Below are 71,395 nucleotides of genomic sequence, written 5' to 3' on the forward strand. Positions count from 1 at the left end.
TATGCACCCAAGAAGGACCAGGGCAGGGGGCGCGCAAGGGAGAACAATGCACCCCCAAGATACGATTTCATGGTAGGGTTGGCGGATCTGATCGCCCTTCCTGCCATAGCCGCGAGACTCCGAGTACCAGAGAAGACAGACAAGGTACTAGGGAGGACAAAGAACGAGTGGTGTGAGTTTCACCAAGCCTTTGGTCACACACTTCACTCCTGTTTGGCGTTGGGGCACCAGCTGGCGGAGTTGGTAAAGTCTGGATTCCTAGCAGATTACCTGCGGGAGGCACAGGGTGATCGCGCATCGGGGTCCCAGGTAGGAGAACAGCAACATGAAATCCCTGTGCACGAGGAGGTGCAGACGATTGCGGGGGGCTTCTCCGGTGGGGGATGCACCGCATCACAAAGAAGAAGGTATGCTCGATCGGTAATGGCCGTAGACTCGGTGGACGAGGGCCATTTCCCCGAGGTAGATATCACTTTCAAGAAAGCTGATCTACGGGACGTTGTACCGCACGACAACGATCCTGTGGTCATCTCCCTCATCACAGCAGGAAGGCGAGTGCACAGAGTGCTCGTAGACCAAGGGAGCTCGGCAGACGTCATGTTCTGGCCGACGTTCAACAAGTTGCAGCTGTCCCCCGATCAACTAAGGCCGTATACCGGATGTCTTTACGGCTTTGCAGGGGATCAGGTAGAGGTGCGGGGGTACATTGAGCTGAGGACGACGTTCACCGATGGAACAACAGCCCGCACCGAAAAGATAAGGTACTTGGTGGTGAACGCCCCTTCTGCGTACAACATCTTGCTGGGAAGGCCAACACTCAATAGGCTGGGTGCAGTGCCATCGACGAGGCACATGAAGCTGAAGCTGCCGTCGATGAAGGGGACCGTAATAACCATCAAGTCAGATCAGGCTGAGGCTTGGCGCTGTTATGTGAACAGCCTCAGGCAGAAAAGGAGCATATGCCATGTCACCTCAACACCACCACCAGGTGTGCTCGAAGAACGATCGGTAGTTAGGGGAACGCCTGACGATCAGGAGATGGAGGCTGCTACGCTGGGGGGCTCCCAGGTAGCTCAGGTGGAAGCAGAGGAGGAGGGCATGATCACTCCTCGCGAGTCAGGGATCGCGAGGGCGGTCATCGCCAGCGAGAGAAGACCCCACCCAGCTGAAGGGTGGGTAGAAGTAGATATAAGGGGGAAAAGTTCAAGTTGGGAGGATCGCTCGGCGAAGAAGAACGAGGGCTGATCGTCGGGGTGATCGAAAAGCACATGGGCGCGTTCGCATGGTCAGCATCCGACATGCCAGGAATCGACCTTGACTTCCTTTGCCATCGCCTGTCGATGGATCCTAAAGTCTGACCGGTGTGTCAGAGGCGAAGGAAATTCAACGAAGAGAAGAGGAAAGTGATCCACGACGAAGCGCAAAAGCTCCTTGCCGCAGGGCACATCAGGGAGATCCAGTACCCAGAGTGGCTAGCGAACGTGGTACTGGTTCGGAAGCCAAACGGCAAGTGGAGGATGTGCGTGGACTTCACTGACCTCAACAAGGCATGCCCCAAAGATTCCTACCCTCTACCCAGTATAGACGCTCTGGTGGATAGCGCATCAGGGGGAAAGCTCCTCAGTTTCTTGGATGCATTCTCAGGATACAACCAGATCAGGATGCACCCCAGGGATGAATGCAAGACAGCATTCATGACTGAACGGTCTTGCTACTGCTACAAGGTAATGCCGTTCGGGCTGAAGAATGCGGGGGCTACCTATTAGCGACTTATGGATAGGGTGCTCTCGCCCATGCTTGGAAGAAACGTGCATGCATATGTAGATGACATGGTGGTCACATCCCGAGAGAAGGAGCATCATGTGGCCGACCTGGAGGAACTATTCACCACCATCGCCAGGTACAGGTTGAAGCTCAACCCTGAGAAATGTATTTTCGGCGTGGAGGCAGGGAAGTTCTTGGGATTCCTCCTGACAGAGCGTGGAATCCAAGCTAATCCAGAGAAGTGCGCAGCAATCGTGGCAATGAGAAGTCCAACGACGGTGAAGGAGGTGCAACAACTCACCGGTCTGCTGGCAGCATTATCCCGGTTTATGTCCGCTGGAGGGGAGAAAGGTCATCCGTATTTCCAGTGTCTTAAGTGCAACAGCAGATTCCTTTGGACACAGGAGTGCGAGGAGGCCTTCATCAAATTGAAGGAGTACCTGGCAAGCCCACCGGTCTTGCGTAAACCACAAGTGGGCACCCCTCTTCGTCTATACTTCGCTGTGACGGAGAGAGCAGTCAGTTCAGTCCTGGTGCAAGAGCAAGATCAGGTCCAGAGGCCTGTGTACTTTGTGAGTAAGGTACTGCAAGGCCCTGAAACAAGGTACCAAGTCCTCAAGAAGGCTGCCCTGACGGTAGTATTTTCAGCAAGAAAACTCCGACATTATTTCCACAGCTTCACAGTAGTGGTAATGACAGATCTGCCCATCCAAAAAGTGTTAAAGAAACCAGACGTAGCGGGAAGGATGGTCAAGTGGGCGGTGGATTTGTCAGAGTTCGATATTCCGTACGAGCCCCGAGGACCGATAAAGGGGCAGGTGTTCGCCGATTTTGTGGTCGAGCTGTCGTCGGTCGCTACACCTTCAGAAGGGTTAGACATCCGATGGGTATTATCAGTGGATGACTCTTCCAATCAGCAGGGAAGCGGCACTGGGGTCATTCTGGAAGGCCCGAACGGAGTGCTGATCGAGCAGTTCCTCCGCTTTGCCTTCAAGGCTAGCAACAATCAGGTGGAGTATGAAGCACTGATCGCAGGAATGTTGCTAGCAAGAGAAATGGGAGCAAGAAGTCTGGTTGCTAAGAGTGACTCTATGCTAGTCACCGGGCAAGTTACAGGGGAGTTCCAGGCGAAAGATCCCCAGATGGCAGCTTACCTGGAGTACGTACAGCTCCTGAAGACGTCCTTCACCGAGTTTGAACTAGTTCATGTGCCGAGAGAGCAAAATGCCAGAGCAGACCTGCTTGCCAAGCTGGCCAACTCAGGCAAGGGGGGAAAACAGAGGACCGTCATTCAGGAGACCTTGAAGGTACCGCGAGCGTTCGTGTCAGACAACCAGGTACTTCAAGTGTACAAATCGATGGAGCGTCTGGCGATCGGTCATCGTTCACTGACTCAAGAGACGTTGAAAGCGCCGAGGGTTAGAGCGTGACCGGCAAAGACCGATGAGGCGATGGAAGTCTGCGCTGCTAGGGAGCCCGACACGTGGATAACACCATACCAGTTGTATTTAGAAGATGGTGTACTCCCACTGAACCCGACAGAGGCAAAAAGAATAAAGCGGAGCTCGAGTAAGTTTACTTTGATTGATGGAAACCTGTTTAGATTTGGGTTTTCTCATCCTGTGCAGATCTGCGTGTATGGCGAGCAATGCACTAGGCTTATGTCGGAGCTACACGAGGGGGTGTGCGGAAGTCATGTAGGTGGTCGCGCTTTGGCAAGTAGGATCCTCCGCGCGGGTTACTACTAGCCAACGCTGAAGGAAGACTGCGTGAGGTATGCCCAACGTTGTAAACAGTGTCAACTTCACGCAGATTGGCATAAGGCACCTCCCGAAGAGTTGAAGTCCATCCATAGCCCGTGGCCATTTCACACATGGGGAATCGACATCCTGGGACCTTTTCCCCTGGCGATAAGGTAGATGAAGTTCCTCATCGTGGCCATCGAGTATTTCACCAAGTGGGTGGAGGCAGAACCAGTCGCGCACATCACCGCACAGAAAGTCGAGCACTTTGTCTGGAAGAACATCGTCTGTCGTTTCGGAGTACCCAAGAGGCTGGTCTCCGACAATGGCACCCAGTTCACAAGTCATCAACTAAGGAAGATGTGCGAGGAGTTAAAGATACAACAGGTTTTCGCCTCGGTGGAACACCCACAAACCAATGGGCAGGTGGAGTCAGCCAACCGAGTACTGCTCAGGGGGCTGAAGCGAAGACTAGAGAAAGCTAAAGGAAAATGGGCAGAGGAGGTCCCCAGAATCGTATGGTCCTACCATACCACTCCACAGTCCAGCATCCATGAGACACCCTTTAGCCTTGTCTATGGGACAGATGCCATGATTCCCGTGGAAATACAGGAGAGCTCCCCCAGGTTTTTGAATTTCATTGCCGAAGAATCCAACGAAGAGCGAAAGGTGAATCTCGACCTACTGGACGAAGTGCGAGAAGAAGCCAGAGTTAGTGCTGAAGCCGTCAAGAGAAGAGTAGAACGAAGGCACAACTCCAAGGTGAGGCTCAGGCGCTTCCAGGAAGGTGATCTGGTGATGAGAAAGGCGCATCAGAATGAAATGGAAAACAAGTTGTCTCCCAAGTGGACAGGTCCATACAGAGTGGTCGAGGCATTGGAGAATGGAGTTTATCGGCTGGAAACTCTGGAGGGAGGAGCAATCCCCAGAATGTGGAATGCCACTCACTTGAATTTTTATTTCAGTTAAGTTGTAAAGTAGTTGCGTTCTCGCGCTAAAGACACACTCAATGTATATACTAGAAACAGTTGAACAGATAAGGGGGCACTCTTTTCCCTAAGGAGGGTTTTTAACGAGGCCACCCAATGAAAAGATTATCAGCATATCAAGTGTGCGAGAGTTTTCAAGTTAAAATCCCCCTCGCCCCAGGCGCGAGTGCAGGTGATCGGTTAGGCCTTATTCGCCCTAGGCGCGAATATGGGCGCTGATCTAAGTCCTCCTCACCCCAGGTGTGAGTGAAGGCGACTAGGGCTCGAAAAGCCAGGGGTGCTAGTAAGACCAAGAGAGGGAAAGGAAGGATTTTGACAAACGTCCTTACCCACTTGGCATATACCAATATTGGCCCAGTAAAGCCCTTAGTTTAAACCCTTCTCACCCCAGGAGTGAGGAAGGGAAAGAACGACCCGATCCACTCAAGGTTGATGACCTTGGGGAAGATAAGAGGGGCTATCGAGAAACACCCTTCTTCCCCCGAAAACAAGGCATTACCGCTGACGATCGATGTCAAAGTCCTCTATGCACTTAGCGCTAGAGCGACAAAGAAGCAAGGTGAAGACCGAAGAACGATGACTGATGAGTTGTCGGTGGATATGCTAGTGCGTAGCGCCTTGTCGGAGGAAGCTTTTTCAAACAAGTTCTTACACAACAAGCCGAAGCAGCCAGACTATGCTCAGTCGGTCATCTAGTACGAAGCTATGCATAAGAACCGTTAAAGACAAAGCTAAGGGAGTAGTTAGTCGTGATCAAGGTAGAGGCCAAGATCAAAGAGTACAGATCGCGCTAAACCTAAGCTAGTTAACAGTTAGTCGTGTGCAAAGAGAAAGATGAAGCTTAAGAACGTACGAAAGAAGAAGCATATAGCTGAAACGAGTATGTATTCACACCAAGGTTTATATACAAGTTTCAAGTACACAGAAATATGAAATTACAAGAGGAAAACTTAAGAAGCAGGAATGAGCTTTCCATCTACCACTTCGTGGTAGATGCTGAACTGCGACTGGTCCACGTCAGGAAGAACACAACGAATCTGCTCGAATGCCAACTCGAACCCATCAGCAAGGGCGTCAGCACCCACGTTCATAAGTTCGGCGTTGTCAGCTTCGAGCTTTTGCTTTGAACTCTCCAAGGCGTTCTTCTCAACGGTGAGGGAAGCAATGGAAGAGACAGCTTCTCCCAGTTTGCCCTTTGGTTCGGCAAGCTCGACCTTCATCGCAGAAAGCTCGTCCACTGCCTTCTCAAGTTTCCTCCCCCCTTCAGTGGCCTCCTCCTTGGTGGACTTGAGATCCCCTCCGCTAGTTGTGAGTTCAGTTGGCGTAGGGAGGAAGTCTCAGCCTCCAAGTTGATTACCTTGCTCCTCAGCTCCACCACTTCGCTGTCCAGAGCGTTGACAGCTTGTCCCATCAAAATCTCAGTCTTGATGGTCTCTTGGACCTGCGATAGGTACTCTTTCCTGGACTTTTCCACCTTGTCCCTCATCAGATCTACGGACCCTTGGGCAGCCTCAAAGTCACTCTGCAGTGACTCCTTGTCGTGCTCAAGCTCCTTGATCCTCTTCTCCAGGACTAGTTGCTTGCGGTGCTGGGTGGAAAACTCTAGGGAAAGCACTATCTGCTTGGCCCGCTGGGGGTGGAGGTGGAAGTGATGCTGGAGACAGAGGTTGAGGCGTCGGAGATGGTAGGCGCTGAGGGGAGGAAAGAAAGTTGGTGCTGAGGCAGGTTGAGTAGGAGGAGGTGGGGGTGAACCCTCCTCGATCTGCACCACTTCAATTTCCTCAGGCCTGAGAGAAGAAGCCCCCCCAACCTCTTGGTGTTTCCTCTTGCGATGTACGAGAGGGGAGCCAGAACTCTCCTCCTCGGTTGAGGGGGTAGGATCAGCAGCGACCACCACAGTGGTGGGAAAGGCCTTTACTAGCCTTCTTCTTTTCCTCTCTGGCTCGGGGCCTTCAGCTGGCGCGACCGAGAGAGGGGGAGCTGCGATGGGCTCGGTGGTGGAGGAGGAAGAACCAGTCCCCTTGGCTCCCCTGGTCCGGGCAAGCTCCAGCAATGCCCTCCTCCTATCTTTCCCTGAAGTCATATCTACATCAAAAGTAAAAAGAAGAATTAGATGGCATAATTAGGCAAGTGGATAAAATGTTATGCAAGTATGCATGAGAGTGTGCAAGTATTCTAAGGGGTGCAAGAAGAAGAGCCTACCTATGTACTTCTTCAGAGACACCACATCAAACTCGTGTTTGATGAGAAAGGCCGAGTTATACTTTGCCCCTAGGAGCAACCTACACAACTCGCGCTCGTAGGGGGCCATGGCTTCGAGGCCCCGGGGTTTCTTGAACTCGACTCCAGGAACCCAATAAAGGGGAAACCCCTCGAGCAGCGTTGGGCTTTGCTGAGTAGCAGAGATCATGTAGAACCTGCCCTTCCAATCTTTAAACGATTGCTGCTACAGGCCCAAGATCACTCGTCCAGCAACTCCATTCAGGCTGACCCAAGACCTATCCCCAGGGTTCTTCGCCTCGAAGAAATGCAGGAAGACGTCTACTGAGGCATTATGCCCAAAGTAGTTGCAGAGGATCTCGAATGCCCGTATGAAAGCCCAGGCATTCGGGTGGAGTTGGCAAGGGGCTACGTTCAGCTCCATCATCAGCTCCTTCTCAAAGAAGGTGAAAGGCAAGCGCAGCTTCAACCTTTTGAAGATGGCGGAGTATATGAAGGTGAAGGGCACCCCATTGGTAGCCCTGTCGTCCACACAGATAGGCATCCCTCGAGGAGGAATGCGTATACGAACGTTGAAGTCGTTCTCCCTGTCGATGGCGCAGGAAGGCTCAACAGGGTCGTTGCTCAGAAGAGTCTTGAGATGGTTTTTAGGTAGTTGGGTGGAAGTTTTGGCCAGCAATGCCAGGGGAGCCCAGTCGTAGACCCTGGCGTAGTCCTGATAGGGAGCTGCATCAGGAGGAGGTGACGCTGGTGCACTTGTTGAAGGCTGCGCACCAGAGGAGGAGGCAACGATGCGAGCGGTTTGCTTCAAGCGAGCCATTGCGAGGTAACTGCAATGGAGGAAAGCAAAAGGTCAGATGAACGGAAGAAGAGGGAATGATGAATGGTTCGGTGAAAAACAGAGGAAGGGAAGAAGAAAAAAGGTCCAGGCGAAGAAGAGGAAGAGGGAGAAGTAGAAAGTGAAGTGAGAAACGCAAAAACCCTAGCGCGGGTTGAGAAGAAGAAAAACAGACAAGATGAATGCATGGTAGTGAAAGAGATGAATGCAATCGGTGAAAAGAACTTAAATGGACCAAGGAAGAAGAAAAGTCATACCTTTAGATGATCGCAGAAGGTCTTGAGGTAGAAAGCTCGAAGAAAGTTGGGCGCGCAGAGAGGAGTTTTGAAGTGTCTGAGAGTTGGAGTGTTGAAGAAGACGATGAAACAGTGAAAGCGCGCGCCTATTTGAATAAGGGAAGCGTTAGCGACACTCCACGCTGGCCGTTGATGCGTCCACGTGTCGCGAGATCAAGGGAGGAAGTCATAACGTCAAAAGGCAACACGTGAGGTGGCACGTGATGCGGCCCCACTTGCCACATGGACCGAGAGCGCGACCACTTAGTCTCTTCGCTGAGAACGAGTTCACAGCTCGAGACTAGGGGGCTTGTGATCCGGTCGGTCATCGGTAGTCGATGACGTCAGCAGCAGATAACCACGTGGACCACTCGCAGGGTGACACGTGGATCAAGTGGCAGAGAAATCAGGGAGGAGATCACTCGGTATGGTGATCGGTGGTCAGTAACCGAGTGGCCACCGACAGATCAGTTCCAAGATAAACACCCGGGGAGAACGCGAGAAGCAATAGAGCACCGATCAGTCATCGGGGTTTCGTGTTACACGCAGTTAAACTGGGACTGAGATTCCCAGCGAGAGCGTTACGCATGGACCTCGCATGATCATACCTCAGAGAAAGAAGAGCTCCTCGCCGGTATAATCGTGCACGAGAGTGGCCTGAGGGAGTTAGTAAACCAGTCAGTGATTGGTGACTCTCTCAACCCATTACGTGCATGGCATCGTGAAGGGGAAATTGTGTATGCAGAGAGCAATGCTTGGTGAGTGTGCCTAGTCCAGCCACACTTGGCGTTCTCCTGGGAATGAGCGATTCACCCAGATGGAAGAAACGCGCTAAGTTACTCCGCAAGGGAATAACTTAGGCGCACAAAGAGATGCGCTATAGCCCTTCAGGTAGTGGCACGTGTACGGTGAGATGTGAGTTGCATGCCTCCACGTGTCACTGTCTGAGAGGGGCGCGGCCCAGATAAAGGTGCACTCCGCGTCGTGAAAGGTACACACAGACACCCACGTCTTTACTGATTGTGGTACGTTTCCGCACAAAAGCATAACAGAATTCTGACACACGCAGAGAATCGCGTAACAGAATTTTGTTAGGCACAGACACAAAAAGAGAATAAAAAGAGAGAAACAGAGAGGGATAGACACATTACTTTTTGTTGGTGATTCTGTGACCTAACTTGAGCGTCGGAGTGCAAACGGCCGCTAGAGGCGTCGTCTGTGTGTTTTGCAGGTTGCGTTTGAAGTTCCCGGAGAAGGTTCTAAGAGCATTCTTGCAGATAGCACAGTTGCATAGGCGGGGTAAGGAGGCAACAAGGCAATTCCTCCACGTTAGAGTTGGCGGCAGGATCAGTTTCCAAACGTTGTCATTCATTTGTCCACCATTGCCTTTCTATTTGATATGATCGTTGGCATATAATGGACAAGAACAAGGACACAATGGAATATACAATGCAAACAACAATTAGGATAAAGAGCAAACTGAAACTGACCTCTGTATTGTTTAGGCCATCAGACCGAGCTTCATCATCTTTGCTTCACGGTTGAGCTTCACGATCCATTTCTGAAGTAGATTTAGGACACAGGTTTAAAGGCAAACTGAATGCGTTGGAGTTTTAGTAAAGAAATGACAAAGGGTTTAAAATTTATTTTTTAATAAATAATTTAAAGAAATTTGTATGTAACATACGTATACAATGGATGTCCTTTTTTACATATGAATAGAGTTAATATTACATACGAATTCATCCTTCAAAACTTTTCCTGTCTCAATGCGCCAACCTTACATACAGATATGTTGTACAAAATTTATTTACCTTTACTTATTGAAAAAATGGTACGTGTAAGCAATTTACAAACTGCTTTTCATCCATATGTAAATCCATAATTATATACGAATCTAAATTTGTTCATAATAATCAGTGTGTAATGAGCAAATTTCTTGTAGGGGAACAACTCCTAGCTAACCCAGTATTCTTTCAGATTACAATTGCTTCTAGTTGACTCTGTCTTAGATTATTCTTTACTCAAGTCATTCTTGGATGACCCTAAGTATTATTTGCCAAAAAAAACACTTTTTGCGAAGATTTGGAGGTCTATTGTTTAATGATCTACTGGTCTGATAACTAGGCGGGATTGCATCTGATGACGAATGCAATGTTTAGGCTTTCTCTCCTAGTTCAGATCATCTTGTTCTCTAAGAAAGATAGTGTCTTTTAACGTCTATAAGGATTTGACCATAGGTAGCTAGACAAACATTCTAAGTGTTTTCCATTAAGTCTCTCATGATCCTCATACATTAGTGTATTTTAGCTTTAAAATCCTTCTAGGAAGCAATGAGGTGTGCGTTATCATCTGCTCCACATATTTGTTGGGTGCAATCTTTGTTCTAATGGCTTAGAGGAGTGCTTTTCATTTGAGAAACCATATTGGCATATGATATCCTCTCTCCAATATATCTTCCTATGTTTGTCCTTCCTCTTCTTGATAAATTCCTTTTTATAGGCTTGTTGAATGAAGTAGTCATTTGATGATCGTTTATAATTATTTAGCATCTTTAGCCTTTTGCGTCCATTTTGTGTTTGAAAATTTTTATCATGATTGTTGCATTTAATGTAACCTCGATCTTTGCTTCTTTTTTTTACAACGTTCTTAAAAAATCACAATGCTTATCTCTCTAGGTAGCGTAAAATATTGCATAATTTTATGATTGATGTGCCTTCCATATAGGATAGACAGTTGAGTCAAAGTTGATATATCCTTGTGTTAAGAAGTTGACGAAGAAAGAAAATTTAGCTTGCATCTCGAGAGATAACTTAATATCTAAATTCAAATGGATCTCTTTGGTAGTAAGACATTCCCTGCAAACAGTATAAGCACAAGGATATTTAATTTTAAATATAAGGTTTGCTTAGCTTATGCTTATCATTTGATATTTGTTTTCACGTTTCATTTGTTCTTTTATGCCTCTTATCAAACTCTGAGAAAAGACTACACAGTGTTGTATCTTCTATCAAATGAAATACTCGTGTCTTAAATGATTTAGTGTTCTTATCGTCTTATAAATGAAGTGTGAACATATTTTATACCTAGTTTTTTTGAAGCAAAGTCTATGTCGCAGACCTTTGTAATGTGAAATTATTATATTTCTTATAACATAGGCATAGGTTAGTGGTTTCCACAAGGTATCTAAAGATCCATGTAAAAAACTTAAGACGAGACTCCTTAGGATATGAGTGAAATCCATGTTATGCATAATGTTAAGCCTATTGGAAATAAGAAAGAATAGAGATCCAATCATGCTTCTATAGATTTTTTTATCTAATTTCTTACGATTTTCATCCTTACTTACGATTTTAGATGTATGCATTAGTGTTTTCATAGGTTTTGCATCTGACATATTGAATTTCTTCAATATCTCCTTTATGTACTTTTATTGGTGAATAATGATCTTTCTTTCTCTTTTTCAAATTTGGAGCTCCAAAAAGAACTTAAGTGCTCCCATCATGCTCATTTCAAATTTTACATGCATCAACTTAGAACAATCCTTGCACAAGGATTCATTAGTAACACTAAAGATAGTATCATCTACATAAACTTGCACTATTAGAAAGACTTTGATGCACTTTTTCTTGAATAAGGTATTATCAACCTTTCCTATTTCAAAATGACTTCCAAGAAGAAAACCACTCAATCTTTCATACCAAGTTGTAGAAGCTTATTTAAGACCATATAAAGCCTTTTTAAGTTTAAATATATGCTCTCTTTTTTTATTAAATGTACTCTCAATACCTGGAGGTTGTTTTTCATAAACTTCATATTCAATAAAACCATTTAGAAAAGCACTTTTCACATCCATTTGATATAATTTTATGTTTTTGTAGGTAACAAAGGCTAATAGTATTCTTATATTCTGAAGACGAGCAATTGGAGAAAAAGTTTCAGTAAAGTCTATACCTTCTTGCTAATTGTACTCATGTGCTACTAATCCAACTCTATTTCTTATCATTTTTCCTTCTTCTTCTAATTGTTTCTAAAGACCCATTAGGTATCGATCACACTCTGATCAAATGCAGGTGACACTAACATCCATACATCATTTCTAGTGAATTAATTTAGCTCTTTCTCCATGGCAAGAATCAAGTCTTTATTTGACAACGCCACTCAATCTTTAGTTACTTTGTTAATGTTGTGATTGTTAGAAATGATGGCAGTGATAACTTTTTCTATCTAAACTTTAGATAAAATCTTTCCTTGTATTTATGATTCACACACAATACATTTGATTATATTCATTAACGTTGATGGAAACCATCCAGTCACCACACCTTTTGTTAAGAGAAAAGAAGAAGATGAAGTCTCACAGAGGAAGACTCTGCATTGAATAGTAGAAATAATAAAATTTTCTTCATTCTTCTTAGTCTTGTAAATAAAAATGTATAGACGCAACAGAGTTGTAAAAAATTATAGAAGTAAAGTACTTTGTATAGGCATAGTTTTTCAATGTATTTTGTAGAGGCATAAATGCATAAGTGGACCTCCACGTGGGCCTTGTTTGAGGATCAAAACCTTAGAAAGCTAGGTCAAAACACGACAATCCAAGGCTTGTACACGACCATGCATTCTTGTCCAAGGCTAACACATAAAGACTTGAATTTGCATCAGTTTACTTTATGCAAGACTTCCAAGCTTGGTACGTCGATTTTGAAGACTGTGTGCAATTGCATTTTGCCTTGGAAAATTAGTCCCACATCCCTTGATTCATGAAGTGCAAGAGGGTCCAAGTATCTATATATAAAGTCACGTACCTCTTGTAAAATTTACCTTGAATTGAATAGAATTGAGTTGCAAAATGAATGTATTCTTCTTGTTTTTTGAGGTCACTAAAATGGGAGTAATCTTCTCCTTTCCTCCTTCAAGGGTCATTCTTGAGGAAAGGAACTTGAGTTTCTTGTGAAACTTGAAAGTTTAATAATTTTCTAAGTCTTACGTTGGGTGCTTGGAGATGCTTCCATTAGCCAAACTTAGAGGTCAAAAAAAGTTAATTCTCTTTTCTTTTCTTTCTTTGTGCATTTTCTTCTTGTCTTGATCTTAATTTTTTTTGTTTAGGTTAGTTTAAATTCCTTTTAATACATCTCAATTTCGTTGCTTAATTGATTCAATTATTAGTTCAAAAATTTCTTGACTCAATGCCATGTCTAGGTTTTCTATTGCATGTTTAACCTAATTCTGATTTTTGGTTTTAATCATTTTACTTATATTTTGTATTTATAAATCCTCCAAGAATGTTTAGTATTTTGTTTAGTTCTTTACTTGTTCATTAACTCTTTAGTAATTTGGTTGCATTCTTAATCTAGACCTATTGCATATGTTCATTTTGAGTGCTTTCCTTTGAAAGTTACTTTAATTTTTGCTTGTCTTTCTTTGAATCTCTCTGTGTTTTGTCATCTCATCTTTTATTTTAATTTTTCCTTTCCAAATTAAGTATTTTCTTGATTTTACTTTCATATGTTAGAATGTATGACTTTAAATAAGAGGGGGGTGAATTGTTTAAAGGAGGTTTCACAATCATTTTAAGCTAGAATGAATTTCTTTGCAAGAAACCAAATTAGGAATTCAGTTAGCCAAGAAACAAAGCACAAAACAGTAATGCAACAGAAAAACAATCGGTTGTTTCGCAGAAACAATCGGTTGTTTCGCAGAAACAATCGGTTGTTTCGCAGAAACAATCGGTTGTTTATACCAGTAAATAAAACAACAACTGAATTTAAAGAGTTTAAGGAAGAGAGAAATGCACAAACAGTTTATACTAGTTCACTCTTAAACTAAGAGCTACATCCAGTTTCCCAGAAACCACTAGGGAATCCACTAGGTAATCAAAACCAGATTACATACACATACCACCAAAGAAGTGACCTTGATCCCCTCAAGAAACACACTTCCTTTGGCTCAGCACACACACACCAAGAATGTTGATCTTGACAACCTCAAGAGCACACAACCCTTCTTGGCTTTACAACACCAGAAAGTACATAATTCTTTAGAACGAATTACACTGTTACAAAATCAACTGAAATCAATACAGAGTAATCTTATTCCACTTATCTCTTGAATAACCAAAGCTCAAAGTAAAAACTCAAATCTTTGAAAAGCTCTTTGAAAAACTCAAATTTGTTTTTCTTTCTTGTTGCTTGTTATAAAACATTAACAAACTATTTATAGTATTCAAAACTTGGTCAAAGCATTTAAAGAAGGAGCGTATTCGGTTATGAAATCAATTAAAGCTCACTTAACTAACAAAACTGTTTCTGTTAGGATTTCAAACAAACAATTGGTTGAAATAGCGAATCAATCGGTTGTTTTGGTTTGACAGCAAGTCAACCATCTAAAACAGTTTTCAAACTTTTTCAAAAACACCTAAGTATAAAACAATCAGTTGTTTCCAAAAACTTGATGACTTTTTACGGCAAGTGCACCGCTTTGTCAGAAGTAATAATTGTCCCTAAGGACGGATATCGATCCCACAAGGAACAGTGAATTATCAAGTACAATAATCGCTAAATATAAAACAAAACAATTAAAAGTGTATTGAAAGTGGTTGGGTTGGCGATGATCAATAAGAAAACAAACAAAGAATTAGTTGTTTCAATTGGAAAAATAGGGATTAGGTTTCATCTCTCTCACTTTCATGTATTTTGATTATCATGTCAATATTAATTTCTTTAATTGAAATTGATGCCCGTATAAAAATCATTTATATCGATTCCTCGCATATAAAATCCTTAAGAATGTTCCCTAACTATCGATCCCTCGCATAATTATAAGAACAACTTAGAACGAAGCTCAGACGTTAATAGCAATTAACATTTCAAGTCTATTCCTAGCATTCAAATATGCTAAGTATTGTTGTTTAGGTCCAAACCCTAAAAATACCTCTCGGTCAGATTTAAGATTCTCAATTTGTCACGAAAAATTAAAAGTAAAACAACAATACCAATAATCAATCAAGAACTGAATATTAATATGTAAGATATCACCTCAATACATAAGAGTTTGAGTAGATTACTCTCAATCCCAAATGGTAGAATTAGCCACGCATACTTCTATCACCTTCCATTCTCCCAATTGGGTTACAATTCACTCTATGGTGTTTTTCTCTCAATCTGGCACCCTAAGGTTGAGCCTCTAGCCCTCTATTTATCCTAGTTTTCTAGGGTTAGGTTGTTTCCTATGTCGCGCTAATGGGCTAAATGATAAAACATAAAAAAGGTCCAATCTTTCTTTGCATCTTTTTCCATTCTGGGACCTTCTATCTTTATCTTTTTAGCTCCAATCATTCATCTTTAATCCAAATCTCCAATCTTCCTTAGAAATCTGCAATTAACACCAAATTTGGGAATAAAATACTCTTATTCAAATAAAGATCATAAAAATGTAAAAAGGTATAAATTCATAAATTAGGGATTATTTTATATGTAAATTAGCAATAAATCCTCATAAGTGCCTATATTTTAATATGAAATATTACTGAAATTAGACACTTATCACAAAACAATAGGTTGTTTTTCACTTAGTTTGAAAAACACTTTAAACTTAAAAGATTTGAAAACACTTAAGCTTTAGATTTAACAAAGAGTGGATTACAAAGATAATCTACCCTAGATCATATTCTAAAGCACATCAGCAGCTCCAAGCAACTTCAGCCTTCCATCAAACGCTAGGATTTGGATTTTTCAAAGCTTTGATCACACTTGATTCAACATCATAGTCCTAGGATAGAATATGACTCATGAAGAGCGAGTCACGCTCCAAGTTAGGGTATTTACCATAGCGTGTGCTACAAGCTATTCCTTCCCTCGCATGTGATCATCCTTGGTTAACCTAAGGTTACTACATGTGTTTACTAGGGGTAGGGTTAGGTAACTTGGGCTACAAGCTACCTTTCCCTATAAATATGTCTTTCATTTATTTTCAAGATAACTTTGAATTCATTTCATATTTGTTATCAATGAGTGCACAAGTTCTACTTGTTTTTAGCTCCCGCTAGGTTCTTTCTTCTCTAAGAATCAGTCTAGAGTCTTCTCAAGAATTGGCTTAACCTCTATTGAGCTAGAAGAGTAGGCCAAACCTTTATTCTTTTCACCAAAATCGTAACCTTCCAAGACTCCAATTCACTTCCACAATTTAATACATTCATCTTCATCGACTATTCATGCTTCCGCCAAAATAAGAAAAAAGGGTTTTAACAAAGATTATTTAGCGGAGGTTAATATAACCCTAGGAATTGATTTAATTAACGAAGGTTTTTTTAACCTTTGTTAAGCTCCAATGGTTATTCTAAAACCTTAGCAAAATAGCGGATTTTTTTAACCTTCATTTTCAAAGGTTTCTAAATGGCTCACTCTTCACAAAGGCAAGGTGGTCAAGGTGGATTAGGTCCCAAACAAAAATCTCATAAACAAATGATTTTACAACGTTCTTCTTTGCAAATTTTCCAAATGGGTATGAAAAACTGGATATGATCAAGATTTTCAGAAGATGGGCTAGGGTTAAAGAATTGTTTATTTCAAGAAGGCTTAACAAATGGGGGAGAAGATTTGGGTTCGTTAGATTTTTTTTTAAGTGAGGAATGTGGGGAGGTTGGAGAGGAACCTAGATCAAATATACATTGGTAACAAGAAGTTGCACATAAACATTCCCATAATTAGGAGGAGTGAGGTGAAACCCAAAAGGGTGGAGGGTAGGAACATTAGGAATGTGCAAGTGGAAGCCCCTGTTTTACAAGAACAGAAAAGAACAAAGGAAGTGTGGAAGGTAAAGTCAGGGAGAAAATCCTTCGTTCATGTTGTCAAAGGTGATCCGCAAAGGATGTGGAAGGGGCCAATCATCAAAACATAACAACAAGTTTTACCATGGATGGAGTGCAGTGTGATCAAGCAGTTTAGAGAAGAGTTGGACTTTGAACTGTTGAACCAAGTGGTGTTCAAGCTTTGAAGAATCCAAATCCTTTGAAGGATGTTGAAGCCTCTGCTGTGCTTGATGTTGTTGTGCTGGTTTAGCTTAGTTCTAGGGTAGTTTATATGTTGTAATCCACCCTTTGATTAAATCTAAAGCATTAGCATTCTCAATCTTTGTGAAAGAAAAATGTTTTCAAACTAAGTTAAAACAACCGATTGTTTTATCGAAACAACCGATTGTTTGTACTTAGGTGTTTTGAGAAAAAGATTGAAAATTGTTTTTAAAATGGTTGAACTGTTAAGTACCAAAACAACCGATTGATTCGAGGAAACAACCGATTGTTTGTTTTGGGACCATAACAGAAAAATTGTTTTCTGTTTGACTAAGCTTTAAATGATTTAACTGCTTACGCTCCAGTCATTAAATGCTTTGACCAATCTTTTAAAGCAATTTAAGAGTTTGTTAAGATTTGATAACAAACTACATCTTTGAATATATTCAGAAAAACAGATTTGCAAATTAAGAATCTTTGACAAGTTTTTGCTAAGAGTTTTTGAGTTTTTCAAAGAGCTGAGATTGCTAATAGTTTGTGATTGATCAAAGTGCATGGAATAGGATTATGCTTGTATTGATTTCAGATTATCTTCTGTAACAAGTGTAATCCTTGTACTCTGTTGAACAAGTATTCGTTTTTGTGTTTTGCTGAGTTTGGCTGTGTGTTCTTGAGGGGATCAAGATCAACAATCTTAGTGTTGGTGTGTTGACCAAGGAGAGTGTGTTTCTTGAGGTGTTCAAGGTCATTCTCTTGGTTGTTGTATAAGTGATCAAGGTGTGATTGCTTAGTGGATTTCCTCAGGATTTCTGAGAAGACTGGATGTAACTCTGGGTTTGGAGTGAACCAGTATAAACAACTGTGTACAATCTCTCTATCTCTAACTCTTTAAATTCAGTTTATTTGTTGTTTGCTGGTATAAACAACCGATTGTTTCTGCGAAACAACCGATTGTTTCTGCGAAACAACCGATTGTTTTTTTGGTACTACAGCTTTTGCTTGCTGTTTTGGCGAACTGAATTTCTGAATCAATTGTTTCCTAAGATAAATTCATTCTTGTTTTAAAAGATTGCGAAAACCCTCTTTAAACAATTCATCCCCCTTCTAGTTTAAAGCCATCTTTTCTAACATGAACAACTGGGAGAAGAGTTTGTGAAAGGAGGTATGAGCAGGGTTAGAGTGAGGTATTTGGGGGATAATCTTGTCCTTCTTACTTCGAGAGAAGGGGACAACATGGAGGAGTTGATTAACCACAATAAGGAGTGATTTGAAAGTATCTTCCAAAACATTGAGCCATGGTCGGAGGAGCATGTAGCGGGTCACAAAATTGTATGGGTGAGATGCTACGAGCTACCGTTAACGTTTTGGAATAGGGATTGCTTTTCAAAAGTGGTAGGAGAGGTAGCGTCTTTGGTATCAATTGACGAAGCTACGACGATGTGGGGAAATGTAGAATATGCGAGACTACAAGTTCGGTTGCTTAAGAACTGTAACGCTAAGATGGCTAAAAGTATAAGGTTAAATGATCAAGTGTTGTCTATTTACATAAAAGAAGAAGAACCTATAAAATTTGGTGGCTAGTGTGTGTGTCATCGGAATTTCTATGGTTCATCTGATAGTATCCCTTCCTCAAAGACATATGTAGAGGAAACAACTTTATCGGTGAATAATGGTGAGGAGGAGATCGCAAGTGGAATGGAGGTCCACCGTGTAGAGGAGGAGATGGAGGGAGGAGAGGCTCTGAGTTTGAATAAGACAAATGTTTCCTTTTCTAAGGAATCTGCTACGAAAAGCTTTGCCTCACAGAGAAAAGCATCTCTGTTAATCACTAAAGAGGTAACTAAGGGTTGGAAGGAGTTTGCAGAGATTGCTTTCTTCAACCAGGCTGAACAAGCATGTGCTCTTTCACAAAATTACCTTTTTGTGCATGCTGAGTTGGCCAAGTTGGTAGTGGATATTGAATGTAAGGGCCCCTAGAGAATGCCCAATATAACGTTGGGCCAGGAGTGGAAACAGGAGGCCCAATTAGGTTTTGAGGGAGTCGCTAGAGAGGACCATTCGCGAAAGGGAGAAGACGAAGCGCAAGATGTCATCCCAATTTGAAGGAAGAATGGATTAGAGGAAGATGGTGGTGATAATCAAGCAGGAGGATTAGAGATGCCTATTTGCGTGAAGGAAGGAAGTGATGCAGACAAGAAATTGTGAATTTTCGATTCTAACCAAGTTTTCGGATCATAGGTGGAGCTAAGGAAGCAAACAGTTTTGAAAATACCTTATCTGCTTGATGCAGAGAAGGTAGTAGAGGATAACACGAGCAAAACGCCTCTACGTCGGAGCAAGATGAAAGGTCTTAGCGAGTTGGGGGAGCCAAGCATCCATGCAAGGAGGTCAGTCAGATTGAGTGCGAGATCGTCTCAAGCGAGGAAAGAGCTGATGCTCAAAGCAGGTTCGCTAACATCATCTATTTCTGATATGAACATTAATAATTGTAATGCTTGTGTCCGCAACTCTGAAATTAGGGAGGAGCCAACCAATTTATGGAATCTAGGAAAACAGATTAGACTTGCTTGCCATAGGGAGGAAGAGGAGGTGGTTCAAGAATTCCAATGTATGGAAGAGCGAGACCTTGAGTTTATGAAGTGTCTAGAGGTGGGCAATTTGAATGGTTTTTTATGCTGATTTTTAACTTGAATATAAGAGGTCTGGGGGGAGGAACAAAAGCAAGGTATCTTAGGAGGTGCATAGCTACAGAGGAAGCTGAATTTGTGTGTCTCCAAGAAACAAAAACAGTAGAAGTTACGGATGTTAGGTGCTATGCCTTATGGGGGGGACAACAAAATAGGTTGGATTCATAACAGAGGGGTTAATGGAAGTGGAGGTCTTCTTTCAATGTGGCACAAAGAAGCTTTTAGCTATGAAAGTCACTCGATGGGGATGGGTTATATAGCTATTGTGGGCCAACATGAAAAATCTTCGCATAGGTGTTGTGGTAAATGTGTATGCGGCATGCACATTGAAAGAAAAGAAGCTCTTGTGGGAGGAATTGTCTAATTGCAAAGAGGCATCCCAAATTGTAGTATGGTGCTTTTGTGGGGACTTCAATGCAATAAGAAGTAGAAGCGAAAGGCGAGGGGTAGATAGGGGCGATTTCAATAGTGAGATAAAGGGCTTCAACGAGTTTATAGAATTAAACATGTTAACGAACTTGCCTATTGTGGGGAAAAAATTTACGTGGTTCAAACCAAATGGCACGACAAAGAGTAGGATTGATAGAGTTCTTGTTACTGAAGAATGGTTGCAGTGTTGGCCTATGTGTAAACAATATGTCCAACAAAGGGAAGTCTCTGATCACTGTGCTCTGATCATTAAGTGTTTGGACAAGGATTGAGGTCCCAAACCTTTCAGATCTATTTATGCTTGACTTTTGGAAAGAGGTTTTGATGGGTTGGTGGAGGAAAATTGAAATCCTATGTGAGTCAAGGAAATGTCATAAAGGGGCTCAAGGAAAAGTTCAAGTTGTTGAAGGCTGATTTAAAAATATGGAATAGAGACGTTTTTGGGAATCTGAACTCAAAGAAGAAATCTATTTTGCAGGAAATTAAGAGCTTTGAATGTCAAGATAGTAATGGACTAGCAACGGGAAGTGAAAGGCAGGACAAAACGGATTTGGTAAGGAGGCTTTGGGAGATTGATTCAAGGTTAGAATCTCTGCTCCGTCAAAAGGCTAGAACCAACTGGTACAAATATGGTGACTCTTGTTCTAGATTCTTCCACTCCTCCTTAAGGTGGAGAAGACTAAGGAATGAAGTGAAGGGTGTTGAGGTAGGAAGATTTTGGTGTGAGGAGCCTAGTTTTGTCCAATCTGAAGCTAAGAAACTTTTTGAAACCATATTTAAAGCAACAAAATATTTCGGGGTTAGACTTGATGCGGTTGAGTTCAAAACTATCTCTTCTGAAGAAAATTTGCGATTGATAGAAGCTTTCACAAAGGAAGAAGTCAAGGAAACTGTATGGCAATGTGAAGGGTCAAAAAGTCCTGGCTCGGATGGCTTCAACTTTAACTTTATTGAGAAAAGTTGGAACTATCTCAAAGCAGATTTTGTAGCGATTTTGGAGGAGTTCCATAAAACAGACTTTATTCCGAAATGGTGCAATGCATCATTCATAGCATTAGTACCCAAAGTAAAGGATTCGTGCAAGCTTGATCAGTTCAGACCCATTTCATTAGTGGGTGTCATCTACAAAGTTATAACAAAAGTGTTGGTTGGATGATTAAAGAAAGTGTTACCTCTATTATAGATGGAAATCAATCAGTTTTCATTAAGGATAGAGGTTTGGTAAATAGTGTGCTTCTGGCAAATGAGGTGGTTGAGGATCTTAGGAGGAAGGGGAAGAGTGGTTTATGCCTGAAGATAGATTTTGAAAAAGTATATGACTCGGTTAGGTGGGATTTTTCGTACGATATGCTCCATAGGTTGGGCTTCCATAGTATATAGATAAAATGGATTAGAGGATGCATGGAGTTAGTCACAGTATCGGTACTAGTAAATGGGAGAACGATGGAGAAATTTAAGCCTATAAGAGGTTTGAGGCAGGGAGATCCCTTAGCTCCTTTCCTTTTCATTATGGTGGCTGAAGGCTAGCTGGACTAGTAAGGCAAGCAACAAAAGTCAATCTTCTGTCAGGGGTCAAGATTGGAAACAAGGAGGTAGAGGTGAGTTTCCTCCAATGTGCGGATGACACTCTCTTTTTCTATGAGGAGTCTTGGAGTAATGTGATCATAATGAAGGCTATCCTAAGGGGTTTTGAGATTGCTTCAAGCCTGGAAATCAACTTCCACAAATCAAAGTTACAGGAGTCAATGTTCAAAGTAGTAATCTTCTCTGTTACTCAAAGATCTTGAATTGCGGCCAGATGGAAACTCCGTTTAAATACTTGGGTCTAGAAGTAGGTGGTAATCCAAGGAAGAAATCATTTTGGGAACCTGTTCTAAACAAGTTAAAAGCAAGACTGAGTGTGTGGAAGGGGCAGTTCTTAACTATGGCAAGTAGGATATGTGTAATTAAGTCTGTATTCACTGCAATACCTCTTTTCTATTTGTCTATTTTCAAAGCACCAGAATCGATGTACGAAAGTATCATTATAATCCAAAGGAGATTTCTATGGGGGTGGGGTAAGGAGAAAAGCCCGATATCATGGGTAAGCCGGGGAGACTTGTGTAAAACGAAAGAAGAGGAAGGTTTGGGGTTCAAAGACATTAGAAAGTTCAACTTTGCTCTCTTAGCTAAATGGAGATGGCGGTTGATCGAGAGAGAGAAAGGGAAGTGGAAGGAGGTACTACACTCGAAGTATGGAGCGGAGCTAGACTGTCCTCATATATTTGTGAAATATCAATCATGGTGGTGGAGAGATCTAGTAAAGGTGTGTAGGGAGGGAGGAGGAAATGAGTGGTTCCAAAAAGAGTTACGTTGGAAATTAGGAAGGAAAGATAAGGTTAGATTCTGGGAGGATGTATGGGTTGGTGACTCGAATCTTAAAACTATGTTCCAGAGGTTGTTTTCTTTGTCGGTTAACCAAGAGCAAAATGTGGAAGATGTAAGTGAGTGGGAGGGGTCGGTTTGGCAATGGAGGTTAGAGTGGAGGCGAGACAGGTTCCAATGGGAATCTGAAATGGAAGCAAATCTAATTGAATGCATAACAAGGGATGTTTTGAAGAGAAACGTGAATGATATCCAAGTGTAGGGGGGTGAGGAATCTGAGAATTGCACCGTGGGTTCAACATGAATGCCTATCTAAGCAATCTAGAGGTACCCATCATGTAACTTTTGAGTACCATTGGAAAGCTAAAGCATTCCCTAATGTGTTGACAACAGCTTAGAGAGCCCTCATAGATAGAATCCCAACAAGGGAGGGTTTATGTAGAAGAGGAGTGCATATGAACTCAATAATATGTGTTTTATGTCAGATTAAGGAGGAAACATGTCAACATTTGTTTATAGAATGCAAACATGTACAACATATATGGACGTTATGCCACAAATGGTTAGGAATTTTGTTTGCTCAACATTTTGACATAAAGAATCATTTTGTGAGTTTTCATTTAGCTCAGGCCAGTTCTAAGCAAAATCTCGTTTGGAAAGGTTTTTGGGCAACTATTGTAAGGTGCATTTGGGACCAAAGAAATACTATTTTGTTTAAACAAGGAGTAGCAGCGGAAGAGATTTTCCAATAAACCAGATGAGGGAATGATGCGGACATCCAAGCCCAAGGGCCACGCACAACAAGATTGGAATATTAAAATAAAATAATATTATTATTTTATTTGGAGTTTGGATTTGAACTCAGGACCAAGTACAAAGTATCAACCTAACCACTGGGACAAATGATCATTCTTGAAATATAAGGATTGTAGTATCATCTTATTTTCTTACAAACAAGAAAAGACCTTTGTAATTTATACACTGTTGAAACTCAAAATAGGGGACAAATATTTTGACAATTTTAGAGAGTGTTTCTCTACTAGGGTTTTTCCCTGTATCTTGCGATCTTATCAAGAATCCACCAATTCTTGTGGTGATCATCCTTAGGCCAATACTGTTTTGAATTTATTCCGTTTCGTACCCTAAATTCCCAATTTTATTGTCATTTCTATTTGGATTCATATCACCAGTGCATGGTTAAGATGGGCCCTCGGTGATGTCCGGGGAGTGTCTAAGGGCTGGTGTTTATGCTCTTAGAGGTTAAGTTGTGTGCAGGTTTTAGGAGGTCACTACTGGGCCACTTTAACTGCATCAGAATAACGAAGGAAGAGGTATGAAAGGTTGTTAATGTGCTTTTGGAGGGCTGTAAGCTGTGGCAACAAAACAAATCTGTTGGTGATGCTTTCTGTTGTCTAGTTTGGTTCTATGGAGTGACAAGTGTGAAGAAAGGGGATTACATTTATATGCAAATTTGTTGGTGTTGCTGATGGAGATCAAGCCCAAGAGAACATGGAGGCCACTCATCAAGCTCAAGAAGAGGTGGAGGCACAAATGGAGGACGCCCATGGAGGTCAAAGTCCACCTCAAAGGATTACAAGAAGCATGTTCAAAGCCTTGGGAGCTAGAGGACATTTATTTTCTCTTTTTGTAGTGTCTTTAGTTGAAGGTGCTTAGAGGGAAACCTTAGAAACCTCTTTTGTTATAGCATCTTTTAGGCTTTAGTTAGGAGCTTTAGGGGGGTGTATTAGTAGATAGGTGTAGAAGTAGAATAGGGGGTGCCAAAGTGAAGGAAAGGATCACACCTTCCTTGCTTTGCAAATAGGCGCCGGTTCTAGTTTGAATTAGGAGGGAATTTTGAATTGTTTTAGCTTTCATTTTCAGCACCTTAGGCTATAAATAGAGGTGCCTTCCTTGTAAATTTCAGATTTGAATTCATCTAAAGAAACTATACTCAAAATTGGAGTGAGCATTTGGAGAGCTTTTGAGCTTCTACTCTAGTCTTATCTTGAAGGACCATGGTTTCCTCAAGTGGCGGCTTGCACACTCATCTAGGAGCATCCATACTTCTAGTGGCGTGATCATCCAACCTATCTTCCATCTTCATGAGCATTCTCTTCTCCTTCCTTTCTTCTTCTTCAATTTGTTCATGTTGCCTTGAGTTTTGAGTTGTTTTTGTTTCGGTTCCTTTAATTTTCCAGCACCTATTTTCTGTTTGTTGCTTATTTCTGTTCGGTACTTTTATTTTTAATTCAATTCTGTTCGGTCTATTCTTTTTATTTTCCTATGTTGATTCAATTTGACAATATTTGGTTCATCCAAATGAGTTTGGGATTTGGTACTTGTTATTGGTGAGTTCTTGATTTTAGAACCATGATCCAACTTCTAAGAAAGTGCCTCTATATTTTCCAGCTCAAGGTGATTCCTCAAAGTGTCAAGAATCTTGTTCTATGTGGCTATTGGAATCACATCAGTTGCTCTCGATTTTTTGCTTAGTTTTCTGGCTTGAATTGTATGAAGAAAGGAGATTATAAGCAAATGAGTTGTATCTTATTGTAGGTACTCAATGCTAAAACAGAGTTGGAATTTCGTCCTTAATTAAGGTTGGACGGGTTCAAAAAGGTGTTGAGCTGTTTAGCTGGATGATGGGTTTGATACTTAAGTAGAAGATGTTGTGTGATTAGCTGAAGGCCTACTAGAAGCAGGGTTGAGCCTTATAAGTCAGGATGGATGTTATGGATGTTTAGAGGGGTTTTCCTGTTGGTTTTGATAGGTAGTTGCAAGGCAGAATCACTTTAAAAGAAGTGGAGGGATTAATTACGTCTGATTTCCGAATGGAGACAATTAAGTTGTTGGTATGTTGTTGGAAAAGACTTGGTTTTGGTGAAAGAAATGAGTGTTGTTGCCTGCAGGTGTTGTTCAACGGCTAGTAGTATGGGGTTATTAAGAGAAGCATATGTCTTTTGGGCTTTGTTGGTCCAACTTTAGAGATGCTGATAAATTTTGGTCCTGCTGTTTTTGGATTTTTGGGATTTGTCATGCCAGTTTAACGGATATGAAGGTTTGCTTATTGGAAGTAGAATTAAGTAGAGATCCTAAGAAGATTGGTAATGAAGCTGAAGCAGATCATGAAGGTTTTGCATAAGTTCAAGCTGTTGTGGACAAGTTTCAGAAGATTAAGAGGCTCCATAGTTGTTGTTGAATGGTGCCCATGGTCTATCTTCACTTTTTAGGTGTTGTTTGGTGCTGCTTAGGGGAATCTTGGTGCAGTTTTGCTACAATTGGGTTTACTGGCTTTAGGTGGATTTAGACCACCTTGCTTTCTTGGGAGGAATCTCTTCTACAAAGAATTGGAACTGAAGCAGTGATCCACTGAGACTTTTCAGATGTCGTAACCAAACGTAGGAAGCACTCTTGTTATGCCGCAACCATGGTTTGTGCTAAAGGCTGATGACGTGTTTTATTTGAGGCAATTGGTTGGAGTTGAGGCTTGGTACTTGGGTGTTCAGTAGATGATTGGGTTTGTTTCAATTACATGTGGTGCAAAGATTTATATTAGAACTGTTAGAAAAGATGACTTTAAACTAGAGGGGGGTGAATTGTTTAAAGGGGTTTTCGCAAACTTTTCAAAGCTAGAATGAATTTATTTCAGAAACCAATTGATTCAGCAATTCAGTTAGCCAAAACAGCAAGCAAAAACTGTAATACTAGAAAAAACAATCGGTTGTTTCTTCGAAACAATCGGTTGTTTATATCAGCAAACAACAAACAAACTGAAATTAAAGAGTTAAGGATAGAGAGATTGTACACAGTTGTTTATACTGGTTCACTCCAAACCAGAGCTACATCCAGTCTTCTCAGAAACCCTGAGGATATCCACTAAGCAACCACACCTTGATCACTTACACAACAACCAAGAGAATGACCTTGAAAACCTCAAGAAACACACTCTCCTTGGCCAATACTAAGATTGCTGATCTTGAACACCTCAAGAACACACAGTCAATCTCAGCAAAAAACACAAACGAATTGTTCAGCAGTTTACAAAGATTACACTTCTTACATATGAATATCTGAAATCAATACAAGTAGAATCCTATTCCAGCACCTTTGATCAATCTCTCAACTCTTAAGCAATCTCAGAACTCTTTGAAAAACTCTTTGTTTTTTTTCACTCAAAACTTTGTCCCAAGATTCTTAATCCTTAAAAACAGTTTTTCAGAATATATTCAAGAATATAGTTTGTTATCAAATCTTAACAAACTCTTAATTGCATTTAAAATAGATTTGGTCAAAGCATTTAATGACCGGAGCGTATTCAGTTAAAGCATTTAAAGCTCAGTCAAAGAAAACAGTTTTTCTGTTATGGTTTCAAAACAAACAATCGATTGTTTCCTCGAATCAATCGGTTGTTTTGTTACTTAACAGATTTCACCATTTAAAAACAGTTTTCAAACTTTCTCAAAACACCTAAGTATAAACAATCGGTTGTTTCGACAAAACAATCGGTTGTTTCAACTTAGTTTGAAAAACATTTTACTTTGATAAAGATTGAGATGCTAATTGCTTGAGATTTAATCTAAGGGTGGATTACAATATTAAACAACCCCAGAACAAAGCTTAAACCAGCCCAGCAACACACAGCAAAGCAAAGGCTTCAACATCCTTCAAAGGATTTGGATTCTTCAAAACATTGAACATCACTTGGTTCAACAAGAACCTCAATAAAACACTCCAAATTTTTCAAACTTCAATAGATAAATATAATTAAATCTATTTATAAGTAAATAATTAAAAACTATATAATTTTAATATATTTTATAACTAAATTCTATAAAATTTTGAAAGTGTAACTCTACATTACAAATAAGTTTCTAAAGTTTCAAAAAATTATTTTAAAAACTTAGCAAAATAACCTTTGATAATAAGTATTTCAACAACTAATCTTGAATAATAAGTATTTCAATAACTAATCTTGAATAATAAGTATTTCAATAGTATTTGCATATTTCCTACGATTGATGGTAGTTGGTTATATAATTCCTAGTTTCCTTTCTGTTATGAGCTCATACTTTAAAAAACTTAACTTATTTTGTTTTAGCTATTGATATACATATATTTTATGTTCAACTTTAGTTTTAGTTATAATTGTTAATATTTAATTCTTATAATTTTGAATTATTTTAAAATAAGACCTTTATTTTAAAATAATTTAATAATTAATTCACTGTGAAAGTGAAAAGTAGTAAAGTTAATTTCTTCTCACAATATATTCTTGCAATCTTTAGCCAATAACACACATGACTATGGAGCCCACATTTGACAAATAATACAATTATTTAAGATATACAAAGCAGTGATAAACAACAGTTGTTGCCTAGGTAATAATGGCTTGTGATCCAATTTGGGATAGTAAGGTGATGGAAGAAGCAATATTGGAGTAAGAAGAAGATAATGTCTTATTTAGTGTTTATTCTCCTTAGATATAAAAGTCATAAGTGTGACTGAATTGTGATTTCTTGCTAAGATTGTCATCAACGACCATTGAGTTTGTGTCGGAGAGCAGTGCGTCTACTGTGGAAGAGAGAAGTTAGGAGGATTGTTAGAGATGGTGAAAAACAGGGTTGAAGGTTATTTCAAACGACAAGTCATTTTACGCAAAATTTGAAACTTATGGTATTTTACGGAGGTTCTTAAACCCATGGTATTTTATGGAGGTTCTTAAACCCATGATATTTAACAAGGGTTTTGAAATACTTTTCCCAAGGTTTAAAAAAACCCCAGGTAACACATTCCTCATGGATGATTTAGCGAGGGAAACTATAACTCTGGGTAAATGACTTAATAAATGTTTTAACCCTGGATAATGTAAAAATAAACTCCCCTTAAAACCATTTTTCTTGTAATGCACAAGCTCCTACATAATTCTTCAAGGTTTCAACCTTTGGAACAAGAAGAATTGCCTCACTAAGCATCAGGGACCTAAGAACTCATAATAATCCTCAGATTAAATATTCGAATAAAGTTATGGTTTCCTTCAAGAAAAGACATGTGTCCTCCTACTATGATAGGGAGTTTATGGATAAATTCCATGGACTCTAAGAAATAGTGGTTTGAACTACTCATGTTGTGAGTAAAGATTAGGGAAGAACCACACATAATCTTTGTTAGATTCCAAGTGGTTTGAACCTATATATTAGGCATATAATTGAGTTGTTGCCTTATAATGACTTAGATGAGTTACTTTACCTTTGTGTAAAGGTAGAACAACAATTAAAACGAAAAAATGCCCATAAAAAAGAATATTCTACCCCCTCACAACCTTATCATGAACTTAAGATGGAGGGCTACTCCTCCAATTCAACATCTAGGAGCGAAGGATCACTAGATAGGGATATGGAGGGGAAAATATAAATATAGAGAACCTTTTAAATAAGCTAGAATGAGAAATGTTTAATGCTTTAAATGTCATCAAAGAGGACATTATTCTTCCAAGTGTCCCATAGAAGAATAATGATTTTAAAAGATCAAGACATTGGAAGCAATGATGAATTTCACTTTTCACCTGGTGAAGAAGAGTTCTGGATTTTAAGGGGAGAAATTATCCCTTATTAAGAAAACTTATTGTTGGTGAGAAGGCTTATTGAAAGCCAAACTTTTAAGTTAGAACAATCACTAAGAGAGAATCAATTCCATATAAACTGTAAAGTTTTTAAAAGCACTTGTTCTATTTTTGTGGATAATGGCTCTAGTTGTAATTGTTGTAGAAAAGTTAGCCTAAAGTTTTACACTCCATCCAAAACTTACGAACTTCAATAGATTAAATATGATAAAGGTATAGTAATTGAACAACAAGTAAGAATATCTATCTCCTTTTGGAAGCTACCAAGATGAAATTTTATATGACATAGTTCCTGAAGAGACAAAACATATCTTACTCGGTAGGGCATGTTAATATGATAATAAAATTATTCACGATAACTTGATAAATGCCATATTTAAGTAAAAATAGAGAGACACACTTACCTGTGAGCATATGAGAAATTCCTTGATGAATTATCATTTTATTGTTATGATTTGATCCTGCAAGTTGATTGTATCTATATGTTGCTATATTCGAATTTGGAAGCAACAAAAGTTTTTAATTTAATCTCTTGTTTTGTGTTTTAAGTTGTTTTGATATATAAATTCAAATATGATTTAGTTATTTACTTTGCTTGAAGTCTATCAAGATTCTAAGTTAGGGAGAATTGATAAGTGTCATATTTTAATAATATTTCATATTAAAATACAGGCACTTATGGATATTAATTGATAAAATAACTATAATATTGTTAGATTTGATGGCTAGAACAAAAGGGGGGGTGAATTGTTTTCAAAAGATTTTCTCAAAAACTTTGTTTATAATGAAACTTTAACAAACTACTCAGAAAAGAAATTCAGAAAACCAATACAATGGACAAACATAAACTGGTATTAGAATTTCAATCAGTTAAAATTGAGATTTAATCGGTTGTTTATGACAGCGGAAAATACAAACAGTTAATGAGAGAAGAGATAGAGAGAATTACACACAGAGATTATACTGGTTCACTCAATCACAGAGCTACATCCAGTCCTCAGTCAAACCATTGAGTATCCACTATGCAACCAATCACAGATTACATATACACCACACACAAAGAGGTGACTTTGAATCCCACAAAGCCTACTCACCCTTTTTGCACACAACAAACACCTCTAGCCAGAATCACACTAACTTTATAGGATTTTATAGTAGTTATATAGAGAGTTATATGAACAATTACAAGAACTTGAACATGATTAGAAAACACCTGGAGATACAATACACCAGAACCCTATTGATCAGTTCTTTGAATCACAGCAAAGCACAAAGACAATCTTGTTAAAACTTGGTAAAAACCTTTTTCACAAGCAGTTTGTAATCTCTGAAATCAATCACAATCAGAGGATCAAATCTTTCTGTTTCATCAATCTCTTTACGTTCAAAAGAAGACTCATTTTATAAACCTTGAAAAACTACCGTTGATGACAGTTTTGAACATTCAAATCAGTTAAAACATGTTTTCAAAAAATTGTTATGAACACATACATTTAATCGGTTAAAACCACGATTTAACCGGTTGAATGATTTTGTCAGTTATACAACTGATTCAAAACATAGTTTCAAAACCACTTTGCCAGCTAAGTGACAAACAACCGATATCTCGAAACTTTAATCGGTTGTTTTTCCCTTTGCATGGAAAAATACTTTAATCTTTAAAACAGATTGAAATAAGCTTTGTCTGAGAATCAATACTGATCTTACAAAGATTCTAAACCCCATACCAAAACCTAAACCTAAAACATCACACATCTTCAGGCTTCGTGAGGATTTGACACATCAAAGCTTCCCATTTTCAACAAATATAACCCATAATTTATGAATTTAAACCTTTTTACATATTTTGTTATTATAATTTGAATAAGAACGATTTATTCCCAAATTTGTGTTAATTTCAGGATTATAGGAAAGAATGGAGAAGAAAGAGCAAAAGGAGAATAAACAAAGCTAAAAAGGGAAGCTAGAATGCTCCAACACTCGCCCAAGCCAAAAGCTCCCAGAGGATCTCACCCAAGCTAGATCACTTCAGTGACATTGGACCTGTTTTCTTCCATCTCGCCTAGACGAGAAGTCACTTAGCCCAGGCCCAACTAGGTTAAATATGAGGCGTGAGGCATAACTCTAGACATCAATTGGAAGAATAAGAGGTGATAGAAACCCTGAAGAAGGCAACTGTCAAGTAGAAACATTCTGGATCTTCTTTTCTTGCTTTCCATACTTGTAGTGACCAACATGAGTTGCTAATTCCATCCTTTAGGATTGAGAGTAATCTGTTCAAACTCTTATGTGTTAAGGTGATATTTAAATATAATATTTTGTTTTTGATTGATGATTGGTGTTGTAATTTATTTGTAATGCTTGTTTACCATGATCAAGATCCTTAGATTTGACTAGAAAGTACTTCTAAGTTTTTGACCCAAATGATAATGCTTAACATATCATGTGAGTCCTGAACTCCTTTTTGGTCTTATTGGCGCAAGCTTCTCCGTAGCTCCTCATTAGTCCTGCGCAACTCCTCATTGGCCTTCGCATGCTCCTCCATAGTCATTCGGGATGCCGCAATCTCTAGAATAAGGCGTGCCTAAGGCGCTCTTGGTCGGCTTGGGCCTCCTCTCGTAGCTACTCTTGCAATTCATGGGCTTCTTCTTGGGCTCATATTCCTCATTTGCCTCCTGGAAAGCCCTCATGGTCTCCATAATTTGTTGCAAGGCTGGGGCCTCGCCTCCTTTAGATCCGAACGGTTCTTGTCACGTGTTTCTCATCTCGCAGTGTGCTTAGTCGCAAATGTGGATGAGATCAAGTTTTATCGGGCCCCACGGTGGGTGCCAAATGTTCTCGCTGGTTGACCTTAGTTGGATTGAATGGGCAAGATCCACTTCTGACCTGTCTCCAATTGGTGCTCCAAGATATTGCTCCACTGGGACAAAGGGGGCTCTATCCGTTGATCACACTTCGACGATCAAGTCAGTGAGATCATTCAAACTAAAAACTGTTTCAGTCTAGAGTATTCAGAAAAATGTACTTTTAGATAGGGTCACAAACCCCCTTTTATAGACATTCCTTCAACAACTTTCATCAATGAGAATATAATCTCAACAACAACAATATCATTCAACAATAACAATAATTTGTTTACCGTGTACCTGTTACTTTCGAGTACAAACATTCTTAAGCGTTTTTACTTGCATTTAATAATATACTTCAACCAATTCATTTATTCCTTTATATCTCAACTACTTCAATTATTTCTTTTGTTATTTTTAATTATTTTTTCCTTGTAAACTTACTATAAAACCTGGACTGACCTCGTAACACACTTTTTAGGCCGAACTAGGCATAACTCACACAACCAAGTTGACCATACCCAAACGCTTGGACCAATGTCCTGAGCACTTCTGATCAGTACATTATGTTTGATTGAATTTATGGACTTTTAAACATTTTGCAAGCCTTCATATGTTTGATACATCAAACTTCACCTATAACTTTTGTGTAATTATATGAATTTTTGTTTTTAACTTTAGAGAAACTAAATTTGTTAAATAGAAAAAACTTCATATTTTATATTCTCATGAAGGAATCTTTTATGCCTTACCAATATAAAAATGGAATAAAACTATTCTTTAAATAAAATAACAACAATAAAATATAAAGAAGATTTAAAAGTAAGTCGCAATTGACCTTAAAAGCGTAAATGTAAAAATACATTTTTTTTTATATTGCTAACGTGTGTTATAGAAATATAAAGTTAAAACAGAAAATAAAGAAAACAATGAATTAAAATGATTTCCATTTTTTAATTTGACTAAATAATATTAAACATAAAATAATATAAGACATGTGTAAATATTATAAAAATTATTTATATAAAGTTCTATTGTTTATACATATAACATCTATTTATTTATATGAGTTAAATATGTTTTTTTATAATATAATATGAAATTTGTTTTCGGTTTGATTTAAATATTAAACCATCCAAATATTTATAATATAAAAATAATTATAATAAGATTTTATGTATTTGAAATCTCTAGTTAAATCAATTAGACATACAAAATAAAATAATATATTTTAATTATTTTTATACTGTAAATAACTAAATGATTTAATGACTGAAAAAAATGAAACAAATTTAGGATGAAAAACATATTTCATCGTTTATATATATATATATATATATATATATATATATATATAACATGCAAAAATGCTTATTTTTCATATATTTAGTTTGTGTAACCCACTAAAGTCGGATTTCGAAGTCGGGCTTGGGAGCAAGAAGACAGTAGCACAAATATATACCTTGAATGGTGTTGAGTGAGTGGTACTATTCACTCTGAGAAGTAGAAAAAGAAAAGAAAAGAAGAATGCGTAGCGATGGGATCTTAGGGAACAGAGAGGAGAGGGGAAGAAAGTGGTTAAGGAGAAGGGAGAGATGGCTGGTGGTGCTGGGCGTCGTTCTACACGCCGTTTACATGCTCAGCATTTTCGACATCTATTTCAAGACTCCCATTGTCCACGGCGTCGATCCCGTCACTCCTCGCTTCGCCGCCCCTGCCAAACGCCTCGTCCTCCTCGTTGGTACCATTCACTGCATCCTTCCCTCTCTGCTTTAACCTAAATCGATTAATCAAAATACTTACATTGTTCAAATCAACACGCAGCTGATGGTTTGCGCGCCGACAAGTTCTTCGAGCTGGACGCGGAAGGGAATAACCGAGCTCCGTTTCTCAGGGGCATAATTGAAAGGCAGGGTCGTTGGGGGGTTTCTCATGCTAGGCCTCCCACAGAGTCCAGGCCTGGTCATGTTTCCATAATTGCTGGCTTCTATGAAGATCCCAGTGCAGTTACAAAAGGTTGCTTTCCTTCTCCTTATTTGTTTTACATGACTAATGTGGTCCTTAAAAGGCTTATTATAAAATAAAAATGAACTTCTCCTTACGTTAAACATGAGCTTGTGATTTCTCTAATTTTTTATTTTTGAATTTGTGTGTGAAGTTGAAATTACCTTATGTTTTCTTCTTATTGTTTGTGTGTGTGCTCAAAGAGTGGTTTCGGCTCCTTTTCAGGGTGGAAGGCTAATCCTGTTGAGTTCGATTCGGTGTTCAACAGAAGCCGGCATACCATTTCTTTTGGAAGTCCTGATATCGTTCCCATTTTCTGTAGTGCCTTGGAGCATTCCACTTGGGATACCTATCCCCATGAGTTTGAAGACTTTGCAACTGGTTTGACATCATCGATCACCGTTTTTATTTCTTGTTTCATACACATATTAAATATGTTAAGCTTTTAGGACAATTGGTTCATCCTCGCCTTCTTCATTTTAATGTGTGAACTTACTAAACAATGGATTTAGAAACTTAAGGGGAAAAATATGTTTTGGGTTCCTTACTTTTTTTCAAACTTAGTTTTGGTCTTTGTATTTTCAAATTGATGATTTGGTCCTTAAAACTTAGCAAAAGAAAATGTGAATACCCTGTTGTCGCCGTAAAAAGTGTCACTAAATTTATTCATTTAGCGACACCATCTTCATCTGTCCATTACATTTTGCCTTCTCTTTTTTGAAACCTATTTAGGTTGGACTCTACTAACATCTTTTTCGATTGTCATCATTTTTTTGTCTAGCTAGTAGCTTCTTGACATTTGGACTACTGAATTTGTAACCAGAAGTTATTGGATTATAGTGTCTGTAATAATTTTATATGATGTGATTACTTGTTGTTGAATTAAAATAAAATGCTTTGAAACATTGGTGATTACGAGCTTATGACTTTTCTATACTTTTCAAACTTTGCTTCTTGTTATTTTATATGAGATTTATACTGTGCAGATTTTTGGTGTGTTATTGGCTATTTTTTACTACTTATTCCAATAGTTAGTTGCTGATGCCTTCGCAGCCCTACCTAGTGTGTGTTTCTCATCAGTTGACTGGCCCAGTAGTATGAATATTGAGAAACTTAGTTTTTGTCCAAACATTACAGCTTTACTTATTGATTTTCACCTCTTAGAAATAGACATCAAATGTGGCTATTCATGTATTTTTATTTTATTGCCTTACTACAATCTTCTTGGTCTTGATTGTTTCTCCATCACCCCAAGCCTCCCTCCCTCTCTACTATAATTTCATGCATGCAGTTACTTAAAAAACATGAAAAGTTCTGATATTTGACCTTGTTCATACCTTACTGTCATTCATTCATCAACTTAGTATTGTTGATTCTTCATGCAGATGCATCATTCCTGGACATGTGGTCTCTGGATAAATTTCAAAGCCTTCTTAATAGGTCCAGAGAAGACCCAAAATTAAAGGAGTTGCTGCAGCAGGATAAACTTGTTGTTTTCCTCCACTTGCTTGGATGTGACTCTAATGGCCATGCACATAAACCCTATTCTTCCATCTATCTCAACAATGTTAAGGTTGTTGACCATGTAGCTGAAAGTGTTTACAATCTTGTTCAAGATTATTTCAAGGACAATCGTACAGCATATATTTTTACTGCAGATCATGGAATGAGTGACAAAGGTTGCAAATTATTTTATCATATATTACCTCATCTCAAATAAAAGTATGTTGATTTAAGTACAGTTGTTGAGACTTGCTGAAGCAAGGATATGTCAAAACAATGTCTCAATATCTACCACTTATTAGCTTCTTAATATTGACCACCAAGTAAACAAATAATAACAACGTTTAGTTTGAATAAAGATTGCTATTTCAATCAAATAAGAGCTTATTTATAAGTGTGACTGTGAAGCCTGCTGAAATAAGCTAAAAGTGAGGTTAGAGGAAGGTAAAAAAGGCTGCTTTCATAAGCCCAAATAGGTTATTCCAAATGGCTCCTTATTCCATGAGTTAAATTGAAAAGATAGTCATAAAACACAGCTTTGACATGGAATTGGTTTAATCAAAGAGGATACAATGTTCCAGTGTCCAATACTCTGATTGTTTTTAGCTTCCATTTTTCCTTTCGCTTTTTGTTACCACTTCTCTAAATTCTTACAAAAAAGGAAAGAAAAGGACAAACAAAAGCCTTTTTGTACTATGTGTGGTTGGCCATATGTAGCTCCTATTGACAAATTTAACCAAAAACACCTAAACCATTTCTCCATTTCGTTCACCTAGCTTGAATCCTTTGATTACATCTCTTGATTTTTCTTTTATACTTTTGAACAATAGTTATGTTTCAATCTTCATATTTCATCTCTAAGCCTCTAAGATTTTAGGCCGGTGTTTGTGTATTTTGCTAAACTTGCATTTAACATGGTCTTTTTAGTTTTATATTTGGAAACCATGTGATTCCAAAGCTTTTCCATCCCACTTGTTTACTATTTATTCGCACAGATGGAGACTGACAAGAAATAATGCATTGAGTTGTTTCTCCCAGCGTTAGTCCTTGCCTTGGGCTTGATAGAATCTTCAATTTCTCAATACTTGAGTTTCTTTTGTGGCTTTTAGTATAAAGTTCTTATTTGATTGTTCTTTTGAAATAAAGTGTCTTAAAGTTTATGTATTTTTTTATGCAACATCTAATCACAGGAAGCCATGGAGATGGGCATCCTTCAAACACTGATACTCCTCTTGTTTCTTGGGGAGCTGGTGTTAAGTATCCAAAGCCAATATCTAGCAGCAACCATTCTGATTGTGGATTTAAGTTTGTTGACGACCATGTGCATGATGCACCAACACCAGTTGAATGGGGCTTGCATGAGATAGAAAGGGTGGATGTCAATCAGGCTGATATTGCACCCCTTATGGTTGTAAAATTTATTTTTCCTTGAGGATTTAATATTTTAGTGTATATTTCTTCAACCATCCTTTGGTTTCATTTATCTAATCTACATGGTTTTTTGACAGTCTACACTGCTTGGTCTGCCATGTCCGGTTAATTCAGTTGGAAGTTTACCCCTAGATTACATTAACATGACCAAGGTATCTTTCATGTGTTCTGACTTCTGATTGATAAAAAACTTATTGTTAACTTTCATGATAGCTGACTAATGTGTTTTATTCATTATTTTCATCAGGATGTTATAATCTTTTATGTATTTTCATTGTCATACTTGTACTGAAGCATAGGAAATTAAAAGTTCTCTTCATGACAAAAGGACTATTAATGGGTGGATGATCTGAGATTTAACTTCATTATGTTTCAGGTTGACGAAGTTGAAGCTGTTTTATCCAATACAAAAGAAATACTGAACCAGTTTCTTCGCAAATCATGTATCCTTTGCTTACATTGATTATTATCTTTGATATGTACCAAATTTCTCCTTGATTTCAGCATGGTTTCTTCTGCTGTGGTTGTCTCAAAGGATTATGAAGCATTCAAACTTGTGTTTATATATATATATATATATATTTATATGCTTAAAGGCTTTAACTATTAATGGGAAAATATAAAGATTTCACAAAGCCATTTCATGAGCAAAATGTTAATACGAAAGTAAGAACAAAATACTTCGTTTCTCTTTCAAAGACAATGATAGAGCAAAATGGATGGAAGAGTTCTTTACCAAAGTTTTTCATTGACAACATTAGATATTAAGCAGTCAAATTCTTTATATTTTAAACCTTTCAAACCACTGGCTCATTATTCTTCAATATTGGACAAAATTGAGGGTCTGATATCAGCTAGAGATTATGAAGCTGCAATGGATCTGTCCCAAAACCTTAGAAGTTTGGCTCTGCAAGGGCTTCACTATTTTCAGACTTACGACTGGCTCATGCTCATGTCTGTAATTACCCTTGGGTATGTTGGTTGGATGATCTATCTTGTTCTTCATGTTCTGCAATCTTATACCTCGTTGCCAGGAAATTCTTTTGGAATGGAGCAAGCAGTTCAAAAAAATAACCGTGGAAAAGTAATGTTTGTGTAAGCTTAGCTTTTCCAAATGATATTTCTTAATTTCTTGTGAGCTGCATGTTACATCATGAGGAAGAAAATAAAGATATATTATGGAGATATATGTACATATTATATATGTTGGAGATTTCATATCAAGTAGAGGTATAATCAAATGATAGTATATATCTCCTTACAAGTTGGTATTGCAAGGTTTAAAATTAGGCTTAAAGTTCACTTTCTGAGATGACACCAAAGTCTATTCTATTGATGTTTTTATGAGCCTATCATGCTACCTACTATCGGGGTGCTATAGGAAAACTCACAAATATCTAGTTCTCACAGATAATATGTCTAGTCCTTGGCGTGAGAGATGTGTTGGAAATCCCACATTGACTAAAGATATGACCAAATTATAGCATATAAGTGAATGCACACCTCATCTTATAATCTAATTTTGTGAGGTTGAGTTAGGCTTAGAGTACACTTTTTAAGGATATGAATATTTATGAATTATATGGAAGTTAGTTGATTAATATTCTTGGTTGAAGATTATTTGATTCTTATTAATTTCATGAGTATAAATTGTTTTATTTAAGTTTCCTTCAATTAAATAAATAAAATACCTTTTGTTAGAGATTCTACATCGACTAAGGATATGATTAAGTTATAGTATATAAGTGGGTGCAAATCTCACCTTAGAAGTTGGTTTTGCGAGGTTGAGTTAGACTTAAAAATTTATGATAATATGAATATTTATGAATTATATGAAAGTCAATTCATTACGATTTTTGGTTGAAGATAATCGATTCTTATTGATTTCATGAGCATAAATGATTTTAGTTTCCATTAATTAAATAAATAAAATACCTTTTGCAGATATATCTATATGGATCTATCTTGACGGGAATGCTTTGCTTGCTTTTGTTGCTGGAGCAGTCTCCTCCTCTTTACCATGCATACATGGTTATGACTTCATTTTTATGGGTACAAATAATTAGTGAATACCAGTTTATAAAAACATTATGGAAGCAAGTATCTAGAAGGAGAATGAAGTATATCATCAAGCTTGTAGCCACCATTGCTATCTCAGTTTGCATTCTTGAGTTCCTGGTAAGAGTGTTTGTTATAGTATTTTGTGACTTAGTAATGTTGTTATTTATCTGATAAAGGAATATTTGGCTTGCATTGTAGGTTAACAGCTTCATGGAGAGGAAGCTCTATACATGGTGTTTTTTGATTGTTGGGGCCATTGCTTCATTTTATCTCTTCAAGTCAATCCCCTGGAGATCTGGTATACCAATATATGTTTGCATAACGTGTTGGTTTTTATCTCTTTTCACATTGATGCCAGCAGAAATTCCTGACAACAATGAATTAGTGTAAGTCACTTCCATTGAATATATATTTGCCATAATGCAAAAAAATTCCGAAGGACATTTTGCTTTTTTACTGTTTGGTAGTTATAAGGCAAAAAACATGATCCAATGTTCTGCTTACTAAATTGGAATAGAATAATGTTTCTAATTAACACACCCACATATATATCTTATGCTTTTGTTAGATGGCAATTGCTTCCTACACCCCCTCAATTTGAACTTGCACCTCTACCGCTTTCGAAAAGACTTTTATTTTACCTTTCTTTAAAGTAACTTTTGGATTACCTGTTTTGGAATTTTTTCCGAAACAAACTTTCCAAACAGTGAAGGAGGAGCAGACATGTCAATTTGGTCATTTCACCCAATTGTGGTGTGCAGGTTTAAAAATGGGGGGTGCAAGAAGTAATTCCCTTGTTAGATTAAGAGATGAAACTGAGTAGAAAGTATTTATTGGTAAAGAATAGAAATATCATTGGTAAAAAATTATTTTTTGGAAATGTAAAATAAGAGGGAAATGAGTATTTCCCTTAACTTGTTTGTATGGGTAGAAAAGAGTGAAAAAATAGTGAAAATAAATGTTACAAAACACTTTTTGATACTAATTAAAAAAATTTAAATTTAACTTACACATGATTTTTTTACGATATTCATTTTTAACATAAATTGCTTATTTAGTTTCTTAAAAATAATTTTTTTTATTAGAAAGCAAAGACATGGGAATTGAGGACTGTGTCTTCTTAAGATTGCAAAACTCGGTAAAAGTTGGCTTTTTAGAATCCCTCCCACTTCAAGTCATTATTGCTAGGAAAGATGTTTTGGTGAGGCCCATGAATTTGTTTGGCCACATCCCTCATATTTCCTTGAATTGGATACTCAGTTTTTTCCTTGAATAATAATTTTTATAATTTAAAAGTATATGCTCACATCTTCTAAGCCTTGAGAACTATAGTGAAAACCAATAAAAATAAAATTCTAAAAAAGTTATAATATAATATAAAATGATCAATGTTTTGTGACAAGCTAATCATCACACTCCCTTCCTGAATTCTAATTTAAATTTTTTATTGAGTGGAGGTGTTTTGTGTGGACTAACCAAAAAGGACGTAGAAATCTTATTTAAAAAGTGCAATTAACTGACACTTTTGCAATCCATTCTCTAATTGTAACATTTTGAAATTGATGTGCTATCTCTGTCATGCCACCAGACATCGAGAGTGGAAAAGAGAATAAGGAAAAGAAAAGTAAAATTTATTAGTATTTTTGTTATTAAAACATAATTAATTTAATGCTTTCTGTTTCACATGGTTCTACTCTTTTCTGTTGAACCACATAGTACCACATTTGGAAGCCTGAGTCCACTTCTGTTCTGTTAATAAAATATACCAAACATAAGATATAACATGTATGCTCTGTTCCATCCTTTGCAAACATTGCTACCAAATGCCTACCTTAATATAATTTGTAAGAGTGATCTCGAACAACTTTTTACTCTTTCTCATTTTGAGGTTCTCTCTTTCTTCTGCTTTGTTGTGTTTGCGGCCCATCATTTTATCACATTCTGGATCTAAAATATTAAGCATATCAAATTATTATGTTTGCAGTGTTTGTAGTGGGATTATTATTATCATTATTGGAATAATTGCAAGATGGCTAGATTTTCATGCGGGCATTAGGAAGTATTGGCAAAGCATATGCAATTGCAAGTTGGAAAGTTCCAAGCTTTCATCTCTATTTTACTTACAGGTGCAAATCATAACATCGCCATCATTGAGTTTTGGAAGCTTAGTTATGTATGACAATTTGACTTATTTCCTTTACTTGTCCATCACCAGGCACTTTTGGTTGGTTTGTCTTCATTCATGGTGTATTTAACAACTCTTCACAGAGCTGAAAAGCAAGAGTTACTTACATCGCACCAATTGATAAATTGGTTTGTTTCTGGTATAGTTGAAACTTTTGATTCTTCTTTGTTTGCCTGAATTTATTAGTACCATGCATACATTTTTTTATAGGCGGTGTCATCCTACTTTTTCGTTGCTCTATCTCAAAATACATATTTTTCACATGTTAATTTACCCCATTGTTTTCTCTCAATATATACATGGCAAATGTAAACTTAGAAAACAAGAGAGGAAAGTGTCATTCCCTATCATGTAGAAAAGAAAGACATACCAATTTTGAATCCGTGTATCTCAATCACATAATGCAAAGTATTTTATACAGGCTATAAGTAATAAATCAGAAATTAGAGACATTTGTGTAACCTTCCCATATCTCAGTTCTTTAAGCATCTGTTTGAGCCACATAAGCTCACAAGATGCGGAAGTCATTGTGCTATACTTTGCTTCTGCATTAGATGTTGCTACTACATTCTGCATCTTGCTTTTCAAAGAGATTAAATTATTACCTGTAAAAATACTATTCGGAAGTGGATCTCCGGTAAATAGGAGAGCCTATCCAATCTGCATCTAAGTATCTCACAATCCGAGTATGATTATTGTGTTTGTATAACAAACATTTTCTTGGGGCTCTTTTAATGTAATTTAAAATGCGAATGAAGACGTTCCAATGTCCTGTACATGGAGAATTAAGAAATTGACTCACCACATTGACAGTGAAGGAGATGCCAGGATGAGTGACCATGAGGTATTTCAATTTTCCAACTAGAATTCTATATCTCTCAGAATCTGAAAGTGGCCCCTCTAACTCGATAGAAGTTTAGCATTGGGATCCATAGGTGTGTCAATTGTTTGGAATGCATTATCCCAATCACCTTTAAAATATCTAATGCATCCATCCTCTAGGAAATAATAATCCTATTGTTGGATTGTACTACCTTAATCCTCAAGAAGTACTTGAGTTTGTCAAGATCTTTTATTTGAAAATGATGATTTGAGAAGTATTGTTTTATTTGAGAAGCCATGATGATTGCTACTTGCAATAACAGTGTCATCAACATACACTATCAGGTAGATACACACCCAACAATTGAATGACGATAGAATACTGTTAGGCAAGAAAATACCTATCAAATTGGGAGTGACAAGGAGATCACGGGGCTAACGTTGAAGTAGACAGCAGAATTGAATGATGTTTTGAAGGAATGTGAGGGGGTTCCACTACTTCCTAAAATGCATTGAGTGTTACTATACCAATATATAGACAACTTGGTCAAATAAATATTGCAGAAGCTCTTACCTCCTAAAGTATTTATGTATCCTATTCTCCCTCTTAAGCTGGAGAATAAATGTATTCCATTCTTTGCATGCATACAATTCTTGTCACACCCTTTGCTTTTTTACTTTCACGTGTAATGTCTAGCTCCACTCGGCCTTTCAGATAAATCAATGGGGATTATTTGGTCAGGGTAATTGATATAGATTCTCTATTAGTTTATTAACTATTATTTATACTTGTATGCACTATACACTTTGTCATTTGAATGTTCAAAGCTACAAGCTATTCGATACTCTTCAAGTACAAGAGTTTAGAAAATCGTATGATTGTTTGGTACTTACATTCTTACATATTTTACATAATTTCGTATTAATAAATTACTTGGGAATGAGATATTTAAATTTGCTGATTCAATATCTGTTGTTGATTGATATTGACCAATTCTTCAGGGTTTTCAATTGTGCTTCCGCTGTTCTCGGAAAATAGCCTATTATCCCGACTTACTTCCATGTTTCTTGGCTTTGCACCTCCATTCCTTCTTCTCTCCATTGGGTATTGTCTCGTTCACTAGTCTATTTCTTCAGTTGCTTTTGTAGTCTTGTTGATGTCTTGATGCATTTTGTTTTTACCTGTACTCTTGAAACTTGTGCAGATATGAAGCTATATTTTATGCTGCTCTTGGTCTTGTACTTATGGCATGGATATTATTTGAAAATACACTTCTCAACTTAAATATTGTGAATAAGTCTTCAGATTCCACTAAAAGTGTTACCAATCTTCTCATCCATGGATCTGATTATAGATCTTTGCAGTTATCTGATGCAAGGATCCCATTGGTCTTTGTAAGTTTTATTCTTTTGTCTTTTTTCCTTCATAATATAACTTAGTTAAAAATCTTAATTTCCTTGTTTTAAAGCTGAGTTAACCCTCTTGAGATTGCACGAAAACAATACAAAAAACCAATTTACACCCAAAGTCACCCATTTCCTCATTGATGCTGTTACTTTTGGACTAAGGACATGTGATAATAGAAGAACACTGATGTACTTGGGGAATTCACCCTTAAAAGCCATTTACCAGGGCTAGAGAATCTAACCATCAAATACTCCGTTGAGCATTCCATACTATGACAACTTCTTGGTTCTTCTAACACAAATACTACCATAACTATTGTTGTCACCATCATTACTAATACCACACTATTGCCATAACTGTCATTATTGTGATCACTGTGACAATCACCACCATCTCTAGTCATTACCACTAGTATTGTTGCTATCATTGTTGTCATTACTGTTTGAAATTTTTCTAGGTTGACAGCTGTACACCTAACTTAACTCCAGTTAGTTAGTTTATTACATACTTAGCTCAAGGCTGTATATAGCTGTCTGTTGCAATCTTGTAAGTGTGACATTGATTTTATTAGAACATAATAAACAAACTTCTCTTTGGTTCATTTCCTTTTTCTTTGAACATTCATTAACCCAAATAAGCAGTAATAGAAGCATACAATGACCTACCTAAAATAAAAAGTACAGAGTTTCCATTTAGCTGATACCTTGTAGAGTTTATTAAGATTCAGGTTGAACTAATGCATCTACAATTATGCATACTTTTTTTTATCATATCCATAATGTAAATCAGATAAGCTCTGAATAAGTGATTACTAATAATTTCATATAATAGTTTCTTGCTTGATTTTACATGTAATCAAACTATTGTATCATGCAGATGGTTTTATTCAATGTTGCCTTTTTTGGAACGGGAAATTTTGCAAGTATTGCTAGTTTTGAGATTTCATCAGTCTATCGGTTCATTACCATCTTTAGTGTAAGTGAAAATTTAAAGTTTTGATATCTTAAGTATCATCAATAAACTTTTTGACCTGATATGTTTATTCTCTAATGCAGCCCTTCCTTATGGCAGCGCTACTTATCTTCAAGTTATTTATACCCTTCATGCTTGTTATGTAAGTTAATTTGCTAGTTTACATGTAACTTTATTTATAAGCATTCCACGATATTATTTCTAGGACTTGATTTTCCTAAAATCAATTTCTTATTTCTTTTATTATCAGCGCAACATCGCAAGTGGATGATATGTGATCATACAAACTTTGTCACCGTGATCATTTTAAAAATAAAATACCAACAATTCTGCGCACGTAGATTTATATATCCTCCAAGTATTGATTTTTTACTTGTTGGAGGCTTGGAAAGGAGGCCGCTTTTTCCTCTCCCGCCCCGGCCCCCTAATCCCCAACAAATCTTTGTTCTTGTTGGTGATCACCATCAAGGGTAACAATTAGTACCAGTCGCTGTTGTTGACGAGGTTGGGTTTCCTTGCCTCTCTCCTCTTGTTCGGTCCATAGGCATCAAACCACCTTTGCTGTCGCTAAGCCTCTTCTAACAATATGTAGTTCTCATATCTAAAGCCACAAAGCCTCAAAACTTAAAATAAATTCTCCCACTTCATCACCCTTTGCACCCAAAACTCTAATTCTCATCCAAATGTAATCTTCTTCTTGATGCCTGCAAAATATCTATGTAATTGCTCATGTAAGGTCCAAATGCATTGGCCGAGAGGTTCTAAAATTCAAAGAGTGCATGACCAAAATATAGATCGTGGTGAGTGAGTGAAGGAGCCAGCAATAGATGTAAGATCTTGAGCAAGTGAATTGTAATCGTGTTGTAAGAGAGCTGGCCACTTTTACATGTAGGAATTAAAGATATTGCAAAATTAGGGATATGATTTATATTGTTTTAAGAAAATAAGAGAGTAGCTATTACTTCTTTTACTTTGTTTTCTTTTTTTTATTCCTTGAATCAAGGAATAAACTTTAATGTAATTTTTTGATGTAAGTGGTACTATTATTGTTGAATAGTACAAGAAAGTCTTCCTTATCAATTTTTACTTGGTATAAGAGGCCTAGGTTTAACTATCTAGGAAATCTTTCTTTGACTAACGGATCCAAATATTTGGTCATGCAAATTTGAAAATACCTTAAGCAGTTGGTTGGCTAACCAATTTTATGGAATCAACAAACTGGGTAAGAGGGATGTGACTAGTGCATTAATAGTGGATTATTAGGAAAAATAATCTTTATATTGATTAGGAGAAAATATCGTTAGAATATTTCTATTCATTTCAACATATTTTTATTTCCTTATTAGAGTTTGATTACTACAAATAGAGGTGATGAAAATGTAATTGGTGTAGTTGTTATCAATAACATAATTCTTCATTTCCCTACATAATTGAAGTTGGTATTTTTGTTCAGTTGCTATGTAAAGGATTGCCACCACTGGTGTCTGCCTTGTCATTGCTATTAGGTCAGTGGTGGGCCAAAGAGATGCACCCACAATGTCAACAGTTATGTTGCCAACAAATTTGTCACATGCTAACACACACCATTGTTGGATTGAGTGCTTACCACTAAGCGAAAAACTATAACTAATAGTCAAGATACAACTCTTTCTACTTAAGAGCATAAAGTCTAAATGCCACGATTCGATTGTGATTTAACCCACTTGAGCTACACAATGAGACAATTGATGCACCTTGCAACAATCTCCCTCACAACAATTGTCCCACTATGAATCAAACTCTCTGATTATGATTCGACCCACCTAGTCTATGCACGAGGATAATTGTGCAACCACCTACAAGAATGTCCCTGAATAATTGCTCCATTGTGAATTGAAGTTGTCACCTTGACTCTGATAGCAATTGTTAGATAAAATGCTTACCACTAGGATTAAAGCTATAGCTAGTAGTCATGGTACAATTCGTTTTACTTAAGACCGTAACAACTCAAGCGTCACGATTCGATTGTGACTTGACCCACTTAGCCCATGACACGAGACAATTGATTCATCCTGCAACAATCACCACCAGCATTGCGCACTTACCTCTAGCAAAGCCCACTTGTCACCATAGCTACAACCATAGACAAGGTGTCTAGAACTCTTGAGAGCCCATTCTAGGAGGTGGTGATGCCCTATTTGCCTCTATGTGTAAATTTGGGTTTTTTAGTTCTTATGCCAAGTGGGTTCTCATTGCTATGTCTTTGTTTTGTGTTTTATTTCAATGTCTGAGGTGACATCTCTTTTGTTTAATGATCTTCCAAATATGGTGTCCCTACCAGTTTAATAACCAATTTTTTTGAAGTTGATCACTAAGATTAAACAACATCGATGGTAGATGACTTGGGTTAAATGACTACTTTTATGATTTGGGGATTCATTAATCATGACATTCCATGATTCTTGAGATATGTTGAAAACTGCATGTCTATTACTCTGTCAAAGAGATGTGGGATGACTTAAGGAACACTTTTTTTGGAAGAAGGATTTTGTTTCATGCTTTGACATTGAGAGCAGGTGATTAATACCAAAATTTAAAAATTTGAAGCCGCCCATGCTAAAGTCATGGAAAGAAGAATATTTAAATTCCTACATGGCCTGGATCGTGAATATGCCCCAATTATGGTACGAATCTTAGGGAAAGTAAATTTCCTCCTCTATCATAAGTACTTTTTATTGTAAAGGGAGGAAAAACTTGAAAGGTTGTCATGTTTGACAGAGGAATCTCCAACACAGGCTCTGCCATGATAATAAGAAATGGGGTTCTTAAGGTATTAAACGTTGAAGGGAAATCCTTGCAAAAGGGAACTATGGAGAATATTGTTCACATTGTAAAACATTTGAGCATACAAAGCTAAACATGCTTCAAACTCAATTGAAGAGATAAAATCTTAGAGGCATGAGAGGCAGCAATGGAACCTCACAAAGATAGCAAACAATACTATCTCAAAACATGAAGAAACAAATAAACCCATTGTTTCACCTCATCCAGATATTGATATGAAAGCTTATAAGGAGGAACTTGATAGTCTGAGAACAATGATAGAATCAAGTCCTCTAGATTGTATACCTTATCCATGAAATATAAGAGTCAATATTGTTTATTCTCTATTCAAGAGCCATTGATCACACAACACGACTCTATTTCCTATGCTTTTCAATTCATGTCAAAATAACCAGAGAACAACTCATTATAGTTGCAAATGGTGATAGTGTACCCATATGCGGATTTAAGAATATTTCTTTATAATCATCTATTGTATTAAATGATGTTCTATAAGTCCCACAATTGGCTAATAGTTTTATCTCTATATAGAAACATACTCTTAGTAAGTGGTTTTATGCCTAACACAACCTCACAAAACCGACTTGTGAGCTAATGATTACATCCCACTTATATATTACAATATGATCTTATTCTTAGTCTATATAAGATTTCCAACACAACACATGTAAAAGGTTTGAATTGTTCAATAACTTTTTTCTATTGCCATGCAACCCAGCCTAATCTTACTTCATCACCTTTCCAAATATTATTTATGATGAATTGTGGAAGTGTGTAATGAAAGAGAAAGGGAAGAGGAGAGTGGGAATTGAAACAAAAGAGAGGCGGAGGAATCACATCTTGCAAGATATACACACAATTAAATGTATGTTTAAATATATTAGTACCTCAAATTTGGGATAAGTTATTTTTTGGTGCTTCAAATTTAAAATTTATTTTTTAAGTCCTTGTATTTTGAAAAAAAAAATGATTTAGTATGCTTAATCTCTTACCTTAATGTTGTAAAAGTGAATACGTTGAAAGGAAAACAATGCATGGTTAGGTTGTTTGATGAAAAACATGCAAAAATCTAAGTAGGTTGCTATTGATGGCAACCAAGCGTAATTGTAGCAGCACAATTGTATCATTGAGAGTAGTGTAGCTAGCCTACTCGTTGTTTTCCTTCTTTTATCTATTTGAACCAATTTGGAGTACTGGGAAGAATAAATATATCCCACATAGGTTTCCTTTTACTTATGTTTCACTAGTATAACCTAATTCTTAGCATAGTTGCCACTTCTTCGTATCACTTATGTAAATGACTTGTAATTTGTTGGGTCTATAAGCAAAATCTTAAATGGTATTTGGGATAGATGGACAAAAGCAAGGTAAATTTGAGGGACTAAACATATTTAAGCCTTAAATATGTATAACTAGAAAATATAATTTTCTTGAGGGCTGGTATCACGAGCGTTGTTGTCTCCTCCATTGCTGACATTGAAACTTGAGGAAAAATTTCCTACACTTTTCCCAAACCAAAGCAGGAAACCCATTAAAATCGGGTTGCCTAGTTTGATCAGTTGCCAAATATTGCACATTGTGCATCTTGAATACATCTTGTTTTTATTTAACCAAATGGATAAAACTTGCTAAATCTCTGAACATTTTCTGTCTGTGAAACAAGGTAGAGCGGGAAAGAATATTCAGTGATATAATCTTTAGACCCCAAATTCCATATTTCATAATGGTGCTTTTTTGCATTGTTATTCAACTTTATAATTATAGCAATTTCTTAGGCTTTTACCTTTGACTAAATTATTAGAAATGATTGTAGTTGTTCTAAATTTTTTACAGAACTTTCTATCTTATATTGCTTTTAATGGACTGAACTGCAGATGTGTATTTAGTGCGATTACCAAACTAAACCAAGTTCCAAGGATGGGATGCTATTTTCTTGTTATATTGTTCTCAGACTTGATGACCATTCATTTCTTTTTCCTGGTACACTCACTCTGTTCTTTTTAATTTTTTATAAATTGAAAAAAAAGGAATGTATTCAATAATTTCCCTTTTATAGGATAAATGACTGCTTGAAAAGGAAATAACAATAATTGGGAAACAAGGAAACAAATATTGTTTAGGGTGTTTTTCTTACCTCCTAAATATCTGTGTCAGTGATAACACCTGAGTTTTATGGTTGACAGGTTAGGAATAAGGGAAGTTGGATGGAAATTGGAAATAGTATCAGTCATTTTGGCATCGTGAGTGCCCAAGTTGTTTTTGTTCTGTTACTCTTTGCCCTCACAAATACATACACAAAAGACATCCAGTGCAATTCAACAGAACCATCGACACGAAAGGCAAATTAGGTTTCAACAAAGTGGCTCTGAATGGTTTATGACCAACCCGGTTTTTTGTTTCTACCTTGGCTAACTTGCATTTTTGTTAGTTCCATACTAGAACATACCTGTCCTCGCTGACCTACTGGAGCTGAACCTTTGGCACTTCAACTGGTTTTCCATAGCTTTATTCATTTCCATCTATTCAAGATTGAGAATGACTGAAGTGATCAGGAACACGGGTTAAGGCGAGCAAACATTGTACCTCACCAACATATAAACATTTTCTTCTTTATATTACGGCCTCTTGTAAAGGACCAAATCCGGATGATGGATTATTTGATTTTGTTTACTGTGGTCAATGTATCATTAACATTCTCTTTTTCACCTAGATGGGTAGATTAGTGAGATTATCTAGAGAGAAATGGTTAAAATGGTTTTCCTTTGAGATATGATATTTTAAAAATGAAGACTTGTTTTTTTTTGGAAGAAATAGTTGTCAGAAGTTCCCTTATAAGAGTTTAAAAACTCGTGTTCGTCAGCAATAGGCCTGGCAAAGAACTTTGAATCTGTGGTTATCCATCTGAATATCTCCCAATTTTAATCCGGAATAATCGCTTTGGCTGTGTAGGGTGTTACATGATTTTTTTTAATAGAGATGTTATCTAGCCGCTGTTCCTATCTATTAAATATGAGTCTTGTTTCTCTGTTTCATATTTTCTTTAAAGTTTATATACAAATTAAAATTGTAAAAGAATGTGATGGATTACTTGCTGGAAAGGTGTAAAAAGTTAAGTTGAATCTTGCTTTTGAAACTTGCACTTGAACATGTAAAAAAGATTGGATGCTCAAACATTTAAAAATATTAATTTTTTTTGGATGTGGAACGTTTTGTATTATTTATTTGAAATCTGGAAACTTGAGTTTAATTTGTAAAAACAAAAATCAAATTGCCAACTCAAATTATTACAACATAGAAAGTGCACATTTGACCGATATTATTGGTCAGTAGCTAACGCAGTGTTAGAAGCAAATATAAGAAAGAAAAAGGGTATAATGCATTACAAGTTGTTCTTCTTGCTATTTTCGTACAAGTCTTCATTTGCCTCAAGAATGAAAGGTGCATTCGAATTTAAACCACACAAAATGAGCAAAGTTCAGTTCCTCAGTATCATTCCAATACGATGATAGCAACATTTTAAATGTTTGGTCGTTAAGTAGATTACTTACAAAATGTCATCTCTCCAGATTTACGAGAATTTCGCTGAAAGAATCCACATTGTCCAGATGACAACTAGGACATGTACATCGCACTTGAAGCTCCTCACCAAGTGAACTGCATGTCACTTCCAATTTAGAAGACTGCTTGTTTCTAGTTAAGTACATAACACAGATGCTCCAATTATGCTAATCAATTAAAATCCTTTAACTACATTAATTATACAAAGATCATGCGAACTAGAGTAACTAGTTCTAAAATTTGGGAGAGGAGCGATGCACAGTATCTTTGGCAATAAAATTTACGTTTCTTTTTTTTATGTTTTATGAAATTAACCGAACGACAAATAGATAGTGACCAGCTGGATGTTGGTTGGTTATACTCATGTATCACTCAAATTTGCCTCCTATAGTTTCTAGGCTACAACTTAACATGAGAAATGCCGAAATAGATTTTTTTTATTGACGGAGCATTTCTATCATGAACCATTCCCATTAAAATGACCGAAGTCAAGTGCAATTGTGCGTCGTCAAAGTAGTGCTCTCATGATGATGAAACACACCCATAACATGAATATATTACATCACCTCTATGTTAATGGATAGCGATTATACTTTTTCAGTAGTTAATTTTTAGATTTTAGGTTTCCTTAACATATGAAGAAGGGCTACCAAAACTATTAAAACAATTGAATATTTGTAAGGATATATGGTCAGATCCAGCAATTCTTTTGTTTGCATGACTATCATGCCCATCAAAGACACCTTTCTTTCACAATCAATCAGTTGCTGCTGAACCTGCAGGTTCTCCGTAACTTGAGAAAAAGGTAATCTAAAAAATATAATGATAGGAAAGGAACCTAGATATTCAAGTATTTGATTCTCAACTTACGTTCTTATAATTTTTTGTTTCTGCTTGGTATTCCTCATTTTCTTTAGCAATTTGAGATATTACCTCTAACAGTGTACTTTCAAGGTCACATAAAGCAACTTCAGCATCATTCTCTTTCATTATTACTTGTGATTCATCTAAAACAATATCAAAGTGCATCCTCAGTTTCCAGGCAAAAGATAAAGAGCTCAATTGTATAAGGATACGATACGTTAAAATTCAAAGATAAAGAGCAAAGAAATGAGGATGTCTAACTACTACAGCAGATCCAGGAGGTACCCATGGGGTGAACAGGATCATCAATGACTTATTAGAAAACGGGAGGGTGGCGCGTGGTGTACATGTGATGAAAATTGCAGGCATACATGGAAGTGTGTGCTGTGAGCCAATTTATGCCAGGGGTTTGTTACTGACTTTTCGCTTTACTAGGTGGCAAGAATAGAAGAAAGTTTAAAACTGCCTAGGATCAAACAGTTTTAAAACAACTTGAAAGTAGGCAAAGAGGAGTGAATGCTGGAAGAAATCCTCACTAAAATCAGAATAAAAAAATACATGCACACACGCGCATATATATATATAACAATTTTTAATGCCAATATTACCTATAAAACACTACGTGTATTAAAATTTTATACTAGTGGAATAAAATCTTATTTCATGTTTACTATATCCATATCTTCTGTATTGAGATTGTATACCAAAAAAGATAGTAATAACTATCAGCAGAAATTTTGGACGAGAGAAGTTTTCTGAATTAAAATGATTTACAAATGAGACTACTGGTTGAGGTCACTAAAATGAGTACCAAAAAATACAATTTGGTTCTTCTTGTCCAAACATGGTAAATACACTTTGTGACAAGGAACCGAGACTAATTGTAAAAACTAGTCTCATCCTACAAGGCTACAACACAAGAATCTTGTGTTTATGACTTGTATTTTTACATATAAAGCATAGATTATAACAGTGAAAAGAATAACAGTACCTCTAGAAGCAGTGCAATCTACTGCATCAATGTCGCAAGTAACGATGCTTTCTTGAAATTTCCTGCATTTAGTGAGGGATTAATGACTGTGGTAAATTTCCATTATGAATGGTACATTTCACTAATGCACTACATTCTTATCAACGCGAGGAACCTTATCTTGCCATTCATATGAAGCATGTTGTGGAAGAATTGCTCACTGCAAACACACATGGAAGATTTGTAGGGTTATTGAGGCAACAATTTAACTTGGAAAATGGTGAAACGAACACAGGAGAGTGGCGACGTGTTACCGCAAAGCTGCTTCTTCACACTTTGATCACGAAAGCACAACATACAAACAAAAAGGTCCAGTGACAAGTTATAGAGCAACATTTTTGAAATCTCATAGAACGGTGAGAATGAGTAATACCTTGAGAGTTTCCAAATCAGATTCAACGGCAGAGATGTGATCTTTAATTAAAGATACTCTTGCCTGCAAGTTCAACTGAACTGTATTAAAAGAAACTGAGAGAATAAGAAGAGAAAGAACTTTCCGAATTGATAAATTTCTCTGTAAGAAGTTCTCAGAGATAAAAATAAGAACGTAAAAGTTCATTTTAACCTAGGGAAAAAATCATCTCAAATTTTTTCCTAAAATTGTTACAGAAAAAAATTGATTAAACAGGCAGATTAAGCATTAAGTAACCTCTAGCGTTTGATTAGAAGCTTCACTCAACATCAATTGAACTTGGAAGCCGTTGAGATCCTGTTCGACAATTTCTTTGCAGCGCTTGGCCTTTTCCAGTTCCTCATAGACCACGCTGAGTTCCGATGAGAGCTTCGCGATTTGCTTTCTCAGAGTCACTACTCTTCGTTCTTCGCCATTCAATTTCAACACACACAATAATATCATACGCACATTGTTATTGTTCTTCCGTCAAATAGAAAAATTGAAAACGAAGCGACAGAAATACCTCCATCAGATTTCTCAGTCGCGAAATTGCGGATCAGGCTCAACAGTTGTTTCTTCGAATCGCTTCCCCTTCCCGCCATTTTCTACCGAACCTTCAGCAGACCAAATTTAAACGCTCCTCAATTCTATTTAATTGTAAATAGACAATATTCTGAACTAAGTTTTACCTATTTAATTGTAGTAGACTCTTTTTCTTTCGGCCAATAAGTTTGTTTAAGCATATATTTTATAAGTATGTTAGGTTTTATGAGAATCAATGGCTATTCGGTTATATCCTATAAGCATTTTCTTTTTCAACAAAGCCTCTAAATAACATAATTTTTTTCCTTTTTTATAAAAGCTTTTATGTTAGGCAAAATAACACATATTTATTCTCACCTAAACAAATATATGTTTAAGCATGACACTTTATGTACACAAATTTAATATAATAATAATAAGAAATAAATGTTTATTTATGATTCTTTAACTAGTCTAATTTGTATGGTAAAGATTTTTTTTAACTGAATTTTTAATACTTTTGTACTGGTCAAGAGTGCTAAGGATCTCGGTCTGAACGTTTATGTATGGTCAGCTCGGTTGTGCAAGTTATGCCTAGCTCGACCTGGACTGGGTATGGGCCCAAAAGTTTGTTACGAGGTCAACCTAGGTTTTCTAGTAAATCTTCGTAGGAAAGGTAATTAAAAATAACAGAAGAAATTATTAAATTGGTTGATGAATGTTATTAAATACAAGAATAGCTGAATTGGTTGAAGTATATTGTACTGAACCAGAGAGTTGGGCTTAGTGCTCAGGTGATCGAACATCGGCACCTGTGTGGAGCAGGTCGGCTCGGTGGTCTGGTCGAGTTAATGGGCCACGTAAGTGGACCCCAAGAATGCGTATGTCGAAACCTGTATATATGCAAGACCTAGTTAGCGAGAAAGTGCATGTGGTGTGTATAGTACATTTGGGTCTAGCACAAGCAAATATCCCCTGAAGACGCCAAGGCCCAAGAGCGCTAGGGTTTTCAGGGGTAGGCAGCATGCATGATACGTAAAGACTAGAGCGCCTACAGTGACAAATGGGCCCCATGATGCTGGTACATGAGTTGGTACCCTGGCGGCCATGCTGTTAAGATTATGCACTCCAAGGAGGAAGATTTCTGTGTGGTTGTTACACTAAGATTGTGTGACATAAAATAGAATGCCTTCCCATCAAACCTACTGATGGAAGAGGGTCAAGCTCAACCTCCCATGAAAGACAAGAGCCAAGCCAAGAGCGTCTAGAGCCAAGTGAAAAGCGTCTAGTGCAAAGGGGAGAGCGTCTAGTACAAAGGGGAGAGCGTCTAGGATCAATTACTAGGTCCATGGCCAAGCGAATCCATGAAGACTTGGACCAAGCTACGGATGGAAGAGAGAGCTACTTGTATATGCTACATGAAGGCCCACCAAGAGTAGCTTAGTATTAGTTGTAGTGTAAATAGCACAAACTTGATTCCATGAGGATTTGACCTAGATTTGCTAAAGATTTGCTACGTTCTAGAAGGATTCCTTCACTAGGGCCGGCCATGTGCCATGGTTTCCTTGTGATGTCATTTATATTTCATTTAGATGGCATTTGCTTATCATTAGGTTTACCTTTATGGTCCTCCTTAGCCTATAAAAGGGGGAGCCAACATCATGTATTTTCAAGATTGAATAGAGTATTGTTATGCTGCCAATTTTGTGCCATATACTACTCCTTGCCTAGCATGTAGGTTTTAATCTTCACTTCATCACCTTCAAAGGGGCTGGCCGAACCTCCCCAATTCCACACTCTTCATGCACCTTCAAGGCACCCATACTTCTTAGGAAGGCCTTGCTCATCTCATCCACTAAGCTTCCGCAACTTTCATCTCCAAAAAGCAAAGAAGAACTCATAGGAATGCCATCACCTACATTCACTCGAGATAAGGTTCTTGTGAGGGAAGGGTTGTTACAATGAGGTAGCCCGAAATAGTCTATAAAAGGGATTTGTGATCCCTGGTAAAGGTACACCATTTATAAGACTGAAACTATTTACTTACTCATTGTTTCTTAGCTTAGTACTGACTTGATCGTCGGAGTGCAATCAACAGGTAGGGCCCCATCTATTTCAAACGGAGCTGCTTTACAACATCCCAGGGAAAAAGCAAATTCCAGCAGAGGCAGACAGAGTCATATACTGTTCCCAGAGTCAACCAGCGACCAAGTCAACTGGCGAGAACATATATTATTAAATACAAGTAAAAGCAGTTAAGAATGTTTGTACCCGAACGTAACAGGTGCACAGTGAACAAATTATTGTTGAATGATATTATTGTTGAATGATATTATTGTTGTTGAATATTATATTTTGGATTTTGAGATTATATTCTCATTGATTAAAATTGTTGAAGGAATGTCTATAAAAGGGGCTTGAGACTCCAAATAAAGATACACTTTTTTGAATACTCTAGATTGAAACAAAATTTGTAGTTTGAATGCTCTCACTGACTTGATCGTCGGAGTGTGATCAACAGGTAGAGTCCCATTTGTCCCAATGGAGCAACATCTCGGAGCACCAATTGGAGACATGTCAGAAGAGGAGCTCGCCCATTCCATCCAACCGAGATCAACTAGCGAGAACATTTAGCGTCCGATAAAACTTGATCCTATCCACATTTGTGTCTGAGCACACTGCAAGATGAGAAACACGAGGCAAAGACCGTTGGGATCTGAAGGAGGTGAGGCCCTAGCCTTGCAAAAAATTATGGAGATCATGAGGGCTCCCCAGAAGGAAAACAAGGAATATCGTCAAGAGCAGGAGCGAACCCGAGAAGAAGCCCAGGCAATGCAAGAGCGACTACGGGAGGAGGCCCGAGCCGATCATGAGCGCCTTCAAGCACGCCTTATGGCAAAGATTGCGGCCTCTTGAATGACTATGGAGGAGAATGTGAAGGCCAATGAGGAGTTGCACATGACTAATGCGGAGAAGCTCGCGCCAACAGGGTCGACGTCCTATCTGGGAACGTTCCCCAGATTTGTCGTTGAGGGACAACCTCAAGTCATTCTCCCAGCAAATTATGGACAAGTTGGTGCCACCCCATTACATAGCACCCAAGGTCGCCTTGTTCACTGGTGTAGAAGATCCTGAGAATCACCTAAAGGCGTTCAGGGCTTTCATGATCCTCTCTATAGAACATGGGAGCTTTAATGTTTCAAATCCATGATGAAGGTTGAAGTTGTGCTGCTTTTGGTTTGAGTTTAGTTTAGGGTGTTTAGAATCTTTGTAAGATCTTTCCTAGTCCATTGCACAAGCTTGCTCAATCTGTTTTGAAAGAGAAAAGTGTTTTTCTAAGCAAAGAGAAAAAACAACCGGTTGAAATCTCGAAATAATTGGTTGTTTGTCACTTGGCTTGTTTGAAGGTTTTAAAACTGTTTTTGACTTGGCTAAGTAACTGCCTAACCAATTCAGTCGGTTAAAACGACTTTTCAACCGGTTGATTATGACATTTCATAACAGCTTTTTGAAAACCTGTTAATCTGTTTTGGATGTGAATCAAAACTGTTTTGACTAATAAATGATGCTTAGAATGACTAGTTTTGAGTGCTATAAATATACCCTTTCTTTAAAAAAAATTTACAGAAGTTTTATATCAAACACAGTGAGATTGAGATTGATTTGAAAGAAGTTTTTCAAAAATTTTGCAAGATTCTTGAATAGTTGTGCACTGGTTCAAGGTCTGATCATAGGAGCTTTCTGATTCTTGTAAACTCAGGTGTAATCTGTTCCTTTCATGATTCTTGTATTTGATCATTCATAAACTTGTAAGTGTGTGTGAAATCTTGTAAAGTCAGAGGTTGTTCTGGATATAGGTGTGTGTTTGCAAAAAGGGTGAGTGGTTCTTGTGGTTTCAAGATCATCTCTTTGTGGTTGTGTAAGTTGTAATCTATGAGTGATTACTAGTGGAACCTAGTGATTGTTCTGGGAACTGGATGTAGCTCAAGGTTGAGTGAACCAGTATAAAATTGGCTGAGTAAATATCTCTCTCTCAAACTCCTCATATGACTTCCTTCCCCTAGTTCTCCAGAATGTTTAAGGAGCAGTTCTCGACGAATAAGGTCAACCCCCCAGGGTTGTGTGACTTGTTCAATGTTAGACAGAGCAAAAAGATATCGCTCAAAGCATACTTGAATAAATTATGTGCAGTCTCGATAAGACTTCAAATGTAGGATGAGGAGATGGTAGTCGCCGCTTTCGAACAAGGTATGTTAGCAAGCCCTTTAAGTGACTCGTTGATCAGGAATTCGACAGAGACGTTATCTGAGGTACACCAGTGGGCTACCACCCATATTGAAGCCGAAGGTGCCGTGCTCAGGAAGAATAGCATCTCATGGTCAAAGCAACCCAGGCACAAGGAAAACAACCGAGACCGTTCCAACAGGAGCAACAAAGCCTCTGCTGGGAAGAGAATGAATCCAAGGTATGTTCCATATGTTGTTAAGAAGGAGGAGCCTGAGACAAGGGCCAGAGAGGAGGCGACAATCAGGACCAGATTCCAAGTATCATGCAAAGAGCTCTTAAGCATGCCAGGGGTGGCGGATAAGCTGAAATTTCCCCAAAAGACAAATCATTTTTTGGGGTCACGAAGGGAGGCCTGGTGCGAGTTTCACAAGGATTTGGGCATAGCGTCGAATGATGCATAGCCTTAAGTTACCAACTAGCCAGTTTGATTAAAGAAGGTTTCTTAAAGGAGTATCTCGAGGCTAGCCAGGAGAAGTTGCAACTGGAGATCAAACACATGAAGCTTCAATCCATTGGGAGTTGAACACTATCGCTGAAGGGTTTTCTGGAGGAGGAAACTCAGCTTTCAAGCGGAAACGATATGCATGAACAGTAATGTCCTTGGATATGAGCAGGTCTGACTGCCCTGTGGAGCCTTCCCTCTGTTTCAAAAGTTTTGACCTAGAGGATGTGTTCCCCAAGAGGATAATCCAGTGGTGATATCTGTGGTGACGGTAGGATGAAGGGTTCATAGAGTCCTGATCGACCAAGGAAGTTCGACCGATGTGATGTTTTGGGGTTCGCTTACAAGTTTGCAAATATCCCCCGAGCAGTTAAGGCCTTATGATGGTTTTCTGGTCAGTTTTGCAGGAGATCAGGTGGAGATGTGAGGATATGTGGAGCCGAGCACTACTTTCTCAAATGAAAATGCGGCCAGAACGATTATTGTCAAGTACATTGTCGTCAATGCATCCTCTGCATACAACCTGCTTTTGGGCGACCTTCTCTGAATAGGTTAGGGGCGGTAGCCTCAACCGCCCACATGAAAATGAAGTTGCCCTCGTCAAAAGGAGGGATGATCGTTATAAAGGCCGACCAGAAGATGACACAAAAGTGTTACAAAAGCAACTTGAAGAATCGTAGGGGAGCTTACACAATTACTATCCAACCCAAAGAGCTGGGATGGATAGCAGAGGCATGAACTAGTAATGAAAGGCGACCTGGACCTGCTGGAGTGGTTTAAGTGAGGGAGATAAAAGGGAAGAAATTCTAGATCGACACCACGCTCGACAAAGAATTGGAAGATATAATAACCAATGTTATCTCGGCGAACATGAACGTTTTTGCATGGTCATCCGACGACATGCCTGTAATAGATCCATACTTTTTGTGCCATTGGCTTACCATGGATGAAAAGGTTAGGCTTGTGGTCCAGAGAAGAAGGAAGTTCAATGAAGAGAAATGTCTTGTGATCCAAAAAGAAACAAGGAAGCTTGTGGCAGCTGACAACATTCAGGAGATCCCGTACCCTGAGTGGTTGACGAATTTCGTATTGGTGAATAAGGCAAATGAGAAGTGGAGGATGTGTGTTGACTTCACTGACCTGAATAAGGCTTGCCCCAAGGATTCTTACCCTCTACCGAGCATAGATTCCTTGGTGGATAACACCTGAGGATGTCAGTTGTTGAGTTTTCTGGATGCATTTTCAGGGTATAATCAAATTCGTATGCACCCGAATGATGAGTGCAAGATAGCTTTTATGGTTGAGGTCGCAAGTTACTATTATAAGGTTATGCCCTTTGGTTTGAAAAATGTGGGTGCGACCTATCAAAGGCTCATAGATCGAATTCTTTCACCAATGCTCGAGCGTAACGTCCAGGCGTGTTTGGATGACATGGTCGTCACCTCGGAGAAGGAAATCGACATGTTACCGACTTGGAGGAGTTATTCGCCGCAATAGCAAGGTATAATTTGAAGTTAAACCCCTGAAAAAATGTGTGTTTGGTGTTGAAGCGGGGAAGTTTCTCAGCTTTTTGTTGACCGAGAGAGGAATAGAGGCAAACCCGGATAAATAAGCGGCAATTATAAACATGAGGAGCCCAACCAATGTGAAAGAAGTGCAACAGCTGACTGGGCGCATGGCCGCCCTGTCTCATTTTTTGTCAACCAGTGGATATAAAGGGTATCCTTATTTTCAATACCTCAAGAAGAATAACCGTTTCGTGTGGACCGATGAATGTGAGAGGGCTTTCATTACGCTCAAGGAGTAATTGGCCAGTCCACCAGTTCTTGGTAAGCCAATTTCAGGAGTTCCCATTCGACTGTATTTCTTAGTAACAGATCGGGCTATTAGCTCAGTCATTTTACAAGATCAGGAGAAAATCCAAAAGCAGATATACTTTGTGAACAAAGTGTTGTAGGTGCCAAAGACTCGGTAACAAGCTATCGAGAAGGATGCCCTAGTTGTGGTGTTCCCAACTCGACGACTTCGCCATTACTTTTAGAGTTTCATAGTTATGGTAATTACCAATCTTCCCATTCGAAAGGTCCTCCAAAAGCCTGATATGGCAGGTCGGATGGTCCACTGGGCGGTTGAGCTTTTCGAGTTCAACATACAGTATGAACCACGAGGGTCAATCAAAGGCCAGGTGTATACAAACTTTATGGTGGAGCTTAGATCCAAAGACTCCCAACTCAATTCCAATGATTTCCAATGGGTCTTGTTGGTCGATGGTCCTCCAATCAGCAAGGGAGCTCTGATGATAAAGTCAGAATTGGTTTTAGTTAATAATCAAATAAAATTCACTCTACTTACCTCTTGGGTTGATCACCTATTTATAACACTTTCTTATTGGGCCTTAAATCCAGTTGGACTTTTACTCTTTGCACCTAATCTTCTTTAAACACACTCTCTGTGATGTGATTCCAATAGCAAAGAAGAGAATGATTCTTGACATTCTTAGGAATCAACTTGAGTTGGACAATTGTTAGGCACTTTTTCTTAGAATTGGATCAATGTTCTAAGTCAAGAACTCACCAAAACTAGCACCAAATCCAAAATCATATGGAAGTTCCTCATATTGTCAAATTGAACCAACAAAAAGAGGTAAAAATCAAAAGCACCGAATAGAATTGAATAAGAACCAATATGAACCAAACAAAATGAAATAAAAGGCAAGAGAACTGAAAAGGATTGCTGGAAAATAAAATGTACCGAACCAAACACAAAGAAGAAGAAGAAAAGCTGCTGGAAAAGCTAAAAGCCGAACCAAAAACTCAAGAACACAAACTCAAAACATGAACAACAAAAGAGAAGAAAGGAAGGAGAGGAGAAAGCTCATGAAGATGGATGTATGGTTGGATGATCACGCCACTAGAAGGATGGATGCTCCTAGATGAGTGTGCAAGCCGCCACTTGAGGAAACCATGGATCCATCAAGATAAGACTAGAGAAGAAGGCTCAAAGCTCTCCAATGCTCTCTCAAAATTTGAGTATAGTTTCTCTAATTAAAATTCAAATCTGAAATGTACAAGGGCAACACCTATATTTATAGCTTAAAGGTGCTGAAATGCAAGCTAAATAAATTCAAAAACTCCCCCCAAATTCAAATGAAAGTGGCGCCTAAACAAGTCATGAGGAAGGTGTGATCCCTTCTCTCACTTTGGCACCTCCTTATTTACTCCTACACCTATCTACTAACGCACCCCCCCTAATACTCCTAACTAAGGACCTAAAGATGCTTTAACAAAAGAGGTTTCTTATGTTTTCCTCTAAGCACCTTCAAACAATATTCTTTATTATTTAAAACTTGGTCTTACCCTTCATAGGATGGACTTGGGCTTTGGGCTTGGGCCTCTCTTTATTTTATGTCTTCTTTTAATTTTGAGAAGACTAGAAGGAAGAACTTCAAGTGTGATGGTGAATGACCTCTTCCTTCATCAATAAAAACCTCCTTTTCTTGATTCTCATCACTCTGTGTTTTGGGTCATTTTAATAGACTTTGCTACGGTAAATAATTATTTATTTGTTTTTTTATTTTTTATTTAATTTTCACCTTTTGGCCAACCTTTCGACCTATACAGTACAATACTATTTCATATGACACATCACCAATAAAAAAATATATAAATAATAATCAAAATTAAAATTTAAAAGCTATTATTTTTCAAAAACACACTAATTTCATAAAATATCTCACTAATATAAAATTCAAATTTTTATATTTTTTTATCCTCCACCCAATTTTATATTATTTTCCCAATAATAAACACGAGAAGGCTAAGTGCATGTAAACTAAAATAAATAGTTATTTACTTGAGTCAACAAAACCTTTATACACTTATTATAAATTTAAATTTAATTTAAAAATACATTTAACATTTAACATGGACTAAACTTTCAATAACATAGACATTTATTCATTTTATTTTTTAAAATTTAGTGTTGGCTTTACGTTTATTACACCCACGTTTTTTTTTTTGTATTTTATTGTTTGTTTTTTAAATGTTAGTGTGGGTTAGACCTTCACAATCTTAATATTTTATTATTATTTTTATTTTCTATGCGTATTTGTTTGGCGGATGCAATACATTATTTTTCTCTCTTTTTTCTTAAATATATCTAGCGTGAGCTTTATATTTACTAGACTTACACTAGTTTTAATTTTTTATTTATTTATTTTTTAGAAAAAACTTAATGTAGTTTTTACATTAACTTATGTTATTTTAATTTTATCTCTCTTCCATTTATTATGAAAGGCTTCACCTTTACTGATAGCTTGAGCTTTTCATCTTTGCGTTTTTGATGTGGAATTAGCGGAAGCATCCATGGATTGTTGGTGGAACAAGGCTCTCCTAAGAGTTTTGGTAGCCTTGGAGGTGCATGAGAAGTATGAGAGTGAGAGAGGTTTGACCAACTCTCTTTGTAGGAGAAAGGTTTGAAGATTAAAGACCTAAATCCTAAGAGAGTTTAGGCAAAGGAGTAAGAATGACACATTTTGGCAGCATTTCATTACTAAAATTAATCTTACAATTTCAGCACCCAAGCTCTCCTTATATAGGACTAGGAGGCCGGAAATGAAGAGCCAAATGTAAGGAAAATTCACACCAAATGAAATGTAGTTGGCGCCTAAATGAGAGCACACATGTGGAGGTAGGTTCTAGAATCCTTCCATGTATGGAAATGGCTAGAACTTAAGATTTAGGCTTGTAGGTGCTCCTTTGCATGTTTCAACACAATTACAAAAAGAAATTAAACTATGCTACTTTAAAAACTATTCTACGCTAGAGTTTATGACATGTAAAAATGTGTTCTCTTGGTCCCTCTTTAACCATAACTCTAGTGGTTGCTTATTTTGATATTTAGGTGGCCTTTCAAAGGATTGGTGTTGGAGCCTCTTCCATCATTTTCGGTGGCAATGCAACTACATATATACGCACACAACAGTCACAAACTACCCACAGTAAACCAAGCGACACTGGGAGAACGAAAAGATGCAGGAGAAGTGGTGAACGGTACTCTTCAGGCGAAGCAGTGAAGGAAAAGTAAGAAAAAGTAGGGTTGAAGTATAAACACATAAGGGCATTTCTGACGTTTCGCATAAGATCGACAAATATTTTAATAAAGAGCTTACTTCCATGTTTTAGATTCTTACTCAAATGCTGAAATAGACAATGAAACAGTAGCTGTTTCTTTTCAAATAAAATCGTTGCAAATTCTGTACAAGGGACATTTTCACCACAAACAACATATTAATACTGTGAAAGACTTTGTTGGATTTCACAAATCAATCATTAGTCAACAATGGGTGATCTCTTGGTTATGTTTCCCATTTTAGCTCAGCAACAAAGGAGTCTTAATACTTGTTGGAGGACGCATGTCAAAGTCCTCTCTCAATTCCTCTTCTTTTGCATTACCCCATATGATAGCATAAAACCCAAATGAGAGTATCACTGCTCCAACAACACTACAAAGTTTGAAACAAGAAATGTAATTGTCAAAAACTGGATTGCAAAAGTGAATCAAATATTTGATTCCATTTTCTTAGAATAAAAATCCAACAAGGAGAAAAGGAAATGAAGTCCATACGTTCCAAAATACAGTGCTTCACCAAGGAAGACAGCACTGGAAACGGCAGCAACCACAATGGACAGAGGCTTAAAGATGGATACATAAACTGGGCCTTTAAGATGAATGCCCCAAGTGTGAACCAAACTACTTAGTCCTGTGCAAAAGAAACCCTGCATCAAAGTTTCAATTTCATTTCTTTCATTCGTGTATCAATTAAATTTGTGTTAGCTTCTCACCGAATATATAACAGCCATCAATGTTATATCAGGGTTTATCTTCCAAGCACTCAAATTTTCTTCTAATAGCAAGCATATTGGTGCAGATATCAGAGCCCCGCTCAGGTTGTACAGGAACACCACAATAAACTCTGCTGGGTATTGTTTCATAATATTCGTCTGTTTCCAAGCAACACAAATTCTGCTTCAGCATTTCTTTTCTCTAATAAATTCTTTTATTTTTTATAGCCAATCACAACATGCCTTTCTATTCAAATATAAGCAAAATTAAAGTTAAATTTAATATTTTTTATTTCATAAAAATAGCACTTTTTCTATTTTTTTACTCATATTTGTTGGAGATGCTTACATTTACAGATAAGGATTATTTTGAAATAATTATATTAAATAAGGTTGAAGTAGTTAAAATTTACTTATATATTTTTTTCTTTTAGTTGAATCCACTAAAGTACTTTATTTCTTATTTTTCTTTACACATAAAATAGTGATAGAAAAAGTTAGTCGTTTTTCATTATTTTTTGCAGTAAATTATACTAAAAGTTTCTATTTTCATATAGGAGGCATACCGGAATCAATTAAAGGGGTTAGTAGAATGTATAAAATGTGTTGATGTAATGTTTTCCAAACAATAAAAGGAGCTATGTAATTTCATAAATTTTAAAATATGATTATTGTGATTTAATCTAATTTTTTTTATATAATTCTTTAGAAACAAAAAATAAAGTGAAAAGAAAAAAAAATAAAAAATTGAGTGTGTTTAATACCTGAACAATGTACCAAATTGGAACCAAAAGATACTCAATGGCAAGTAGGGATCCACCAAGAACCCAATTTGTTTGTGATGCAGATACCACGGGAGAAGGATGCGTAGGAGATAGTTGAGGAGATGGAGTTGAAAAGGTTATCGGACCCTTATAGAATAAAACTATGAGTGCACCTAATATGGATATGGACGAACCCAGGATTTTCGCCAGAGTGCTTGAGCTTCTCAAAGCTACCTTTTCTATCCTTCAAACAAATACACCATCAACACGGTTAAGAATAAAAAAGGAGCAAGTCACTACATGGAAAACAAATAATAATAATAATGATGATGATGAAAGTTATGATGATAGTTCATAAACTTAACTAAAACTTGTGAATGCATGAATGTAGATAATTAACTTTTGTAATATTATTTATCCCTCATTTTTTTATACTGGTTTTAGGTAAAAACAAATTTAACCAAAAAGAACCTCATAAGGGAAAAAATTATTTTACAATACTGATAAACAAGGTGTAATGCTATGACTCGTTCGACTTAGTCTAAAATTCGAATATAATTCTTAAATGGTGTGTTTCTGTGTTTGATATGTATCAAACACATAAGTACAAGTAAGATGCACAATTAATAAAGTGTCTAATTTAAAAGATACCTTTTGGGTTTATAACCATTCTAACACAATTAAAAAAAACAAAATATAATCATTTTCAAAAAAATTAAGTTTATTGTATAATTTTCTATTATAATTATAGAAATAAGAAATAAATCCTATATATAATAAAAAATATTTAAAATTATATATATATATATAATTTATTAAGAATATTTTTATTTAATCTTCCATGTGATTTTTTTAAGTTAATTAGTTTTTAAATGAATTTCAACTAAAGAGTTTTTTCACTCTTATCATATAATTTATAATTTATTATATATATATATATCATTCTACTCTTGTCTTACATTTTGAATATTACATGTATCAAAAGTATTGAAGTTCGTATCGTGTACAGTGTTATGTCAATACCCGCGCTACATTATTTGAAGTGATTTAAATTAAAAAATAGTCTCATTTGTTAATGATCATAACAAAACATGGAACCCATTAGAGGAAGACAAAATTGGTTGAGAGCAAGGGCTGAAGAAGGAACACCTTTCTTCTTCTTCTGCCACTTTCCAACTAACTATGAAGAGTATAATATTTAAAAGATATTCTAAAGGTGGGGAAAAAGGTGCATCTTAAGAAAAAACATTTGGTTTTGTTAGATTTAGTGATTTTTCCTAAGTTAGATGCAACGTAGATTGGTTTCATCCGGGTCCGATACTTGTAGGGGATAACCTTGTGTTAGTCCCAGGGGAGGACAAACCTAATGTGTGCAAGGTAACAGGAACACAGTGAATGACTATCAACATTGTTTGAATCTGTTACTCCATGGACAAACAACGTGTTGCAGGAAACAACAGTGACTACTAATTCATAAACATTTGATGAATTCTGCATTCAATTTAACTTTTCTGAGGCTACTTGTAGTCCAGACTTCTAAACATTTGTAGAATATATATAGTTTGGAGATCTTCATTAGAGTGCACAAAATAACTTGATACAGATGTCACGTTGTATCAAGTTGAAAGTTGCTGGAAATGGATGAAGGCAGAATTTATCATACACTCTCATATGGCTTTATTAGAGAATCAAACTCCAAATAGTCACTATAAGGTTGCAATTATGGGACCTATTAGGCACTTAAATTGGCTCAACCTCCACACTTTAAAACAAAATGAGTCTGGAAAATATTAATGGCTTCTATTGTAATTCAAGAACTCAGAATTCATGGTTATCATCATTGTCTCAAAATACTCTCTACTACTTAATATTGTAGTGAAAGCGTAAGTTTATTGAACATTGATGTATTAATAATAAACCAATTTTCCTTTAATAAAGTAAACATGTATATATCTTACAATATTTGTAGTAATTTTTTCAATTTTAAAACCTCTATTAACATGTAGATTATTCGGTTTTATACCCTTTTTTAATGTACGGTTTAAGTATACATCATGGATTTAAGTATATATCATGTTAAATTTTATTTATTGCACTATAGAAAATTAAATTGATCTAATTTCTTACTTATCATGGGTCAAATTTAAGTTTAAATTAAATAACCCGATAAAAAAATTCGAATCAAGATACCAACAAATTCAATCCAACTCCATTAATCATCTTTAATTTTAAAAGGGGTTTGTATGTACAAATATGTAAAGCAATCACAATTCATCCTCACATAGCTATAAACAGGATATTGATATTTTTTTCAAGTGATATTTTGTAGGAAAAATATTGTTTTGTTATGTGCAACTTTTTATTATTACGAAAATAGCAGAACAGAAAGACACTCTAAAAAACAGTTAAACATTCATGATATGTTGAGGTTTGATAACATAGGCTAATCCATACTTCAATTTATTGATGTTAATTACGGATATTTGTGTTGCTTTTTCTTTTTCTTTTTTTCTTTGAAGGGAATTTTTTTTTAAGGGTTTAACTTATATAATAACTTTCATAACATCAACTTATTAAAATATTACTCCGAACAAAATTATGATGATTAAATGAGTTTTTAATTTTTATTAAGTACATTAAATTAACATATAATAATTTTAATATCATATATGGCTATGGACCGAACGGTTAATGTCATGGCTCGGCTCCACAGCCGGGCCAAACGAACGACACACGCCGGTATGGGTCGACCGATACCCTCGGTCCAAATATGCTCAATCAAGGTCAGTAAAACTAAATCATCATTAAGAACTAGGTAATACACCTCTAAGCAATGTCCAACTCACTAATTCGGTCCAACAAGTTATGTCCATTAAAATAATATAAATACCGCACATTCCAATAAACATGTACGTCATTTATTATTGTACTCTGACATCTGAGTGTCAAACACCCTTTGTTGACTTGAGCGTCGGAGTGTCTTCTGCAGCTACCCCCCATTCGGCATTCCCTAAAAGACCGAGTGATCGAGTGACCGACACTTAAAGGAGTAGCATGAAGTGTGGAAAAGGAAGTTGAAGCATAGATCGACCGCCCGATAGGAATGAGGAAGACGAAACTTCTCAGTAGTTCTCTAGGTCTCATCTCCCTAGCAAGAACAATTGGCGTCCACCGTGGGGCCGAGAGAAACTGATTGAAGAACAATAGTAGATGGTATCAACCGGAAGCATGGAAATGATGAATGAAGCTGACCAGATGGAACTACTGCGTAGAGAGAGATTGTTGAGATGAAGAAAAAGAATGAGGGAATCACGAGGAAGACCGAGCAGGAGATACAGGCTCTCCGCGCAGAGAATGAGGAGATGAAGAAGAAGCTGGTGGGGGAGGACCATCTGCTGGACCGACAAATGTCGTCGGTAGGTCATACACCTCCCCTCCCAACCCGAGGCCGATTGAGGAAACCAAGGATAAGGTTCCCACCCATGAAATCGATGGTGAATCCTGTCTCAACAAGTTGGCCAGGACGACCGTCACCTTGGACTCTGCTTGCCGACACCCCTTCACCACCGCAGTCATAAAAGCTTCACTATCGAACAAGTGGAAGGGCTTCAACAAGGACCCGTATGACGGTACAACTGACCTAGACGGGCATATGGATGCCTATACCACCCATATGAGTCTCTACACGACGGACGATGCAGTGTTGTGCTGAGTGTTCTCCACATCCCTGAAGGGAGGAGCCCATAGTTGGTTCACCAAGCTCCCACCCAACTCCATTGACAACTTCGTAACACTCTTATCGAAGTTCGAGACCCAGTTTGCTACTAACAAGCTATACCACTTGACCTCCATCGCCCTGGTTGGCATTTGCCAGGAGAAGGGAGAGTCACTGAGAACCTTCATTGACAGGTTCAACAAGGTGGCAATGAGTATCCAGAACTATAGCCCAGACATTGCCATGCACCATATGCTAATGGTTCTGCGACCAGGACCGTTTGCCGACAATCTTTGTATGCAGTCGGTCGCTAGCCTGGACGAGCTTAGGAAAAGAGCAGCTATGTTCATGCAGCTAGAGGAGCTGAGGGTGTTTCACAACCAAGCCCTAGCAAAGGTCAGCGGAGAGAAGAGCAAGGAGGAGAAGGATCGCCAAGGCTAGTCGAGCCATCGTGGCGACAGGCGTAGAGATAACTGAGAAAGCCGGTTCTCGAAGTATACCCCCTTGACAGTTGAAAGAGGAAGAATCCTGGATGAGGCGCTCAACGCCGAGCTTATTCCTCCCCCAGAAAGTTAGCAAGTCCAGATAACGCCGACCGAAGAAAGCAATGTCAGTACCACCAGAACAACAGACATTCTACCGAAGAATGTCAGGCTTTAAAAGACAAGATTGAAGAACTCATCCAGGTTGGGCACCTGTGCCGGTTCGTCAGGGGTAACCGAGATACGAGACACTCCCCCGCAAAGAGGAGCCTGCAAGAAGAAGACGTTCGCCTTCAAGGCCGCGAGATGACTGACGCCCCGTGCGACGGTTAAGGAGGGACGACCCTTCGCAAAGAGACGATCCCCCACGGGAGACCGAGAGGAGGGGAAACCGAGAAGTTATCAACACAATCGTCTGTGGATTTGCCAATAGAGGAAGCACCAACAACGCTTGAAAGAAGCATCTTCGGGCGGTACATCAAGTAAACGCGGTGACATTCCGACCAAGGATGTCGCCCATCACCTTCACCGATGATGACTTCTTGACTACCGGCAAGATGACCTTATGGTGATATCGGTCGATATCGACAGGTTTACCATTAGGATGATGTCGGTGGACTAGGGAAATTCACTATACATCCTCTACTTGAAAACCTTTAAGGCCGTGAGGATACCCGAGGCCGAAATGGTGTTGCATGACGACCATGTGGTCGGCTTCTCCGGCGAAAGGGTGGGTACTAAAGTCTATATCGAGCTTTATACTAGCTTCGACGAGGAGAATAATTGCAAAACCATCAAGATCCGATACTTGGTGATTGACGCAAATACCTCTTACAACAGCCTCCTTGGACAACCGTCCATCAATCGACTAATGGCGATTATGTCGACACCCCACCTGGCAATGAAGTTCCCTTCAGCGTTAGGAGACATCCTCACGGTCCACGTCAACCAAAAAGAGGCAAGGGAGTGTTATGCCGAAAGCCTTAGGGTGAAGCCTTTGAGGAATGACCGCTCCCCTAAATGCAAATCTTCTCGGAGACACGACTCTCCCCGAGAAGCCCAACCGACACCGATGGAACCCAAGTCGCTTTGGTGGACTTGTACCCCTGAACGACCGAAGATAGGCTAGAAACCAGGGAAGAATTACAACGAGTGCCCCTCCTGGACGAGAAGCACAGCACCTGCGTCGGCATGACCATGGCGACCGCTGAGGATGAGATAATGCACGCCACGTTGAAGAAAAACATAGATATGTTCGCGTGGACCTCATTCGATATGCTGGGGGTAAGCTCGAACATTATCACCCACAAGTTGTCGGTATTTAAGGAAGCGCGACCGATCGCGCAGAAGAAGAGAGATTATGGCGACGAGAAACGTCTTGCAGCTAAGGCAGAAGCCGAAAAGCTCCAGTCGGTCAGGTTATACGCGAGGCCCAATATACAACCTGGTTGGACAATGTCGTCATGGTCACCAAGTCGAACAGTAATTGGAGGATGTGCGTGGACTATAGAAACTTGAATAGTGCATGCCTGAAGGATTCATATTCGCTCCCCAACATCGACCGGCTAGTGGATGGAGCCGCCAATCATAAAATTCTCAGTTTCCTGGACGCTTACTCTGGCTATAACCAAATAAGCATGCACGCTCGAGACAAAGAGAAGAAGACCTTCATGACAGCCGATGCCAGCTACTACTACGAGGTCATGTCGTTCGGCCTAAAGAACACTAGAGCGACCTACCAGCGCCTTATGGACAAGATCTTCCAAGGACTAATTGATCGGTGTGTAGAAGTCTATGTGGACGACATTGTCGTGAAGTCCGACTCATTCGACCGACACGTCGAGGACCTCAGGGAGGTGTTCAAAGCCCTTAGAGGAGCCAACATGAAGCTCAACCCCAAAAAGTGCACGTTCGGGGTTGAGGGGGGTAAGTTTATGGGTTTCATGTTGATCCACAGAGGGATAGAAGCCAACCTGGACAAGTGTTGGGCGATCACCGACATTCTAAGCCCCCAAAACATAAAGGAGGTGCAACAGCTCCTAGGGCGCCACACAGCCCTCTCCAAGTTCGTCCCCCGCCTGGCCGAGCGAACGAGACCAATGGTGTAGTTACTGCAAAAAGGAGCCAAGTTCAGTTAGGACGAAAAGTACGAAGAAATCTTCAGGCAGCTGAAGGATTTTCTATCATCACAGACAATCATTCAGAAGTCGAGGCCTGACCAGTCTATCCTGGTGTACCTAGCGGTCTCGGATGAGGCGTTCAGTGTCGCGCTGGTGCAGGAAGTGGAGGGAGAAGAACGACCGGTATACTTCGTCAGTCAGACTCTCCATGTGGTTGAGACAAGATACCAGATGATCGAGAAAGTGGCTCTCGCCCTCGTCCTAACGTGAAGACAAATGCACCCCTACTTCCAGAACCACTTCATCACTATAAGGATTGATTATCCCATTTTTAAAATTTTATCTAAACCTGACCTTGCAGGGTGAATGATAGGATGGTCAGTCG

General features: G+C 38.0%; 6 protein-coding genes across 7 annotated transcripts in view; 4 read left to right on the top strand and 2 right to left on the bottom strand.

Moving 5' to 3' along the window:
* Window positions 1-1,245, top strand: part of LOC137824966 (uncharacterized) — a 1,560-nt gene extending 315 nt beyond the window's left edge. The window contains exon 1 of the mRNA XM_068630636.1: window positions 1-1,245. This exon is cut by the window's left edge and continues 315 nt beyond it. Coding sequence (XP_068486737.1) covers window positions 1-1,245 — 1,245 coding nt within the window.
* A 19,858-nt stretch (window positions 1,246-21,103) lies between these two features.
* LOC137824967 (uncharacterized) lies at window positions 21,104-21,738 on the top strand. Its single transcript, XM_068630637.1, has 2 exons — window positions 21,104-21,279; window positions 21,474-21,738. The coding sequence occupies exons 1-2, from the start codon at window positions 21,104-21,106 to the stop codon at window positions 21,736-21,738; spliced, it is 441 nt and encodes a 146-aa protein (XP_068486738.1).
* Window positions 21,739-21,749: 11 nt separating this feature from the next.
* Window positions 21,750-22,577, top strand: LOC137824968 (uncharacterized mitochondrial protein AtMg00310-like). The gene has a single exon (XM_068630639.1). It carries the CDS (start codon window positions 21,750-21,752, stop codon window positions 22,575-22,577), a length of 828 nt encoding a protein of 275 aa, XP_068486740.1.
* Window positions 22,578-33,153: 10,576 nt separating this feature from the next.
* Window positions 33,154-49,800, top strand: LOC137824036 (uncharacterized). Its single transcript, XM_068629458.1, has 18 exons — window positions 33,154-33,521; window positions 33,605-33,796; window positions 34,010-34,165; window positions 35,170-35,463; window positions 36,478-36,695; window positions 36,796-36,870; window positions 37,095-37,161; window positions 37,480-37,802; window positions 38,663-38,896; window positions 38,978-39,165; window positions 40,764-40,905; window positions 40,995-41,103; window positions 42,789-42,891; window positions 42,992-43,181; window positions 44,071-44,169; window positions 44,250-44,308; window positions 48,864-48,969; window positions 49,173-49,800. Exons 1-18 carry the CDS (start codon window positions 33,308-33,310, stop codon window positions 49,335-49,337), a joined length of 2,934 nt encoding a protein of 977 aa, XP_068485559.1. The 5' UTR covers window positions 33,154-33,307; the 3' UTR covers window positions 49,338-49,800.
* A 545-nt stretch (window positions 49,801-50,345) lies between these two features.
* Window positions 50,346-53,538, bottom strand: LOC137824037 (uncharacterized). 2 transcript variants are annotated; one of them, XR_011083206.1, is made up of 9 exons: window positions 53,359-53,538; window positions 53,091-53,260; window positions 52,815-52,877; window positions 52,696-52,715; window positions 52,557-52,601; window positions 52,403-52,464; window positions 51,418-51,554; window positions 50,538-51,323; window positions 50,346-50,413 (listed from the first exon to the last, which is right to left on the bottom strand). XR_011083206.1 is itself a non-coding variant. In XM_068629459.1 (8 exons), the coding sequence occupies exons 1-8, from the start codon at window positions 53,435-53,437 to the stop codon at window positions 51,159-51,161; spliced, it is 741 nt and encodes a 246-aa protein (XP_068485560.1). In that variant the 5' UTR covers window positions 53,438-53,538; the 3' UTR covers window positions 50,346-51,158. The 2 variants fall into 2 exon arrangements, 1 of the variants encoding a protein (XP_068485560.1); XM_068629459.1 differs by having other exon boundaries at window positions 50,346-51,323.
* A 9,700-nt stretch (window positions 53,539-63,238) lies between these two features.
* LOC137825878 (WAT1-related protein At5g40240-like) overlaps window positions 63,239-71,395 on the bottom strand; it is a 13,084-nt gene continuing 4,927 nt past the window's right edge. Inside the window, exons 4-7 of the mRNA XM_068631677.1 lie at window positions 64,694-64,937; window positions 63,930-64,088; window positions 63,712-63,863; window positions 63,239-63,589 (exon numbers count right to left, since the gene is read on the bottom strand). Of these exons, the coding sequence (XP_068487778.1) occupies window positions 63,457-63,589; window positions 63,712-63,863; window positions 63,930-64,088; window positions 64,694-64,937 (688 nt within the window). The 3' untranslated portion in view covers window positions 63,239-63,456. The remainder of the gene's footprint in view (window positions 63,590-63,711; window positions 63,864-63,929; window positions 64,089-64,693; window positions 64,938-71,395) is intronic.

The sequence above is a fragment of the Phaseolus vulgaris genome, chromosome 8 (genome assembly GCF_000499845.2).
Source record: "Phaseolus vulgaris cultivar G19833 chromosome 8, P. vulgaris v2.0, whole genome shotgun sequence".
In the NCBI taxonomy this organism is placed as follows: domain Eukaryota; kingdom Viridiplantae; phylum Streptophyta; class Magnoliopsida; order Fabales; family Fabaceae; genus Phaseolus; species Phaseolus vulgaris.

What these genes read in the sequence shown, in the direction of transcription:
- LOC137824037 (XM_068629459.1), bottom strand. Translation starts at nt 53,437, where the DNA reads ATGGCGGGAAGGGGAAGCGATTCGAAGAAACAACTGTTGAGCCTGATC. An exon ending in AGATTGCACTGCTTCTAGAG is followed by an intron (nt 51,555 to 52,402) that starts GTACTGTTATTC and finishes ATATTGTTTTAG; the next exon opens with ATGAATCACAAGTAATAATG. An exon ending in AAACAAAAAATTATAAGAAC is followed by an intron (nt 51,324 to 51,417) that starts GTAAGTTGAGAA and finishes GAGAACCTGCAG; the next exon opens with GTTCAGCAGCAACTGATTGA.
- LOC137824967 (XM_068630637.1), top strand. Translation starts at nt 21,104, where the DNA reads ATGATTAAAGAAAGTGTTACCTCTATTATAGATGGAAATCAATCAGTT. An exon ending in AAAGTATATGACTCGGTTAG is followed by an intron (nt 21,280 to 21,473) that starts GTGGGATTTTTC and finishes TGGTGGCTGAAG; the next exon opens with GCTAGCTGGACTAGTAAGGC.
- LOC137824036 (XM_068629458.1), top strand. Translation starts at nt 33,308, where the DNA reads ATGCGTAGCGATGGGATCTTAGGGAACAGAGAGGAGAGGGGAAGAAAG. An exon ending in GATAAATTGGTTTGTTTCTG is followed by an intron (nt 41,104 to 42,788) that starts GTATAGTTGAAA and finishes CCAATTCTTCAG; the next exon opens with GGTTTTCAATTGTGCTTCCG. An exon ending in CAAGGATCCCATTGGTCTTT is followed by an intron (nt 43,182 to 44,070) that starts GTAAGTTTTATT and finishes TGTATCATGCAG; the next exon opens with ATGGTTTTATTCAATGTTGC.
- LOC137824968 (XM_068630639.1), top strand. Translation starts at nt 21,750, where the DNA reads ATGGAAACTCCGTTTAAATACTTGGGTCTAGAAGTAGGTGGTAATCCA.